The sequence below is a fragment of the Electrophorus electricus genome, chromosome 16 (assembly GCF_041902795.1).
Source record: "Electrophorus electricus isolate QZ-2024a chromosome 16, ASM4190279v1, whole genome shotgun sequence".
NCBI lineage: Eukaryota > Metazoa > Chordata > Actinopteri > Gymnotiformes > Gymnotidae > Electrophorus > Electrophorus electricus.
Genome location: NC_137512.1, coordinates 3,855,918 through 3,928,006, shown reverse-complemented (window position 1 = coordinate 3,928,006; position 72,089 = coordinate 3,855,918). Strand labels below are relative to the sequence as shown.

Genomic DNA, 72,089 nt, shown 5'->3' with positions numbered 1-72,089 from the left:
TTTCAGTATCTCTGGGTGCCTGCCTAGCTCCATAATGGCAAAGGATAGCTGACTGGCTGTTGTTTCTTGACCTAAAAATAAAACATTTATTACCTTTTTCTCCAGTGACATTTGCAGTAGAATAAATGGATTTTTTTCATGATCCCAAATGGTTTAATTAGCATAACCAGACAATAACATACTATATGTCAAGTAGCAAGCAGTGGCAGTACTATACCTAGTTACCTAGTGTATTAGACACATTACAGTAAGCATAATACAATAAATATCAGATTACCACATACAATAAACAATACAGCAACAATAAACAATGAATAGGAACAGTGGAACAGTTAAACTAAAGTCTGTAAGAAGTGGTATATTAAGACTACACCATCAGGCTTCTGAAAACGCCAGCAAGGCTTTCTTTGACAAACTACAGACTCCACTGTTGATGTACTGATGTATTTCTACGTAACATGACTCGACATAAACAAAGAAACAGAAACAGAAAACAACTTGCCTGCAATAAAGAAAGTCACAAAATTGTCAAGCATCACTTCATGGTTTTCCTCACCATCAGCCTTAAGCTCCTCTGCAGGGAGAGAAGTTACAACAGCGCTGTATGGTAATGGCCATCACGGTCTTCAATGAATCCAAGTTTCAATGTAATTCATTATTGGCTGTATTGCTTCATAAAAAACAACAACGTGAAAGTCTTCATTCACTGTGGCCTGTTTACCAGCTGTTTTAAGGATCTTGGTTAGAATGTCTTTTGGGACATCCTCAGCATTTTCTACAGCTTTTCTCCTCTGGTTTATCCATTTGGCTCCTGTTGTCCGCAGGAGTTTGACAGCTTCTTGTATCTCTCGCACTTTCTTCCTGTTCCAGGGGGAATGCTGCAGGCAAATATCATAATTACTACTCTTCATTATCTTAATACATATCTGAATGACAGACTCTTGTGAAAAGGTTGGAAAAATAAAGAGATTGTTCTCACTCTGAAGAAAGGATCTCTGATATCTTGGATCATGCCCTGCAAACAAAGGTCTATAGCATTCGGGAACGGGGAGTCGGGATGTTTCAGTAAGTCTAAATCAACCCCGAAGGCCACCTGTGGATTAAAGAGAGAGAAAAAATGAAAAGACACAATGAAAAGAAAATACTATAAAACCTTTTTTATCTCTGTTTCGACAATTATTAAATAACTGTCATTATTAGGAGTTGGTAGAGAGCAAATAAATTAAAAACCTTGCAAATAACATCCAGCGTGACACAGTTGACCATCCGATGCATGTTGGCAATTGTGCGCTCTTCCGCTATTACCTCCAGATGTTGCATCAGACACTCAGCCCTCTCGTTGAAGGTGTCCATTAGTCCTCGGAGGTAACTGTGAAGAGTTAGAAAATGAGCCCGGGACTGCTGCATTCTGCACTCAGATGTTCCCAAACAAATGAGTGAAAGAACAGAACGCACGAACTGCTGAAGGCAGGATCCATTATTCTGCGCTGCTTGTACCAGGTGTCGTGGTCCACTGCGGTAATCAGTCCATTTCCTAAGAACCTGCAAAGAGGTCAGGAAACATGACTTATCTTCCTCTAGCATGCCCCAGAGCTGATACATACACCTGTTATTCACCACACATGCACCCACCAGTTATTCACCACATATAAACCCATCTCAGATAATTACTGTCCATCATACATGAAAAACAATAGATAGAACATCTAGATAGAATAAATACATATGTGAGCCAATCAATATTATATGAAGCATCCTACCTTAATCCAAACAAGTGGAATATGCGTTTGTAGGCAAGAGGATCTTTGGAATACTTGGGGGACATTAAAATCTCCTACAGGAACAAAACAGAGAATGTCACCGGTTTGGTTTACACCATATTTTTTTGTAAATCAAGGTGATGATGTGCTGTAAAATATACACCTTTGTAGCCTCAGGGCAGCTAACCACTAATGACACAGTATGAAAAGTGTTAATTCTATATACTGGACCATATTTTTCAGTCCTGTAAAATATGAAAAATAAGCACAAATTACAAGGTGACTTTACAGAAATTAATTCATAGCAAGAGGTAGCATTGCTGCACACACACTCACACAAACACAGAAGCTCAATTTTCAATCAAATAAGCACAGTGTGCGTGCGTGTGTGTGTGTGTGTGTGTGTGTGTGTGTGTGTGTGTGTGTGTGTGTTTATGATTATTATGAAGTTGAATACAGACTTTACCATTCGAGGAATCTGTCATGTATAACACGATCAGAGTTCATTTCTCTCCGGAATGTTGGTATATGGCCAAGGAGAAAACTGTCAAAAGATGCATTTTAATAGCCTGTTAACCTTGGCTTTTTTTGGAAGGGTGACAACAACTTTAACTGATCCTGACAAATGGACAAAGAATATGAACTAATTATAGGAACAGATATTATTAGATTCCATCATGAACTACAAGCAGAGGTGGGTAGGGTAGCCAAAACTGTACTCAAGTATAAGTACTGTATTGCTTAAATAGAAGTAAGAAAGTAGCTGATAAAAGGTCTACTCAAGTGGATAGATAGATAGATAGATAGATAGATAGATAGATAGATAGATAGATAGATAGATAGATAGATAGATAGATAGATAGATAGATAGATAGATAGATAGATAGATAGATAGATAGATAGAGATAAAGAGAGAGCTAGATAGAGATTTATTTATTTCTTAACCTACCTACCTACCTACCCTGTGTGCAGCAATAGTCTGCCAACCCAGAGGAGCTTCACTTTCCTTGCTACCGATTTTCTAACCCTGCTATACATAGTGATATGAGAGTGTAATCGGTTCTAAACGATTTGTTCTAAGTACACAGCTAAAAGCAATTTGGTTGATCACGTCTGCTAAATTCCATACATGTAGGTTTGGATTCCATTTCTGGCAATATTCCGAGCTCTTGCACAAGGTCACTTACTAGAATTGTTACTTATCGTTATATTTACATTGCACTTAGGCGACCGAACAGTCAGACCGCCTGGCTAGTTAGATATCTTACGTTATCTAGCTAACAGCTGCGCCTGCATGTGGTCGAAAGAAGTATACATATATAAAACCAACAACAAACCTTCATTTTTATAGCCTTGAAACCTTTGTAATCTGGAATATATGCCTCAAAATGGTGCGTGCATTCCTGCACGCCATGAGTTCACAAGTGCTTTTTCTGATGGTTGTAGTTTATAGCTACGTAGCTATCTAGCCATTTTAAATATCTGAATATTATTGATATCGGACCAGACTTTACTTTCATATTAATAATGCACATTAGGAGAGAGCACCGATTTCACACCCACGTATGAGTCCCACGCTGGAAATGTGCCTGTTCATTAGGTCGGTATACTGTCCAGTTGTGTAACTTATTGAAGTAAAGCGATGGCATTCAGTGATCATCTTTAGGGATTTCACAACCCAAAATGTAAAAATAATTCTAAAATGTAACGGAAGGAACGTTGGAGGAAAAGTACACTTTTGACTTCGCAAATGTTCTCGAGTAAGAGTATAAAGCACCCTCTTTTAAAACAACTTTTAAAAGCACAATTTGTTCAAAAGGGTACTCAAGTAAATGTAACGGAGCAAATGTTATTACCCACCTCTGACTATAAGTAACAAGAGAATAGGGATTCTTACTTGTCCCTTGGCGGTCCAGGTATATGATCATATTTCTGATGAATATGCCACACATAAAGACAGTATCCAACAAAAGCAATAAAAACTGCGCAAAGCAGGTAAAAAGTTAGATAGGTCGTCCATTCTGCAACTATCTGATAGAGCGCCATGATCGACGTGGAATGATCGCCACAAGAATCTACGACAACCTATTTGCGTTATTTACTGAGGTAAAGGGTATCGTTACGTTGTTGTTACATGCAACTTGTCGAAAGCGCCTGTACTTCCGGGTAGGCTATACGGTAACAGTTATTTGGAGATGTTTTAAACAGCAGGGGGCACTATTTTGTTACATGTATATCACAAATCGTACAACTAAAAAATGTCTTTTTTTTTTTTTTTTTTTTGTCAAATTTGCACCGCCCTAAAAATATTAGTTGATTGCACGGAAAATATATGCAACATTTGAAATATGCATATAGGCGGTCACGTGTGCTTGTGATGATCTCAAGTTTGGTTTATTCGTCACATACATAGTCATACACAGTATAACTCGCAGTGAAATGGTGGAGAGTGCTCTGTCCAAACTGAGGAAAAGAAAACAGGGGTGCGTAGAGAAATATAGATATTCTCTATATGTGAAATATATACATGCAAAGATAAATATATATTCTATGTGTGTACAAAATATATTAACAATGTATGTACAATATATGTATATTATGATTATATACACAATGTACAATGTATGTGGTTGTGTATATAGGTACACAATCTACAGAATGTACAGATCCAGTCCACCTGGACGAAGGGAGGGGAAATTATGTTAAAATGCTATTTGTCGACTACAGTTCAGCATTTAACACTATCATCCCCTCCCTACTCACTACTAAGTTGGGGGATCTAGGACTGCATACATCCCTGTGCGACTGGATCTCCAACCTCCTAACAGACAGACCACAATCAGTACGGGTGGGCAACTGCGCCTCATCCACCCTCACCCTCAGCACTGGAGCTCCTCAGGGTTGTCCTAAGCCCCCTGCTCTACTCACTGTACACCTAGGACTGCACTGCCACTTCAAGCTCCACCATCATTGTCAAGTTTGCTGACGACACCGTTGTCATGGGTCTGATCTCGGACAACGACGAGAGGGCCTACCTGGAGGAGATTAAACACCTGGAAAACTGGTGCCAGGAAAATAATCTCCTCCTAAACGTCCGTAAGACAAAGGAGCTGATCGTTGATTGCAGCAAGAAGCAGGAGCGGCACTACCAACCTGTGAGGATCAGTGGAACCACGGTGGAGAGAGTAGATAGTTTCAGGTACCTTGGTGTTCACATCTCGCAGGACCTGTCCTGGTCCCGCCATACCAGCTCCCTGGCAAAGAAGGCTCGTCAGCGTCTTTACCACCTCAGACGCCTAAGAGACTTCAGACTGCCCTCCAAGGTACTGCGGAACTTCTACACCTGCACTATCGAGAGCATCCTCACGGGGAACATCACAGTCTGGTTTGGGAATAGTACCAAGCAGGACAGACAAGCACTCCAAAGGGTAGCGCCTTCAGCAGGGCGCATCACTCACACGGAACTTCCTGACCTGCTGACCATCTACTACAAGTGGTGCCAGACCAAGGCCAGGAGGATTGTGAAGGACCCCACCCATCCCAACAATAGACTCTTCTCTCTGTTGAGGTCAGGGAGGCGCTTTTGCTCCCTGAAGACCAAGACAGAGAGGCTGAAGAGGAGCTTCTTCCCACAGGCCATTCGGGCCCTGAATCAGGGAAACTGATAAACTCCAATTAACTTCAAAATTCTAAAGATTTAATCTGTGTAATATGTCTCTAACCGGGTTTGTATTCAAATATTTGAAAAATCTTATGGGCATTTACCAAGTGCATTGAGTCATGACAATGCACCTGACAGGTGTGGCACCTTGTTATGATTATACACACAAGGTGTGTAAATCCAAGAGGTTTATGCTACTGAACAGATTAGAGAGATCAGGCAGTCAGCTTTATCCGAAGTTGATAACACGGGGCAGAGTCCGGGAGGTGTCCAGGGGTCAGGCAGGAAACAAGGTCTGCAACACAGGCAGGAGACGAAAACCTGGAAGAAAAACACGTATCTGGAATGCTCGGTGTGCAACATAGGGTAGGCAATACTTCGCGAAGTGAATGGGAGGGAGGGAGGGAGGGGAGCTTAAGTAGGGGGGCAGTAATGAGGAGAATGATTATCAGGTGTGTACTAGTATTCTGGTGAACCAGATCAGAGGCAGGGACGAGGAGAGGTAGGCATAGCAGTGCAGGGCTGAACGTGGTTCCTGGTGTTCGTAACACGCTCGGTGTGGTCTTCTGCTGCTGTAGCCCATCTGCTTCAAGGTTCGATGTACTGTACATTCAGGGATGCTCTTCTTAAACTACCAAAATATAAACAACGGATCAGATGCCCCAGCTTGGAAGACACAACACTTGATCACTGCCACAGCACCATAGATGACACATACCAGGCTACTTCCTGTGTCCCATTTGGGAACTCTCAGCATTCTCTCATCTCCTCATACAGGCAAAAGCTTAAAACCACAAAGCCTGAGGTGAAATCAGTGGGAGTGTGGTCTCCTAATGCCATAAAGGATTTGAGGAAATCTCTGAACTCAACCAACTGGCACATCTTCAAATCTGCAAATAACAACCTGGACAACTATGCAGATGCAGTCACCTCTTACATAGACTTCTGTGAGGAGACTTGCATCCGATCAAAGACCATCTACATGCATAATAATATGAAACCCTGGTTCTCCAACAAGCTCAGGAATTTGCACACAGCTAAGGAAGAGGCTTATAGGAGTGATGACATTGATGCATACAAAAGGCCAAAGTATGCAATAAACAAAGCCATAAAAACTGCCAAACACGAATAAAAAAACTGGAGCAGCAGTTCTCAAATGACAGTTCCTCCATCTAGAAAGGACTTCATACAAATACTAAATACACACCTAAAGCATCAGCTTCAGCAGCAGAGCCCCTGCTCCCAAACCAGCTCAATAACTTTTAATCAAGATTTGAATTACAAAGGACATCTCCTCTCTCCTGCTATGTATTATTTGCAGTGTCTTCACACCTCACCTCCACCAGATCACTACAGCACAACACCTACAGCACCCCCCACCTCACCTCCACCAAATCACTACAGCACAACACCTACAGCGCCCTCCACCTCACCTCCACCAGATCACTACAGCACAACACCTACAGCGCCCCCCACCTCACCTCCACCAAATCACTACACCACAACACCTACAGCACCCCCACCTCACCTCCACCAAATCACTACCCCACAACACCTACAGCGCCCCCCCACCTCACCTCCACCAGATCACTACAGCACAACACCTACAGCACCCCCCACCTCACCTCCACCAAATCACTACCCCACAACACCTACAGCGCCCCCCCACCTCACCTCCACCAGATCACTACACCACAACACCTACAGCACCCCCCACCTCACCTCCACCAGATCACTACAGCACAACACCTACAGCGCCCCCCCACCTCACCTCCACCAGATCACTACAGCACAACACCTACAGCACCCCCCACCTCACCTCCACCAAATCACTACCCCACAACACCTACAGCGCCCCCCCACCTCACCTCCACCAGATCACTACAGCACAACACCTACAGCACCCCCCACCTCACCTCCACCAAATCACTACCCCACAACATCTACAGTGCCCCCCCACCTCACCTCCACCAGATCACTACACCACAACACCTACAGCACCCCCCACCTCACCTCCACCAGATCACTACAGCACAACACCTACAGCGCCCCCCCACCTCACCTCCACCACATCACTACACCACAACACCTACAGCCCCGCTGCCCCACTTCCCATCACCATCACTGAACAGCAGGTCAGCTGTGTTCTCAGGAAACAGAAGACCAGGAAAGCAGCTGACTGACAATCTTAAACTTTTTCTGATTGCAGATGACACTACTCTGATCAGTCTCACCTCAACAACGATGAGTATGTGTATCGGGAGGAAATAACATGTCTGGTGTCATGGTGTGGAGCCAACAATCTGGAGCTCAACACACAAAAAAAAACTGTGGAGATGACAAACTTCAGGAAGAAACCCACCCCACTACCTCCATTGGATATACATGGTTCCACAGTCAGCAGAGTAGAGTCCTACAAATTCCTGGGCGCCACCATTCAGCAAGATCTCAGATGTGACAGACACAGCACTGCACTAATGAAGAAGGACCACCAGCGCTTGTATTTCCTGTGTCAACACAAGAAATTTGGACTGCTTCAAGCACTAGCTTTATACTGCCATAATGGAGTACATCATCACATCCACCATCTCCATCTGGTTCGGCTCTGCGTCCTCTCAGACCAAGCACGAGATGCAATGAATGGTGTGAGGTGCGGTGTCCAATCAGGCGGCAGGGGCAGACATACAACTCAGCAGATAGGCTTAATATATTAATTATACATAGTCGGTGTGCTAGTGCCCATGTAATACATATAGATATCACATTTCCAGCTAGGATATGTCTTGGCACCAACAAGAAGGTGCCTAGGTTGCAATCATCTGGAGGGATGAAGCGATCAGACATGCTCAGACTTCCACCAGCATCTAATCTAATAGCCTTTGGCATGGTGACAAAATAGACTGGTAAATAATTGCTAAGTGTGCATAGACCTATTACAAATGCACTAGGTATGTATTTATCTAACCAAAGGCCTGACTAAACAGGTAGGTTTTTAGCCTGCATTTGAAGATTGAGAGTATGTCTGAGTCTTGCACATGTAACCGGAGGTTAATCCGAAGCTGCGGGGCTTGGTAGGAAAAGTCTCTGCTCCATGCAGTAGTTTTCATAACTCTAGGTACTGCTACATTGCCTGCATAGCATTTGTGGTGGTCATATTGAACCCAGAGGTCACTTAGGTTCTTAGGGGTAAGATCACTTTGAGCTTTCTATGTTAATAACAATATTAACATATAAACAGTGATCCAGACCGTAACAATTTGAAGTAGCTCAAGTCTAGGTTTTCATTTATCAAAATTATATTTCTCAGTTTTGCAAAATTTCAAATTAGGCAGTTGCAGTGACATCTACATGAACTCGAAAAGAAGGATCAGAGCAAAAGATTACCACGAGGTTTTTACTGCTACAGTATAGCTTTGAAGTGATTACAGCTACACTACAGCTGTAAGATTGAGTGAAAGGTCATCAGTAATAAACATGTTAAGCTATTTTGTGGTAGCCTTTGGACTGAGTAGGAGTACTATTGTTTTGTCTGAGCTAAGTAAGAGCCAGTTTTTTAGCAACTGAAATGTGCAACTGAGTATAATCAGCATAGCAATGAAAGGCAATTCCTTATATGTGAATGGCCATGCCGACTGGTAGCATATAAAATACAAAGAGCAGTGGTCTAAGAACAGAGCCTTGTAGTATACGAAATTTTACCTTTGTATTAGTGGGGAATTCTCTTTTCATTCGAATAGGACCTGAACCAGGACTGTGCTACTACGATAATCCCAACAAGATTTTTTATTCTGTGAACTCATATGTGGTAATATATGGAGCAAAATGCCACGCTGAGATCAAGTAGCAATTTTATGTAGCCCTGATGCCATTAAAAATAATTTATCTCTTCTATAAATTCTCAAAACAATTTCTTCACAATGCATTATTTTCTGTTATATCTAATTGACAATCCCTTCTGAGACCAGGTAACTTTTCTATATATGAACAATGATCGTTTTCAGAACTGGCTAGACTATAGACCATATGTATCCATGGAATGGATAAATAGTTCTATGATGACAGAGGTTCCCCTATCTGCAAAAACAGAGACCCCAATCATAACCCCAGATTTGGGAAAAAAGATTAACCTGTGCTTTAAGAAGGAACACAATCCTCATGTATCTGTTCAAACAAGCAGTTCTTTGAAAAGAAATCCATGCAATTCTAGTTATGTCTGAGCCCTTGTCTGAGTAGCTAAACGCTTACCCCACAATATTAGCACAAAGTAACATACAGGATACTGTTGGGACTGCTGCTCTAGCCTGGCACACTTCAAAGGAAACTTAATTTAACTTAATGAACTGGCTGCAGAGTGCTAGTATAGCTTTGTTGGAATCCCTCCCTCATTAGTATTTAGTGAATCACTCTCGATCATATCGCTAGTGCATAGATAGATAGATAGATAGATAGATAGATAGATAGATAGATAGATAGATAGATTATATTGTTTGAGCACTATACTCATTCTCTAGTAATTCCATAAAACAAAGCAAGTTTCTCCATTAGTAAGACATGTTCTTGTCTATTTAATTTAACTCTCATTGATTGTAATATGTTAACAGTCTGTTGTGGATTTTTGGAAATACCATTTGTACTTCTCCAGTAACCCTCTGCAACCAGTCTCTGACCAAGTCTGCATGATTTAAGACCTCTGTAAACATATCAGTACCCAAAAAGCAGATCTCCTGCCTGGAAAAAAATCCTTCAGCTCCTGGATGAAGTCACACTGGCTAGAAGGAGCATGGCACCCCTTCACAGTGATCAGGGACCACAAAAACCTGGAGGACCTCCAAACCACCAAGACGCTGAACTTCCGGCAGGCTCGATGGTCCAGTTTCTCTTCCCGGTTTGTGTTTCAGGTGACCTACAGACTGGGATTGAAGGATGTGAAGGTGGACAAACTCTCCTGGCAGTCCAGTGCCTAAGCATGTCCTACCAACCAAGAGTCAGTCCTTCCTCCTTTCTGTTTCACTGGGGCTGTCAGCTGGCACCTAAACTGTAAAATCTCTGCAGCTAACCATCAGCTTCTCTGCCCTCTGCACCAGCTCTACACCTGTCTGTGAAATTGCAGAGCACTCATCACCTGGGCACACAGCTCCCTTGGCTTAGAACTTCCAAGGTACACAAACATCTGACAGCACTATACTAGTGTCCAGCAATACACAGGGACATTTTGTGCTGAATGTACAGTGCAGCAAAACACCTCGGTAAACTGCAACCCCTTCTCACACCACATCACACATGGTCTCACCTGGTAGTTGGTTTTGTCACAGATCTCCTGGTCTCTGAGGGCAATATGGTGGCCCTTGTTACCATCAATCCCTTGTCACAGACGGTCCAGTTCATTCCACTCCTGGCACTTCCCACTGCACTCAAAACAGGTAAGCAGCTCTTGCACCACATCTTTTGACAGTTCAGGCTGACAGAAGAAAATGTTTCAGATCGGGGAGATCCATTCACCTTCCGGATATTGCAGAAGTTCCTGGGCAAGCTCAATGTAATGGTGAGGCGGACTTCAGACTAGCTGAGCTAAGTAGGGCCAGAAACATTTTGAGTAAAATATGTCATAGATTAAAATATATAAAAGGCAGTAAATAGCTTTTTAAGAGTCACAGAGCTTATCATTGTTGATTAGACTATGATTAGACAAACATTACAGCAGTTCATCCTCTGCTCTTTACATCACTGGCTATGTCTGTAACAAAGCATATTTTAAGAAGGTAGGGGTGCTGTCATAGCTATGATGCTAAACATCATAAATATTTCTATATTTAAGTATGAGTTTTAATGTCAGCTGATGCGTCACACATCCAAGATGAAGACCGTAAATCTGGAGAAAGAAGTTTTCCTAATGATGGCATGAAAGTGCAACTGCACAAGTTCTACCTGATTGGTGGTTTTCTACATCACACTTCCTTTTTGAGGTCTCACTATGGTTGGGGAAAATACAGCATTGATTTTAATTGGATCAGGGAATATTACCTGTATGCCAAGTTTATTGCAGATCAATATTTTCAATATATCCTAAATATAAAAAAAAATTGTATAAAGTCATGAATTAGAATAAGTGCCCCCTGCCCTTTATGAACACTTACCATTGCCATGCTCAGAGTTTTTCATCTTACATATGATTATAGCTTGAGCAATGATAACAGCCACACACACTCCCAGCACTGCTCCAAGACAGATCACTACAGGACCCACATGCTTTTCTGTAGAACGATCTTTATAAAATAATTTAATATACAAATTAAAGTGAAAATGAACAAAGCTTTACTTTACTCTGCCTACACATCAGAAAGTTTGCACATAAAAAAGTTCATCCTTGTACTGTAAATGTTTTGATCCTCAAAACAACATATATCACATATACATACATATATGTATGTGTGTGTGTGTGTGTGTGTGTGTGTGTGTGTGTATGTGTGTGTGTGTGTTTGTGTGTGTGTGTGTGTGTGTCTCTGTGTGTGGTACTAGGCAAAATAAAGCTTGAGTCCAGTGTTGCTTGGGAATCTGTTTCTAATTCTGAATGTTGATGCACTGATGTGTATAATCCTTGATATCCTGATAAATATAAAACAAATATTCCAAGCTCTTAGTTTATTTTACTGTCATTTATATGGTTAAACTAGGTTTTTTTGTTTTGTTTTGTTTTTTTTTTGTTCTGGAAAAGGCAACTCTTTAAAATGCGTGTAGCTATAATATTAAAGGGGAGGCTTCTGTGATAATCATTTTATTTAAAGCAAAGAGACAAAGATACTTGCCTGAATAAGATGTGTTTGATGGATCACATCCTGTTCCTGCACTGTCAGGATTTATTGGGATTAACTCTGTATGCACTCATCAATAAAACACAGTCTCAGGTCATAAGTCATCTTGGTTTTCCTCACATGCAAAAAACACATGTTTTATAAAAATACCCAAGTGTACTACTAAAGAATTAGCAGGTACTTTTGTAAAATGTGTTTCTTACAACACTTTGAAGTCTACTATATAAAAACTATACAAACTATAAAAAATAATTTTATTTGTTTATTTTTAATTCCCTAATTGAGAAAATAACTGTGGCTTTGACATTAAGATTATATGTGTTTTATGCTTCAGTTATACTCCAGTTTAAATGTAAAGAAGTTTGAAAGTAGTAGTTTACTTATCTGTCAGAGTGGACATAGCAGAGGTGAAGTTAACCTTTGTTCCATCTGTCACTCCACAGAAGTACAATGTTTCATCTTCTTCAGTAGCATTTAGAACAGTCAGAGAGATTCTGTCATCTTTACACTTCATTATGAATCTGGAGTTGTTGAATGGAAATGAAAGTAGGTCTGTTTTATCTTTATACACTTTTCCTATTTGCTGAAGCTCCTGTTACCATCTGAGCTTGAACCAAAATCAGTGTTTTCTTTAAATGTGCAGTAACGAGAGATATTCTTCCCAGGTTCAGTCTGGACTGTTCGTTTAAAAGGCTTTGTAGTATGAACTGGACCTATAAAATGAAACCGAACCAGATCAATAAGGAAACAATGTGGACAAAATTGAATCCAAAATAAATAATAAATATTGATTATTAATCAAATATCAGAAAGAACAGTAACAAATGTAATTATAAATGCTGGTAAGAATTTGGAACTGTACATATCTTGTAGAGAAAAAAATACAAGTATCCAGACTGGTATCATCATTGCAGTGTAAACATAGAAATAACACTGAGGCAAAGTAACACACGATCTAGGCAAGCAGCAAAGCAAGGGGTGACGAATAATTAGGTATTGGTGAAAACAATCTAAACATGACTGAGCAAAATAACCGACAAACAGGAAGACAAAACACTGGGCTTAAATACCCAAGACTGATGAGACTAACCAGACACATTCCACTCCTGATGACAATAGATGTTCCACACCAATCATCCTAAAAGGTTCCTATCTTGCTTAGAAATGAGTCTGACCAAGACATGTCATAGCAGAACTGTTAGCTACAAATTGTGTCACGCAATTGGCACAAGATAACATAAATGTGACACACTACAAAGTACTGAACTAAACTGCATGGATGACTCACATTAAGAATAATCTCAGGTCCATTACAAAGGTGTTTACTATAGATGAGTTGTCTTACAGTCATACCAATTCTGTGAAAATTGTTTTACATGGGCTACATAAGTATGTCACAACATTTGTTTAATATTATTTGTTTTGATGAAAATATGCATAGTTGTTTTATTTGGTGGCTGATGAATCTTCTTTGTAACAAGGAGGATTAGTATGCACCTATCCAGGGACTTATATTCTATATCATTATCTAATGATTATTTCTGTACAAATTATATATTACTAAACTATTGGACAAGCACATGCCAATCCTCTGTTATTCAGCAAAACTAACAAGACAGACAGAGCTGAGGAATAGTGGGAAAGCAGACTCTAAGAGTTATGAAAGAGAATACACAAATGTGTAAAAATGTGTAATCTCTAAATAATGTAATGCTGAGGTACAAGCTTTTTGATACTATAAACATCAGGAGATGAGCCATCGTAAATAATAAAAATACAATCACCTTTTCAATCACATTTTGCATGTGTTAAATCCTTAGTTCAGATAAAATGCTGTAGTATCCAAAATGCTGTAGTAAAATTCATACAATTCAGATTTTTTTCTGTTCTGTTTATTTTAATGTTTCATATATTGTTATTAGACTCCTTATGTTTTTTTTATGCTTAGGAGATGTAATGGCAATTAAACAGGAAATGCAAGCATCTTTTAACTTTGTCTAGAATAGTAATTTCAAAATTGACTAAATTTGACCATCTATAGTCCAAACAAAGTCATTGCAGTTTTATTTAAAGTAGAAATTAAAATGGAAACAAAATTCCAACTATAGGGCATTTTATTTTCATTCCCAACTTGCTGCATAAAGTTCACTAGTTAACAATATGAACAATAGAAAAACAAAAGCATGTTACAGTGTCAAAGTCAGTAGCTACTTTGCCAAAATCTGTTAGCATCTCTGGTGGCATCCTTCCTTTTTATTTACAGCTCTTCCTTCTTGTAGCTCATTTTCATCCTCATATTCATTTCCTCTGCCCTCCTTGGCATCCCTCGAGCTCTTACTTTATATTTTCCTCATTTGCACGTTTGTTTAGGTTTGCTAGCCATTTCATATCCTTGGTCTTTTTCTGTCCCAGCTCCAAGATGGTCGAATGAACTGCCACTTGCTGATGCATGAATCTGCTCATAAAATACAAAAAGAATAAGAGCTTTCACGTACCATCATGATATACTCTGTAACAGACTCTCACACACTCCCATTGTTATTCTATAGAGTGTTACCAGTATCACCTGCTCCTTCCTCCTCTAATCCTGGATGGAATATATTTCTCCTGATTCCCGTCTTCCATGTCAGATACTGTTGACAATGTGAATGTCGTTGTAGATGACTGTGTGGATTCAATGCATTTTCACTTCTGGTTTCATTACTTCCTTTGTTTTTGGATTCATACCTGAATAACAGAATAAAGTCACAGAATAATTGACCCAGCAAGGATGCAATGAGTCCTAAACGACAGAGTCAAAGGGAAGGCTGCCCAGTACACCTGCCACGTAACCACTACTACTATGGCACCCAAGGGGGATGACTCATGTATGCCTAGCCAGAGATGTCATAAACGCCAAGGGAAGAAGAACCAAGAAGACCAAGCCTGCTTCTGGCAAGAGCCTCCTGCCACCCCTGTCCTGATCGCCCAGATCTCCTTATGCCCAGAAGAGGGAGCATCCCCTTGAATTTCTTGGTGGCTAGGGGCTCCTGAATCTGGACTTCACAGGGCTGAGCGCTCCCCTCTGGACCACAACCTGGGTGATCTGGTTGGCCCAGGGGGATGCCCAGGAGGTTGTTTATCTGGCTCTCTCTCTCCCCTTCCAGGTGTGAATTTGGAGGGTGATCCCTGACTAGTTCCGCCTCCCAGTTTGCTGCTGGACCCATGCCCCTTTTCCTGGCCTGGCTGCCTGATTGGCCTCCCAGTCACTGTGGTCAGTCTCAGTCTCTGAATTTGTGTCCCTTTCTGTGCAAATAAGGAGTCTGTTCTCCATCATAGTAAACAGCAAAACAAGGAGGAAAAGTGCAGCGGCTAGCTGGTTAATAAAGAAGTAACGAGGCAGTGGCTGGCAGTAGGACTCGAGTGCCAGAGATAAAACAGCAGAGCATTGTAGTAGTTGTTCAATTACACTTGATCAATGCGCAGCACTAGAAGAGTGCACCTGTGGTCTTTAAATAGGGGAGAAAAGCAAACAAGGTACAAGTCAACATAATCAATAATTGTGATTGGGAGCGTGGCAGGTGTGGTGTGTGTGAGCAGCAGTGGGAATGTCGCTTGAGCAGGTTCCCTGGCTTGCTGTGACTTAAAGCTTCATCCATATTTACGCTTAGTTTGATCAAGGAGTACATCTGCGGATTTCGCACACAACTGCGACTGCATATTGACCTAGATACCTATAACTAGTCTGCATGAGCTTAAACGTACTTGATTACAGGTATTATTTATAAAGCTTGGTTTTTATTGTTGAAAATAGGTTACATAGCTCAGTGGTTAATGCACTGGTCCAGGGGTCATGAGTTTGATCCTTGCTGAGGTCTTAATGCTTTTCATTTATATCTGCATGAAACTTTTAAAATATATATTTTAATGCATAAAATCCTTGTTGTGAAAGCAGCATTAAACCAGAATGAAGGAAAATATTGTCAGTGCTTTTTTGCATGTTTTATTTCATTATTCAAGGAATATTCAAAGGCACAATTTAAACAACTTTTTTCCAAAACTAAGTGATTGTGTGAAGTCAACTGATCAATAGAATAAAGCAGATCAAAATATATACATTGCAGTACTGCCATAATGTTATACTTTGTTTAATTTGATATTGCTCCAAAAAGGCATACACAGAAAAATATAATGCTAAAATTAAGAAGATCAAATATGCTGTAGTGGTTAATTTCTGAAAGCATAACATTTAAAATGTGCTCTTAGCACAGTGTTTGATAGTGCATAACACTCCACTTCGAGGCCGAAGGCTTCCTGTGTCTTTTATATCAAAGGACTGCCCAGGCACAAGACTGAAGTCAAATCTCTGAAGAAACTTGGTGAGCACGACTTTAGCCTCCATCTAAGCAGAAACAGATTTGTGTGTTGATGGTGCCAAAGCACATCAGAGAGAGATTGTTTTTATTACATAACATGAAAAGAATATGAATGTGAGATCTCACTTGTGAGAAAGTCTGCCCAAGACAGGAGCGTGGACCAAGAGAAAATGGGTAGTAGCTGAAATATGGCCTTTGCAAAAAGAATATATTATTATATCCAATAGGCATAAGGTAAATTATTATATGAACAACAACAATAATAATAATAATAATAATAATAATAATAATAAGAAGAAGAAGAAGAAGAAGAAGAAGAAGAAGAAGAAGAAGAAGAAGAAATCATACTTGCTGGCATCTGGATGAAATCTTTCTGGATCAAACTTTAAAGGATCTTTAAAGAATTTCTCCATCCTTGATGTGATGTACGAACTGAACTACAGAGGGAGATATAGCAGTAAATATGAGCCCTTACATATACACTCATCAACAACTTTAGAAGAAACATTTATTAGAAACACCTTGGAGATGTACAGTGGGAGGCTATAGCTCATCTGTTGCCATGCACAGTTTTCTTTAGACATTCTCTGACTCTTCCCAAGTCGTCAAGAAGACCAGTATTGGCTTTATGTGGCACATGTAGGAACTCCTGCAACACTGCTGTGGCTGAGACTGAAACAACTGCTGTGTATCAACTTTTTATTAACTTTCACAAGCACGTCACAATTGTGTCAGTAACTAATGTGCTGAAGTCAGAAACTGATCATTGATGAATAGGGTAGAGCATGGCAAGTTATGTGAACATGGCAACATCAGGACTTGCTATAATGTCACTCTGTTTTGCACCATAGTGAATGTTTCAGATAATTTACTGATAAATGATATTAATATATAAAAATACAAAAAATATAAAGAAATATAAAAAGAACCAAACAAAAAATACAAGCATATACTATTACTAATACCAATATCTGTCACCAAATTCACACTCACAAGAATGGAACATCCTGCTGGGATTTTAAATCCACTGATGACAGTATCCTCATGGATCCAGCGAGATGTTCCAACTGCAGGAGGGTAGAGGCGTAGGGTTTCCTTCAAAACCTAAGCCACAAACACAAAGAATAACTAGACATCAAATAAATGCAAAGTTCTTATTGATCTCTGTAACAGGGAGCTCAAACGAGAATGTGATTCAGGTAGCAGTTATGCAAATGATGGGGATTTATTTTCCCAAAAAGTCCAGTGACAGGGGCGTGATGTCATAATCAGATACAAATAAATTAAATTCCAAGGAAAACTACCAAAGGAAAAAACAACAACCACAACAAAAAATTACACCCAAATAAAGGTAACTTAACATGCATTCCAATTATAGCAATCTATCAACTCTTGTACCTCTCCAGTGCTGCTCTTTATATATACTCTTTGCCTCTTGGACCAGACTATTCCCGGCACTTAAATCATAAAATTCATGTCTCCTCTATGGTTCACAATAAGGGATATCATTTAAAACATTTTCTCATCATCCCAAAATATCCTTATTAAAATAAATATTCAAATATCCAAACACCTAGAGCCATTAATCAAGATTTTGTCCTCCCCTGTTCTACTTGGAAAATGACCTGTTCCGATAACGTAAACCAAAGACTACAAATTCCCTCAATTCTGGGCACGACTCACAGATAGCGGTGTACTTGAGTTGGATTAAAAGTTTTTCCATTCATATGCATTGTCTGCATTATCACTCTGGCTCTACTGTTTATCACTGTGGAACGGGCAGGGGTCCTGTTACAATCCCACAGAGAAATGTGTACCTAGAATATGGTTTCTTGCATGCAGATTAAAAAACCTCCCAACTCACCTGAGTCAAGTAGGCTAGTTTACCAAGATCCTCATACAGTACATCACGTCTTGTACCCAGCACCTCATCCACCTCCTCCTTAGTCCTAAGGATTAAAACCAAGACTGATCTATAGCTTGCCTTCTAAGAGCTACATACGTAATGAACCTCACTAAAACACGATGAAAAAGTCTATCATGTGAAAGTGGAATACCATCAAATAATTTCATAAATGTTTTGGAAACATTTAGGAATGGTAACATTATTTATTCACTTAATAAAAATTCTTATTTTACCTTTTCAGTATCTCTGGGTGCCTGCCTAGCTCCATAATGGCAAAGGATAGCTGACTGGCTGTTGTTTCTTGACCTAAAAATAAAACATTTATTACCTTTTTCTCCAGTGACATTTGCAGTAGAATAAATGGATTTTTTTCATGATCCCAAATGGTTTAATTAGCATAACCAGACAATAACATACTATATGTCAAGTAGCAAGCAGTGGCAGTACTATACCTAGTTACCTAGTGTATTAGACACATTACAGTAAGCATAATACAATAAATATCAGATTACCACATACAATAAACAATACAGCAACAATAAACAATGAATAGGAACAGTGGAACAGTTAAACTAAAGTCTGTAAGAAGTGGTATATTAAGACTACACCATCAGGCTTCTGAAAACGCCAGCAAGGCTTTCTTTGACAAACTACAGACTCCACTGTTGATGTACTGATGTATTTCTATGTAACATGACTGGACATAAACAAAGAAACAGAAACAGAAAACAACTTGCCTGCAATAAAGAAAGTCACAAAATTGTCAAGCATCACTTCATGGTTTTCCTCACCATCAGCCTTAAGCTCCTCTGCAGGGAGAGAAGTTACAACAGCGCTGTATGGTAATGGCCATCACGGTCTTCAATGAATCCAAGTTTCAATGTAATTCATTATTGGCTGTATTGCTTCATAAAAAAACAACAACGTGAAAGTCTTCATTCATTGGGGCCTGTTTACCAGCTGTTTTAAGGATCTTGGTTAGAATGTCTTTTGGGACATCCTCGGCATTTTCTACAGCTTTTCTCCTCTGGTTTATCCATTTGGCTCCTGTTGTCCGCAGGAGTTTGACAGCTTCTTGTATCTCTCGCACTTTCTTCCTGTTCCAGGGGGAATGCTGCAGGCAAATATCATAATTACTACTCTTCATTATCTTAATACATATCTGAATGACAAACTCTTGTGAAAAGGTTGGAAAAATAAAGAGATTGTTCTCACTCTGAAGAAAGGATCTCTGATATCTTGGATCATGCCCTGCAAACAAAGGTCTATAGCATTCGGGAACGGGGAGTCGGGATGTTTCAGTAAGTCTAAATCAACCCCGAAGGCCACCTGTGGATTAAAGAGAGAGAAAAAATGAAAAGACACAATGAAAAGAAAATACAATAAAACCTTTTTTATCTCTGTTTCGACAATTATTAAATAACTGTCATTATTAGGAGTTGGTAGAGAGCAAATAAATTAAAAACCTTGCAAATAACATCCAGCGTGACACAGTTGACCATCCGATGCATGTTGGCAATTGTGCGCTCTTCCGCTATTACCTCCAGATGCTGCATCAGACACTCAGCCCTCTCGTTGAAGGTGTCCATTAGCCCTCGGAGGTAACTGTGAAGAGTTAGAAAATGAGCCCGGGACTGCTGCATTCTGCACTCAGATGTTCCCAAACAAATGAGTGAAAGAACAGAACGCACGAACTGCTGAAGGCAGGATCCATTATTCTGCGCTGCTTGTACCAGGTGTCGTGGTCCACTGCGGTAACCAGTCCATTTCCTAAGAACCTGCAAAGAGGCCAGGAAACATGACTTATCTTCCTCTAGCATGCCCCAGAGCTGATACATACACCTGTTATTCACCACACATGCACCCACCAGTTATTCACCACATATAAACCCATCTCAGATAATTACTGTCCATCATAAATGAAAAACAATAGATAGAACATCTAGATAGAATAAATACATATGTGAGCCAATCAATATTATATGAAGCATCCTACCTTAATCCAAACAAGTGGAATATGCGTTTGTAGGCAAGAGGATCTTTGGAATACTTGGGGGACATTAAAATCTCCTACAGGAACAAAACAGAGAATGTCACCGGTTTGGTTTACACCATATTTTTTTGTAAATCAAGGTGATGATGTGCTGTAAAATATACACCTTTGTAGCCTCAGGGCAGCTAACCACTAATGACACAGTATGAAAAGTGTTAATTCTATATACTAGACCATATTTTTCAGTCCTGTAAAATATGAAAAATAAGCACAAATTACAAGGTGACTTTACAGAAATTAATTCATAGCAAGAGGTAGCATTGCTGCACACACACTCACACAAACACAGAAGCTCAATTTTCAACCAAATAAGCACAGTGTGCGTGCGTGTGTGTGTGTGTGTGTGTGTGTGTGTGTGTATGTGTGTGTGTGTGTGCGTTTATGATTATTATGAAGTTGAATACAGACTTTACCATTCGAGGAATCTGTCATGTATAACACGATCAGAGTTCATTTCTCTCCGGAATGTTGGTATATGGCCAAGGAGAAAACTGTCAAAAGATGCATTTTAATAGCCTGTTAACCTTGGCTTTTTTTGGAAGGGTGACAACAACTTTAACTGATCCTGACAAATGGACAAAGAATATGAACTAATTATAGGAACAGATATTATTAGATTCCATCATGAACTACAAGCAGAGGTGGGTAGGGTAGCCAAAACTGTACTCAAGTATAAGTACTGTATTGCTTAAATAGAAGTAAGAAAGTAGCTGATAAAAGGTCTACTCAAGTGGATAGATAGATAGATAGATAGATAGATAGATAGATAGATAGATAGATAGATAGATAGATAGATAGATAGATAGATAGATAGATAGATAGATAGATAGATAGATAGATAGATAGATAGATAGATAGATAGATAGATAGATAGATAGATAGAGATAAAGAGAGAGCTAGATAGAGATTTATTTATTTCTTAACCTACCTACCTACCTACCCTGTGTGCAGCAATAGTCTGCCAACCCAGAGGAGCTTCACTTTCCTTGCTACCGATTTTCTAACCCTGCTATACATAGTGATATGAGAGTGTAATCGGTTCTAAACGATTTGTTCTAAGTACACAGCTAAAAGCAATTTGGTTGATCACGTCTGCTAAATTCCATACATGTAGGTTTGGATTCCATTTCTGGCAATATTCCGAGCTCTTGCACAAGGTCACTTACTAGAATTGTTACTTATCGTTATATTTACATTGCACTTAGGCGACCGAACAGTCAGACCGCCTGGCTAGTTAGATATCTTACGTTATCTAGCTAACAGCTGCGCCTGCATGTGGTCGAAAGAAGTATACATATATAAAACCAACAACAAACCTTCATTTTTATAGCCTTGAAACCTTTGTAATCTGGAATATATGCCTCAAAATGGTGCGTGCATTCCTGCACGCCATGAGTTCACAAGTGCTTTTTCTGATGGTTGTAGTTTATAGCTACGTAGCTATCTAGCCATTTTAAATATCTGAATATTATTGATATCGGACCAGACTTTACTTTCATATTAATAATGCACATTAGGAGAGAGCACCGATTTCACACCCACGTATGAGTCCCACGCTGGAAATGTGCCTGTTCATTAGGTCGGTATACTGTCCAGTTGTGTAACTTATTGAAGTAAAGCGATGGCATTCAGTGATCATCTTTAGGGATTTCACAACCCAAAATGTAAAAATAATTCTAAAATGTAACGGAAGGAACGTTGGAGGAAAAGTACACTTTTGACTTCGCAAATGTTCTCGAGTAAGAGTATAAAGCACCCTCTTTTAAAACAACTTTTAAAAGCACAATTTGTTCAAAAGGGTACTCAAGTAAATGTAACGGAGCAAATGTTATTACCCACCTCTGACTATAAGTAACAAGAGAATAGGGATTCTTACTTGTCCCTTGGCGGTCCAGGTATATGATCATATTTCTGATGAATATGCCACACATAAAGACAGTATCCAACAAAAGCAATAAAAACTGCGCAAAGCAGGTAAAAAGTTAGATAGGTCGTCCATTCTGCAACTATCTGATAGAGCGCCATGATCGACGTGGAATGATCGCCACAAGAATCTACGACAACCTATTTGCGTTATTTACTGAGGTAAAGGGTATCGTTACGTTGTTGTTACATGCAACTTGTCGAAAGCGCCTGTACTTCCGGGTAGGCTATACGGTAACAGTTATTTGGAGATGTTTTAAACAGCAGGGGGCACTATTTTGTTACATGTATATCACAAATCGTACAACTAAAAAATGTCTTTTTTTTTTTTTTTTTTTTGTCAAATTTGCACCGCCCTAAAAATATTAGTTGATTGCACGGAAAATATATGCAACATTTGAAATATGCATATAGGCGGTCACGTGTGCTTGTGATGATCTCAAGTTTGGTTTATTCGTCACATACATAGTCATACACAGTATAACTCGCAGTGAAATGGTGGAGAGTGCTCTGTCCAAACTGAGGAAAAGAAAACAGGGGTGCGTAGAGAAATATAGATATTCTCTATATGTGAAATATATACATGCAAAGATAAATATATATTCTATGTGTGTACAAAATATATTAACAATGTATGTACAATATATGTATATTATGATTATATACACAATGTACAATGTATGTGGTTGTGTATATAGGTACACAATCTACAGAATGTACAGATCCAGTCCACCTGGACGAAGGGAGGGGAAATTATGTTAAAATGCTATTTGTCGACTACAGTTCAGCATTTAACACTATCATCCCCTCCCTACTCACTACTAAGTTGGGGGATCTAGGACTGCATACATCCCTGTGCGACTGGATCTCCAACCTCCTAACAGACAGACCACAATCAGTACGGGTGGGCAACTGCGCCTCATCCACCCTCACCCTCAGCACTGGAGCTCCTCAGGGTTGTCCTAAGCCCCCTGCTCTACTCACTGTACACCTAGGACTGCACTGCCACTTCAAGCTCCACCATCATTGTCAAGTTTGCTGACGACACCGTTGTCATGGGTCTGATCTCGGACAACGACGAGAGGGCCTACCTGGAGGAGATTAAACACCTGGAAAACTGGTGCCAGGAAAATAATCTCCTCCTAAACGTCAGTAAGACAAAGGAGCTGATCGTTGATTGCAGCAAGAAGCAGGAGCGGCACTACCGACCTGTGAGGATCAGTGGAACCACGGTGGAGAGAGTAGATAGTTTCAGGTACCTTGGTGTTCACATCTCGCAGGACCTGTCCTGGTCCCGCCATACCAGCTCCCTGGCAAAGAAGGCTCGTCAGCGTCTTTACCACCTCAGACGCCTAAGAGACTTCAGACTGCCCTCCAAGGTACTGCGGAACTTCTACACCTGCACTATCGAGAGCATCCTCACGGGGAACATCACAGTCTGGTTTGGGAATAGTACCAAGCAGGACAGACAAGCACTCCAAAGGGTAGCACCTTCAGCAGAGCGCATCACTCACACGGAACTTCCTGACCTGCTGACCATCTACTACAAGTGGTGCCAGACCAAGGCCAGGAGGATTGTGAAGGACCCCACCCATCCCAACAATAGACTCTTCTCTCTGTTGAGGTCAGGGAGGCGCTTTTGCTCCCTGAAGACCAAGACAGAGAGGCTGAAGAGGAGCTTCTTCCCACAGGCCATTCGGGCCCTGAATCAGGGAAACTGATAAACTCCAATTAACTTCAAAATTCTAAAGATTTAATCTGTGTAATATGTCTCTAACCGGGTTTGTATTCAAATATTTGAAAAATCTTATGGGCATTTACCAAGTGCATTGAGTCATGACAATGCACCTGACAGGTGTGGCACCTTGTTATGATTATACACACAAGGTGTGTAAATCCAAGAGGTTTATGCTACTGAACAGATTAGAGAGATCAGGCAGTCAGCTTTATCCGAAGTTGATAACACGGGGCAGAGTCCGGGAGGTGTCCAGGGGTCAGGCAGGAAACAAGGTCTGCAACACAGGCAGGAGACGAAAACCTCGAAGAAAAACACGTATCTGGAATGCTCGGTGTGCAACATAGGGTAGGCAATACTTCGCGAAGTGAATGGGAGGGAGGGAGGGAGGGAGGGGAGCTTAAGTAGGGGGGCAGTAATGAGTAGAATGATTATCAGGTGTGTACTAGTATTCTGGTGAACCAGATCAGAGGCAGGGACGAGGAGAGGTAGGCATAGCAGTGCAGGGCTGAACGTGGTTCCTGGTGTTCGTAACACGCTCGGTGTGGTCTTCTGCTGCTGTAGCCCATCTGCTTCAAGGTTCGATGTACTGTACATTCAGGGATGCTCTTCTTAAACTACCAAAATATAAACAACTGATCAGATGCCCCAGCTCGGAAGACACAACACTTGATCACTGCCACAGCACCATAGATGACACATACCAGGCTACTTCCTGTGTCCCATTTGGGAACTCTCAGCATTCTCTCATCTCCTCATACAGGCAAAAGCTTAAAACCACAAAGCCTGAGGTGAAATCAGTGGGAGTGTGGTCTCCTAATGCCATAAAGGATTTGAGGAAATCTCTGAACTCAACCAACTGGCACATCTTCAAATCTGCAAATAACAACCTGGACAACTATGCAGATGCAGTCACCTCTTACATAGACTTCTGTGAGGAGACTTGCATCCGATCAAAGACCATCTACATGCATAATAATATGAAACCCTGGTTCTCCAACAAGCTCAGGAATTTGCACACAGCTAAGGAAGAGGCTTATAGGAGTGATGACATTGATGCATACAAAAGGCCAAAGTATGCAATAAACAAAGCCATAAAAACTGCCAAACACGAATAAAAAAACTGGAGCAGCAAGTTCTCAAATGACAGTTCCTCCATCTAGAAAGGACTTCATACAAATACTAAATACACACCTAAAGCATCAGCTTCAGCAGCAGAGCCCCTGCTCCCAAACCAGCTCAATAACTTTTAATCAAGATTTGAATTACAAAGGACATCTCCTCTCTCCTGCTATGTATTATTTGCAGTGTCTTCACACCTCACCTCCACCAGATCACTACAGCACAACACCTACAGCGCCCCCCACCTCACCTCCACCAAATCACTACACCACAACACCTACAGCACCCCCCACCTCACCTCCACCAAATCACTACCCCACAACACCTACAGCGCCCCCCCACCTCACCTCCACCAGATCACTACAGCACAACACCTACAGCACCCCCCACCTCACCTCCACCAAATCACTACCCCACAACACCTACAGCGCCCCCCCACCTCACCTCCACCAGATCACTACACCACAACACCTACAGCACCCCCCACCTCACCTCCACCAGATCACTACAGCACAACACCTACAGCGCCCCCCCACCTCACCTCCACCAGATCACTACAGCACAACACCTACAGCACCCCCCACCTCACCTCCACCAAATCACTACCCCACAACACCTACAGCGCCCCCCCACCTCACCTCCACCAGATCACTACAGCACAACACCTACAGCACCCCCCACCTCACCTCCACCAAATCACTACCCCACAACATCTACAGTGCCCCCCCACCTCACCTCCACCAGATCACTACACCACAACACCTACAGCACCCCCCACCTCACCTCCACCAGATCACTACAGCACAACACCTACAGCGCCCCCCCACCTCACCTCCACCACATCACTACACCACAACACCTACAGCCCCGCTGCCCCACTTCCCATCACCATCACTGAACAGCAGGTCAGCTGTGTTCTCAGGAAACAGAAGACCAGGAAAGCAGCTGACTGACAATCTTAAACTTTTTCTGATTGCAGATGACACTACTCTGATCAGTCTCACCTCAACAACGATGAGTATGTGTATCGGGAGGAAATAACATGTCTGGTGTCATGGTGTGGAGCCAACAATCTGGAGCTCAACACACAAAAAAAACTGTGGAGATGACAAACTTCAGGAAGAAACCCACCCCACTACCTCCATTGGATATACATGGTTCCACAGTCAGCAGAGTAGAGTCCTACAAATTCCTGGGTGCCACCATTCAGCAAGATCTCAGATGTGACAGACACAGCACTGCACTAATGAAGAAGGACCACCAGCGCTTGTATTTCCTGTGTCAACACAAGAAATTTGGACTGCTTCAAGCACTAGCTTTATACTGCCATAATGGAGTACATCATCACATCCACCATCTCCATCTGGTTCGGCTCTGCGTCCTCTCAGACCAAGCACGAGATGCAATGAATGGTGTGAGGTGCGGTGTCCAATCAGGCGGCAGGGGCAGACATACAACTCAGCAGATAGGCTTAATATATTAATTATACATAGTCGGTGTGCTAGTGCCCATGTAATACATATAGATATCACATTTCCAGCTAGGATATGTCTTGGCACCAACAACAAGGTGCCTAGGTTGCAATCATCTGGAGGGATGAAGCGATCAGACATGCTCAGACTTCCACCAGCATCTAATCTAACAGCCTTTGGCATGGTGACAAAATAGACTGGTAAATAATTGCTAAGTGTGCATAGACCTATTACAAATGCACTAGGAATGTATTTATCTAACCAAAGGCCTGACTAAACAGGTAGGTTTTTAGCCTGCATTTGAAGATTGAGAGTATGTCTGAGTCTTGCACATGTAACCGGAGGTTAATCCGAAGCTGCGGGGCTTGGTAGGAAAAGTCTCTGCTCCATGCAGTAGTTTTCATAACTCTAGGTACTGCTACATTGCCTGCATAGCATTTGTGGTGGTCATATTGAACCCAGAGGTCACTTAGGTTCTTAGGGGTAAGATCACTTTGAGCTTTCTATGTTAATAACAATATTAACATATAAACAGTTATCCAGACGGTAACAATTTGAAGTAGCTCAAGTCTAGGTTTTCATTTATCAAAATTATATTTCTCAGTTTTGCAAAATTTCAAATTAGGCAGTTGCAGTGACATCTACATGAACTCGAAAAGAAGGATCAGAGCAAAAGATTACCACGAGGTTTTTACTGCTACAGTATAGCTTTGAAGTGATTACAGCTACACTACAGCTGTAAGATTGAGTGAAAGGTCATCAGTAATAAACATGTTAAGCTATTTTGTGGTAGCCTTTGGACTGAGTAGGAGTACTATTGTTTTGTCTGAGCTAAGTAAGAGCCAGTTTTTTAGCAACTGAAATGTGCAACTGAGTATAATCAGCATAGCAATGAAAGGCAATTCCTTATATGTGAATGGCCATGCCGACTGGTAGCATATAAAATACAAAGAGCAGTGGTCTAAGAACAGAGCCTTGTAGTATACGAAATTTTACCTTTGTATTAGTGGGGAATTCTCTTTTCATTCGAATAGGACCTGAACCAGGACTGTGCTACTACGATAATCCCAACAAGATTTTTTATTCTGTGAACTCATATGTGGTAATATATGGAGCAAAATGCCACGCTGAGATCAAGTAGCAATTTTATGTAGCCCTGATGCCATTAAAAATAATTTATCTCTTCTATAAATTCTCAAAACAATTTCTTCACAATGCATTATTTTCTGTTATATCTAATTGACAATCCCTTCTGAGACCAGGTAACTTTTCTATATATGAACAATGATCGTTTTCAGAACTGGCTAGACTATAGACCATATGTATCCATGGAATGGATAAATAGTTCTATGATGACAGAGGTTCCCCTATCTGCAAAAACAGAGACCCCAATCATAACCCCAGATTTGGGAAAAAATATTAACCTGTGCTTTAAGAAGGAACACAATCCTCATGTATCTGTTCAAACAAGCAGTTCTTTGAAAAGAAATCCATGCAATTCTAGTTATGTCTGAGCCCTTGTCTGAGTAGCTAAACGCTTACCCCACAATATTAGCACAAAGTAACATACAGGATACTGTTGGGACTGCTGCTCTAGCCTGGCACACTTCAAAGGAAACTTAATTTAACTTAATGAACTGGCTGCAGAGTGCTAGTATAGCTTTGTTGGAATCCCTCCCTCATTAGTATTTAGTGAATCACTCTCGATCATATCGCTAGTGCATAGATAGATAGATAGATAGATAGATAGATAGATAGATAGATAGATAGATAGATTATATTGTTTGAGCACTATACTCATTCTCTAGTAATTCCATAAAACAAAGCAAGTTTCTCCATTAGTAAGACATGTTCTTGTCTATTTAATTTAACTCTCATTGATTGTAATATGTTAACAGTCTGTTGTGGATTTTTGGAAATACCATTTGTACTTCTCCAGTAACCCTCTGCAACCAGTCTCTGACCAAGTCTGCATGATTTAAGACCTCTGTAAACATATCAGTACCCAAAAAGCAGATCTCCTGCCTGGAAAAAAATCCTTCAGCTCCTGGATGAAGTCACACTGGCTAGAAGGAGCATGGCACCCCTTCACAGTGATCAGGGACCACAAAAACCTGGAGGACCTCCAAACCACCAAGACGCTGAACTTCCGGCAGGCTCGATGGTCCAGTTTCTCTTCCCGGTTTGTGTTTCAGGTGACCTACAGACTGGGATTGAAGGATGTGAAGGTGGACAAACTCTCCTGGCAGTCCAGTGCCTAAGCATGTCCTACCAACCAAGAGTCAGTCCTTCCTCCTTTCTGTTTCACTGGGGCTGTCAGCTGGCACCTAAACTGTAAAATCTCTGCAGCTAACCATCAGCTTTTCTGCCCTCTGCACCAGCTCTACATCTGTCTGTGAAATTGCAGAGCATTCATCACCTGGGTACACAGCTCCCTTGGCTTAGAACTTCCAAGGTACACAAACATCTGACAGCACTATACTAGTGTCCAGCAATACACAGGGACATTTTGTGCTGAATGTACAGTGCAGCAAAACACCTCGGTAAACTGCAACCCCTTCTCACACCACATCACATGTGGTCTCACCTGGTAGTTGGTTTTGTCACAGATCTCCTGGTCTCTGAGGGCAATATGGTGGTCCTTGTTACCATCAATCCCTTGTCAAAGACGGTCCAGTTCTTTCCACTCCTGGCACTTCCCACTGCACTCAAAACAGGTAAGCAGCTCTTCCACCACACCTTTTGACAGTTCAGGCTGACAGAAGAAAATGTTTCAGATCGGGGAGCTCCATTCACCTTCCGGATATTGCAGAAGTTCCTGGGCAAGCTCAATGTAATGGTGAGGCGGACTTCAGACTAGCTGAGCTAAGTAGGGCCAGAAACATTTTGAGTAAAATATGTCATAGATTAAAATATATAAAAGGCAGTAAATAGCTTTTTAAGAGTCACAGAGCTTATCATTGTTGATTAGACTATGATTAGACAAACATTACAGCAGTTCATCCTCTGCTCTTTACATCACTGGCTATGTCTGTAACAAAGCATATTTTAAGAAGGTAGGGGTGCTGTCATAGCTATGATGCTAAACATCATAAATATTTCTATATTTAAGTATGAGTTTTAATGTCAGCTGATGCATCACACATCCAAGATGAAGACCGTAAATCTGGAGAAAGAAGTTTTCCTAATGATGGCATGAAAGTGCAACTGCACAAGTTCTACCTGATTGGTGGTTTTCTACATCACACTTCCTTTTTGAGGTCTCACTATGGTTGGGGAAAATACAGCATTGATTTTAATTGGATCAGGGAATATTACTTGTATGCCAAGTTTATTGCAGATCAATATTTTCAATATATCCTAAATATAAAAAAAAATTGTATAAAGTCATGAATTAGAATAAGTGCCCCCTGCCCTTTATGAACACTTACCATTGCCATGCTCAGAGTTTTTCATCTTACATATGATTATAGCTTGAGCAATGATAACAGCCACACACACTCCCAGCACTGCTCCAAGACAGATCACTACAGGACCCACATGCTTTTCTGTAGAACAATCTTTATAAAATAATTTAATATACAAATTAAAGTGAAAATGAACAAAGCTTTACTTTACTCTGCCTACACATCAGAAAGTTTGCACATAAAAAAGTTCATCCTTGTACTGTAAATGTTTTGATCCTCAAAACAACATATATCACATATACATACATATATGTATGTGTGTGTGTGTGTGTGTGTGTGTGTGTGTGTGTGTGTGTGTGTGTGTGTGTGTGTGTTTGTGTGTGTGTCTCTGTGTGTGGTACTAGGCAAAATAAAGCTTGAGTCCAGTGTTGCTTGGGAATCTGTTTCTAATTCTGAATGTTGATGCACTGATGTGTATAATCCTTGATATCCTGATAAATATAAAACAAATATTCCAAGCTCTTAGTTTATTTTACTGTCATTTATATGGTTAAACTAGGTTTTTTTGTTTTGTTTTGTTTTTTTTTTGTTCTGGAAAAGGCAACTCTTTAAAATGCGTGTAGCTATAATATTAAAGGGGAGGCTTCTGTGATAATCATTTTATTTAAAGCAAAGAGACAAAGATACTTGCCTGAATAAGATGTGTTTGATGGATCACATCCTGTTCCTGCACTGTCAGGATTTATTGGGATTAACTCTGTATGCACTCATCAATAAAACACAGTCTCAGGTCATAAGTCATCTTGGTTTTCCTCACATGCAAAAAACACATGTTTTATAAAAATACCCAAGTGTACTACTAAAGAATTAGCAGGTACTTTTGTAAAATGTGTTTCTTACAACACTTTGAAGTCTACTATATAAAAACTATACAAACTAAAAAATAATTTTATTTGTTTATTTTTAATTCCCTAATTGAGAAAATAACTGTGGCTTTGACATTAAGATTATATGTGTTTTGTGCTTCAGTTATACTCCAGTTTAAATGTAACGAAGTTTGAAAGTAGTAGTTTAATTATCTGTCAGAGTGGACATAGCAGAGGTGAAGTTAACCTTTGTTCCATCTGTCACTCCACAGAAGTACAATGTTTCATCTTCTTCAGTAGCATTTAGAACAGTCAGAGAGATTCTGTCATCTTTACACTTCATTATGAATCTGGAGTTGTTGAATGGAAATGAAAGTAGGTCTGTTTTATCTTTATACACTTTTCCTATTTGCTGAAGCTCCTGTTACCATCTGAGCTTGAACCAAAATCAGTGTTTTCTTTAAATGTGCAGTAACGAGAGATATTCTTCCCAGGTTCAGTCTGGACTGTTCGTTTAAAAGGCTTTGTAGTATGAACTGGACCTATAAAATGAAACCGAACCAGATCAATAAGGAAACAATGTGGACAAAATTGAATCCAAAATAAATAATAAATATTGATTATTAATCAAATATCAGAAAGAACAGTAACAAATGTAATTATAAATGCTGGTAAGAATTTGGAACTGTACATGTCTTGTTGAGAAAAAAATACAAGTATCCAGACTGGTATCATCATTGCAGTGTAAACAACATAGAAATAACACACAGGCAAAGTAACACACGACTTAGGCAAGCAGCAAAACAAGGGGTGACGAATAATTAGGTATTGGTGAAAACAATCTAAACATGACTGAGCAAAATAACCGACAAACAGGAAGACAAAACACTGGGCTTAAATACCCAAGACTGATGAGACTAACCAGACACATTCCACTCCTGATGACAATAGATGTTCCACACCAATCATCCTAAAAGGTTCCTATCTTGCTTAGAAATGAGTCTGACCAAGACATGTCATAGCAGAACTGTTAGCTACAAATTGTGTCATGCAATTGGCACCAGATAACATAAATGTGACACACTACAAAGTACTGAACTAAACTGCATGGATGACTCACATTAAGAATAATCTCAGGTCCATTACAAAGGTGTTTACTATAGATGAGTTGTCTTACAGTCATACCAATTCTGTGAAAATTGTTTTACATGGGCTACATAAGTATGTCACAACATTTGTTTAATATTATTTGTTTTGATGAAAATATGCATAGTTGTTTTATTTGGTGGCTGATGAATCTTCTTTGTAACAAGGAGGATTAGTATGCACCTATCCAGGGACTTATATTCTATATCATTATCTAATGATTATTTCTGTACAAATTATATATTACTAAACTATTGGACAAGCACATGCCAATCCTCTGTTATTCAGCAAAACTAACAAGACAGACAGAGCTGAGGAATAGTGGGAAAGCAGACTCTAAGAGTTATGAAAGAGAATACACAAATGTGTAAAAATGTGTAATCTCTAAATAATGTAATGCTGAGGTACAAGCTTTTTGATACTATAAACATCAGGAGATGAGCCATGGTAAATAATAAAAATACAATCACCTTTTCAATCACATTTTGTATGTGTTAAATCCTTAGTTCAGATAAAATGCTGTAGTATCCAAAATGCTGTAGTAAAATTCATACAATTCAGATTTTTTTCTGTTCTGTTTATTTTAATGTTTCATATCTTGTTATTAGACTCCTTACGTTTTTTTATGCTTAGGAGATGTAATGGCAATTAAACAGGAAATGCAAGCATCTTTTAACTTTGCCTAGAATAGTCATTTCAAAATTGACTAAATTTGACCATCTATAGTCCAAACAAAGTCATTGCAGTTTTATTTAAAGTAGAAATTAAAATGGAAACAAAATTCCAACTATAGGGCATTTCCTTTTCATTCCCAACTTGCTGTATAAAGTTCACTAGTTAACAATATGAACAATAGAAAAACAAAAGCATGTTACAGTGTCAAAGTCAGTAGCTACTTTGCCAAAATCTGTTAGCATCTCTGGTGGCATCCTTCCTTTTTATTTACAGCTCTTCCTTCTTGTAGCTCACTTTCATCCTCATATTCATTTCCTCTGCCCTCCTTGGCATCCCTCGAGCTCTTACTTTATATTTTCCTCATTTGCACATTTGTTTAGGTTGGCTAGCCATTTGATATCCTTGGTCTTAAATACGGGAGAAAAGCAAACAAGGTACAAGTCAACATAATCAATAATTGTGATTGGGAGCGTGGCAGGTGTGGTGTGTGTGAGCAGCAGTGGGAGTGTCGCTTGAGCGGGTTCCCTGGCATGGCGTGACTTAACGCTTCATCCGTATTTACACTTAGTTTGATCAAGGAGTACATCTGTGGATTTCGCACACAACTGCGACTGCATATTGACCTAGATACCTATAACTAGTCTGCATGAGCTTAAATGTGCTTGATTACAGGTATTATTTGTAAAGCCTGCTTTTTATCATTTCAAATAGGTTTCATAGCTCAATGGTTAATGCACTGTTCTTGTAAACCAGGGGTCATGAGTTTGATCTTTGCTAAGGCCTTAATGCTGTACAGTTATATCTGTGTGAAATTCTGGCAAACTGTTAAAATATATATTCTAATGCATAAAATCCTTGTTGTGAAAGTAGCATTAAACCAGAATGAAGGAAAATATGTCAGTGCTTTTTTGCATGTTTTATTTCATTATTCAAGGGATATTCAAAGGCACAATTTAAATAACTTTTTTTTCCAATCCCAAACTAAGTGATTGTTAGGTGAAGTCAAACTGACCAACAGAATATAAAAGAAAATCAGCCAGGAGTAAAGCAGATAAAAGTATATACATTGCAGTACTGCCATAATGTTATACTTTGTTTAATTTGATATTGCTCCAAAAAGGCATACACAGAAAAATATCATGCTAAAATTAAGAAGATCAAATATGCTATAGTGGTTCATTTCTGAAAGCACAACATTTAAAATGAAACCGAAAAGAATACGAATATGAGATCTTACTTGTGAGAAAGTCTGCCCAAGATAGGAGCGTGGACCAAGAGCAAACGTTTAGTAGCTGAAATCGCATCGTCGGCTTCAAGGTTTTGCAATGTTTTTAATAATAACCTTGTGATAGGACAGCTTAGAAATATGGTTAAAACATTTTCTGAATCAGTAGGATCTGCCTTTTCAATGTCATGTCCATAGCCCGCAGTGTTCCCCGTTTCCCAGGCAACCTGTTCACTTACGGGTTTATGTCAGTCTCTATGGTTCCATGTCTCCTCCCCTTTGTCTCCAGCTGTTCCTAGTTTGTCCTTATTTGCATTCCTATGTAAACCCCGTCCTTGCGTCTCTTGTTTGTCGGTCATTGTCTTTCATGGTTGCAAGTTAGTCCTTGTTTGTCTTTGTCTTGCTTTGTTTGGTAAAAGTGTGTGTCTGCCTTTCTTTGTGTTTAGATCTCATTTGTACTCTCACTCTGTGTTTGCTGTCTACGCTGCCTTCCCTGTTAATCTCTTTTCTTGTCCGGTATTCTCCCTGCATGTTCTAGTTGTACTGATCATTATTGTTCTCCGTTAGTCTTTCTTTAGTGTTTATTTATTTAGTTGTATAAATCTCGCACACACCTTGTTAACCCGTTATTGCTGTCTGTCCTTCATTCTGTTCATTTATTGTTTGTTTGTTGGTTATTAAACTTATTTACTTATTCTATTCTATTTGTGATGCTCGTTATGGCTTCCCTCGTTAGTTCCGTTTCACATAACATCCAAGGTCCAGCATTTCGCACGTGTTTGCTCTCGCTCACCACCATCCCTCGTTACATAATGTTGTCGATAGAGGTTATATAATCATAAGTATATAATGTTACAAGTAAAAAGCTTTAAAGTGAATGTAAGAAAATATACAAAAACAAAGGAAATGCTCAGAGAAGTCAGAGGGTTAAACATAATGTCAAACATTAATTCAGAGGTTTATCTCCCACAAAGGTCAGAGTTCAGTGCTTTGCATTGAAGGTTCCTAGTGTGTGCAGAGACTTTGCAAAACTTGTTTCTCTGCTTTTGTTTCTGTTTCTCTATTTTTCTCTTTGAAATCTGTATTCTGCCATTAAAAGTTCATCACTCACGTTTTGCCGCAGCTTCACAATGTCACAGTACTTACAAAAATAAATGTTTAATGTGTTTAAATCAAATATTATTTGTTTCTCACCCTCCGAACTATCAGACTGCAGTTTCTTATGATGTGGTGTTAGAGTGTATCTGAGTGTTTACGTGTGTGCATGTGCTCATATTATTCAGTAATTTAGAAAATGACACATGTTGAATTAACATTTACAAATACAAAAGCCCTTAACCTAAAAGCTTGGCCATGTTAATTTCATAGTACAAACATAACAGTCAAAGGTTACACGTCCATATTCAATAGTGTTATTCTTCCTTTTTTAGGCTCTTAAGCTTTACACCCTAATTATTCAGTTTACTTTGAATCACATTTTGTCCATGCAAAATGTTTGGGTACTTATGGATTTACAAACTCTGTAAAGCACATAGTTTATAGCAGGATATTGATAATCGATAAAACAACTAAAGTAGGATGGAATAAAAGAACCAGAAATAAATAAAATTGATGTTCCACTATAAGAAATGAAATCATATAGTATTAAATAAAATGTAATAAAAATACATCAAATGTAATATTGGTGATTTATAATATAACATTATTAATTTTATTATTATTATATTTTAATACTCATATCTGATATTTAATACCAGACACTAAGCAACAAAAACAACAGGCACAATGCACACTTCTAGAATGAAGAGAATATATAAAGGTCAGAAAATCAAAAGTCTTAACTGAGTAAACACAACACAATGGGTAGAGATCAAAACAGTATGCAGATTCTTTATCATTCACCCAGTTTTGAGAACAGTGGTTCTCTAAGACAAATGTGGCACTTTACTGTTGAGGCAGGAATGAACCAGCAGAAACACAACATACCTTAAAAAAGCAGATGAACCGGGAATAAAGATTTAGAGATTAGAGAGTTACACAGCACCTCCTTTAAAACACTGAATGTGCCAGTAAAGAGATAATCTATCCAGACTTCATTTAGGATTATAGAAGGGAAGAGAGCTAATAATCTAGATGATAGTCAGTAGGAGCTGAACGTTTCACTTCAGAGTACATGCTGTCTTCAGGCTGTCCTCTCTTCACCTGCCCTCTTGTGGTTTTCCTCTCATTGAAATGAATGGCAGCATAATTCAGATCTTCAGTATCATGTCACTGTGTGAATGAACAATGTTTAGTGAACATTACTGTCATTCTGATCCTTATTTAGAATACGACTACTAGTCTCAAACACAGAGACAGTGAGTTGCCCTCTCCTCGTCCACTACATTTTTGCTTATGAAATTTGGTTTTAGGATTTGTAAACTAAATGTAGGTTTGACGGATTTATCAGAAGTAGCTAAAAGGACTAGTCAGTGGTTGTGGGTGAGGAGAGTACAGGCTAGACAGGGAAATGCATAATGCAAATGGAACCAGTGCCACTGAACATGTATTAAATGTATTAATGAGGCTGCACAAGGCCTTAGTCACTGTGGAGACCAGCATGGAACTGCTGTGTTGGGGGATGCTTGGTGGTGTAGTTCATAACATCCATATGAAACTGTCAGCACACATTAACAGTGTCAGTAGGGCTGGGTATGACTTTTAGTCGCTGGGGAGACCAGTGATGGATTTTATAGGTTAAATATATCCCTGAGTTCTACTGTTGTTTTTCTACGATTTGATTTCACCACATGTTTAAGTGATCACCGATCACGATCATTCAAGATTTTTTTTCTGACCACATTCCTTCCCCAAAGATGATGTTTCCCCACTGTCTTTCCACTTTTTATTAGTGCGTTGGACAGTTCTTAACCCGATTTTAATAGTTTCAGCAATCTCCTTAAATATTTTCTCTGCTTGATGCATGCCAATAATTTAACCCTTCTGATACAGCTTAACATCTTTTCCACGACCACAGGATGCGTCTTTCGACTTGGTTGTTTAACAAATGAGAAGCTACTCACTGCATCAATTAGGGTTAACTAACTTGTTACCAGATGAAACATAATCACTCATGCAGTAATTATCCAATGGGAGGCTCTTACCTATTTGCTTAGTGACCTTTTTTTTTTTTTGGCCAGCTAGTGTATATACTTTGTGCTTTCCTCAATAAAGTGGAACTCTCTTGATTCACTACCATGGTGTCAGTGTCTCTTGACTACCCTGAATCTGGCTACAGAGGACTGAGGGCAGAGGTTAACTTGGAGGAGATTGAACCTGAAGTACTGGTTACGTTGAACCAGTTTTTAACACTGTGTAACAGACTAAGTAATCCAGTGCCAAAAACACATACTGGCAAATAATAAGTTATTTATTATTATACTGAAATTTTTTTCAGGCAGCACTATGTGAGGCTGAATAAGGTGATAGAACTCAGTGGTTAGAGTTGAGCACCTCTGGTCAAATATAATCCAACCAGCACCCCTCCACCACCCTTTTTTGGGTGAGAGATCATTATCTGCACTTCTGTTTCCTATAGAGTAGCAAGAATAACCAACAGGAAATCAGGCCCCAATCACATTTAGAAGTGGTGCTCACATTCAATGATTAGTATACACATATTTATGATGTAGTTCAACATTGTTTTTATTTAATAGTTTCTTTTAATTTGCCCAGAGGTTGTGAATAGTGTACATCCCGTAAAGCACAATATAACATTTTAGTCTCAGTGCTGCCAGAAAAAGTTACACATGCCTTGATACCTCATATTTACACATGCCTTGATACCTCATATGAAAGAGTCAGTGGTGTAATTGGTGATTCAGTGATTCATGGCAGTGACAGTTTATTAAAGGCAGGGTCTTTAGAGGAAACAAAAACTCACAGTGATGTACACACTCCCTGCTTTGCTGTCTTCATAGAAAAAAAAAAAATTACCCCCAGGTAAAAGGAAAACAAATTTCATCGACGTATAATTTGCACTTAAAGATTTTTAGTTATATAAATATCCATTTGACTGATGTTGTTCTAAGTGTGTTTTTGGTTTTATAATTGTTCTGGGTTTCAAAAAAGCCTACCACTATACATCCTGTTGTCAGTATCACACATCCAGTTATCTTGCAGCCAACCAGATTAGCAAAGCACTTGTGTTGTACCACCAATGTACACTTGGTCATGCATGCCAATAGAGATGGGGATTATCCACATATACATGCAAGTGTAAACACAAGATGTTGTGTTTACATTTGTCTGTTTGTTGGTGAACTGAGCCATGCACAGACAGACAGTGTTTCTCTTTCACAGAGCAGATGGGAGAGTGTCGTGTGTCTGACCAGGTCCTGATTTTGTAGGATGAATTACAGATGTCTTCATCTCAGGACTTTGTGGTTTTGTGAATAATGAAGGTATTGTAGAGAATGGTACAGTTTAACAAGCATATAGTAACATACCTGGCCTTGTGGTCTCTCTCCCTCTTTGATGTCGTCTGATTGAGATGTTTTGCCTTGAAATTCATGAAAAAGGAAACAGATGTCAGATATTCTACCAAGTGATAATAAATCACTGACAGTTGTGTTGACCTGAATTAACTCACATTTGCAGCTCTTCCTTGTCCAGCTGCTGGAGCAAACAGTGAGATTCCAGACTACAGACACAGCCAGTGCCAGACCCATGCTAATGACCAGCACACCATGGTGGTAGTGAATGTCTACAGCATGGAACAGACATGCATAATGAAAGATAGTGTTGTACAAAAGTACAGGAGGTTTTAAAGAAAAAACTACAGACAAAATAATCATTCATAACGTATGTGACTGCACAGGGCAAGATACAGAACAGGATACTAGTGTCACTCTGAGATTTTACGGAAAACAAAACAACAGCGCAAATACAACACAAGCTGACACAAATATATATATGCATCTGTACTAAAAAGCAATTGATTGATAAAACTCTTGAAGTGTAGGCTTCTGTGATCACTTTTTAAAGCAAAGAGACAATAAAATCTACTTGCTTGACTGGTCTGTTTTTGAGGAATCCAACCTGCACTGTTCCTGCACTGTCAGGCTCTGTTAGGTTGGGTTTTTGTCCTGGTCAATAAAACACACAGTGTCAGCACATTGTAGTCAGTACAAATAGTACACTGATACAGCGTCTTGTGCAGCTGGTCTACATTTATGCAGTACATTTACACTGTACATTTACATTTACATTGTACACTCCCCCAGACACCCAACCGGCATGCAGTGGTAGTCATGAATGTGCACTGAATCCAAATAGGAAGTGCAAGCATGGGAGAGAAATGGGTTGGACATTTTGCAGCAGCAGCTGACAAATTGTTTTTACTCTCTTGACTTATCTTGACATTTTCATCAGTAGATCCACATAAGCATATATGGATACATATTACTCATGTTTTAGGTCTAGATGATGTTACATTTACACCAGATTACATTGGCTTCTACAGCTGTCTCATTGGAAATTTTCACACAATGTGGCTGAGTTGATAGTGCTGGTGAATTGTATTGAGACTGACAGCTATAATGTAAGATGGGTTCAAAAATGTTATTTTATGAGAAGTTTGTGTCTAAATGCTTACAGTAAAAATGGCTATAGGAGAACTTTGTACCACATGAGGGAATAGTAATTTGTACCTAGTGGCTGCAGCCACATACACTAATACCTACTACCTTTGTGTTGTACTTTCTCATATTCATAGCACTGAGCTAAGATCGAATTCCGGTTAGACTGATTTAGTGCAAATTTTCATCAGGGTTTTAATTTCTCTTTTTGTGTTGGCTACGTATACTGGTCTACACATTTTGGTACCAGGAGTGGGGTCTGCCAGTTAGGTTAGTTAAATCAAAATATCATATGTGTCATGATTAGTCCCTCCCAGCTTCTGTGTTGTCCTGTCTTCTCTGTCTTGTGTATTTTAGTTCCATGTAATGATTTTCCACAACTATCCCTCATTTAGTTCATGTATTTAAACCCTGCCTTGTTCCCTTGGTCTTGGCTGTTCATTGTTTACTTCATGGTGTTTAGGTGTTTAGTGAATGTTTTTGAAAGCCTGTCTCTGTGTACCTGTAAGTTTGTACTCCATGTATCCTAGCCTTCGTGTTTCTTAGCCATGGGTTTTCCCTAGTCTTTGACATAGATTGCTTCCCATTTCCTTTCGTGTGTTTTTGTTTTACTCATGTATCCACATACTGTCTGTGTTGGCTCTATGACACTGGACTGCTACAATGACTCTGGCTTTGGGTTTGCCCCTAATAAATCTTGCTCTTCTCCACACGTGTCCGCCTCCTTACCGCTCAATGTTACAGAATGAACAACCAATCAAAGATGCAGCAAGAGACTCTGGGAGGTGGTTGTTCCGCTGGAACGAAACTCTGGCTGTTTCTACGCAGTCCGAGTTTGTTACGTCTCAGCGCCACCAGACCAGAGACAGCAAATCCCCTGGTGCTGCGGGTACACAGGCATCTTGTCATTCCTGGAAAAAGCAGGGTCGCGTTTATTTTGATGATGATATCCCAGGTAAGCATCAAGAGTCTACCCGTCTTGACCAACACTGCAGGGGGGAGTGGCCTGCAGCACAAGACGTGAGTAGACAGAGTGAATGCACAGACAATTCATGGCTAGGCACTCGGTGTGCACTAAAGCGCAACTGTGAGCTCCCTATCGCTCGCATGAGCCTTGGGAGCTGCCGAGAGTGTTCTATGTCTAGGTATTCCTCCATGGTCACTAAATCCTGTTCCTGATCCTGGTCCTATTCCTGGTGTGAGAGGCGCCGCCCGTCCTGATCCAGTTCCTGTTCCCGGCATGAGAGACACCACCCGTTCTGTTACCAGGTCTGTTTCTGTAGCCAGCCCCCGGACTTGCCGCCACTGAACGCCGCAGCCACACCCCAGGACCCGCCAGTTCCTGATCCTGGAGTGGAAGCAGCCACTCCACGAGCCCCCATGCCTCATGCCAGGCCTGTGCCCATGCCTCGTGCTAGACTTGTCCCAGTGGTTGCTCCTGGAAGCTCTCCTGTGCCCCAAAAGGCTGCCCCTGCCACTTCTACAGTCTCTTCTGTGTCCTCAGACCTGCCTCCTGGCTTGAAGGCTTCATGTTCCCTGCCTGTCCCACCTAGGCCTGTGTCTCGGTTGCTGCCTGCTCCTACTACCCCGTTGTTTTTGCCTTCTCTATTGCTTGGTTTTGTTTTTGCTCCTATTGTGTTGTCTGTCCCTGTGCCCTTTCCTGTGTCTCCTTTTGTTTCTGTCCCTGTGCCCATGAGTGCGTCCGTTCTGGTGCCCCCATCTTTTTGTTCCTGTCCCTCTGTCCCTGGCCTGGTCCGTTTTACGTTTGTGCAATCCTCATCCTCTTCCTGGCACTTTTGTCATCCGCAGCCTGTTTCTATTGTGTATTGTGTTCCTGCTCCTGCTTCCACATCTTTTCCAGTCACTCCTGTTCCTTCAGTTCCTGTGTCTATCCACGCCTCTGCTCCTGGTACTTGGCCTGTTCGGTCTTCTCCTTTTGCCCCGGTTTCTGTTTCTGTTCCTGTGTCTGCTTCTGTTCCAGTGCATGTTCCTCATTGTGCCCCTTGTTTGGCTCCTGTTTCTGCTCCTGTGTCTTGTCTAGTCCTGTCCCTGCTCCATGTCTTGCCCGTTCTGTTCCTGTTGGTCCTGTTGGTGTCTTGTCCTAGTCCTGTTATTTTTTGGGGGGGGTTTTGGTGGTTCCTGTTTGTGCGCGCCCCGGTGTTGCATGCTTTGGAGTGGGGTACTGTCACAATTAGTCCCTCCCAGCTACCTTGTTCTGTGTTTTCCCTGTCTTATGTATTTTAGTTCCATGCCATAGTTTCATTTTCTCCACCCCTCATTTGATTTTCCACACCTGTCCATCGTTTAGTTCATCTATTTAAACCCTGCCTTGTGGCCTTGGTCTTAGTTGTTCATTGTGTTTTTCTTTTACTCATGCATCCATATGCTCTCCGTGTTGGCTCTATGACCCTGGACTGCTACAATGACTCTGATTTTGGATTTGCCCCTAATAAATCTTGCTCTTCTCTGCACATGCGTCCACCTCCTTACAGCTCAATGTTACGATATGAAAATACAGAAGTGGTGAAGATCAATATTTCATATTTCATGAAGGACAAACAGAGTCCACAGACATCAGAGCAGACAGTTTGTGTTCTAATTACAAGTCAGAGATCTTGTGCACCTTTAGTTTCTTCATACTGGGTGCCATCTGTATATCTGAATCTTCTAATAATCTCTCCATCAACCAAGAAAATGCCTCCAGAATAACCAGGATACCCTTCTAACTTGTTATTGAATGACTGTGGGATTGCTTAAGGGCTTAAAGAAATGTAACTTTAGACTGAAAACCTTACGCAATGTCTCAAGGATCAGGTGATGAGAGTGATGCTCTAGATGGTGCAGGTGGTCGGGTTAAAGGTTCAGTGTGTGATTTGCAAATACATACAGGAGCTGAGTAGAAAATCATAATATGACAGTGATTGTCAATTTAAGTCAGAGCTGAAATTTGTATTTGTATAGAGAGAGCCATATTCAAAAATTTAGTGGTGACCTTATTATGGATGGGAGGTCAGTATGTGAGTTCATTAAGTTCATCTTCAACAGAAGATGGCACCGGTGAGGTCGGCTGCCGTCACGACTGCTCCGTCCACACCTGGCACTTTTTTCGCTCTTTTCGCCATCTTCTTCGCTCTTTTCGCTCTTCCCGCTACCCCTGATTTCTCCGCAGCCCTTCTTACACCACAACACGTCTCTCATACAGCAGAGATGCACTTATTTCTCTTAATCTACATAGCACTCACCTCAAGCCGTCTCTAACCCTGGACCCAAGATGGCCAACGAAGATCCTGAGGGAGAACAAAGGACGCGACGTGAGGAAAAGGCCTCGAGGGAAGCGAGCCGGCATCAGGAACAGGCTGAGGGCTTGGGCACACCAAGCTCCCTTACCTAGCATCCTGCTAGCCAATGTCCAGTCTTTGGACAACAAGCTCGACGACCTCCGGGCCAGAATAAAGTTCCAGAGGGACATTCGGGACTGCAACCTCCTCTGCTCCACCGAGTCGTGGCTGAACCCAGTGGTACCAAACCATGCCATCCAGCCAGCCGAGTTCTTCTCGGTTCACCGTATGGACAGGACAGCATATTCGGGGAAGTCGAGAGGTGGTGGAGTGTGTGTGATGGTAAACAACAGCTGGTGCAACAATGCCAATGTTGTTACTCTCGTCCGCTCCTGCTCACCCAACCTGGAGCTGCTCGCCCTCAAGTTTCACCCTTTCTACCTTCCTTGGGAGTTCACTTTGGTCATCATCAACACCGTGTACATCCCACCTCAGGCCAACATGGACACTGCACTGTGGGAACTTCATGAGGCTCTCACACAGTTTCAGGCACAACACCAGGATGCTGCACTTATTCGTGGTTGGGGATTTCAACAACGCTAACCTCATGCATGTAGTACCCAACCTTTACCAGCACATAACCTTCCCCATTAGGGGAAATAGGACACTCGACAACTGCTATACCCCATACAAGGACAGCTACAAGGCACTAGCTCATCCACCATTTGGTAAGTCGGACCACGCCACCATCTTCCTCCTAACAAAATATAAACAAAGGCTGAAATGGGAAGCTCCGGTTCAGAGAGAGGTCACGCGCTGGACCGACCAATTGGTGGATGCTCTGCAGGACGCTCTGGATGACGCAGACTGGGACATATTCCGGTGCAGTGAGTTTACGGAGGCAGTAGTGGGGTTTATTGGGAAACTGGTGGACGACACGATTCCAAGAGCCACCATCAAGAAGTTTCCGAACCAGAAGCCCTGGTTGGCCTTTTATCTGCGAGGCTTTGAACTCAAGTCTGTGGCATACAGAGTGCGCAGGGCGGTGAGGGAGGTGAAGCGGCGCTATGGGAGGAAACTAGAGACAAATTTCCAGCAGAGTGGCTCTAGATCCCTGTGGCAGGGACTACAGATGATCACAGACTAGAGGAGCCCACCCTCCGGACTGATGAGTGCGGATGAGTCTCTGGCAAACGAGCTGAACACATTCTTTGCTCGCTTCGAGGCTACATCTAGCAGCCTCAAAGCCTGCATAGACCAGCTAGCCCCGGTATTCACCAACATCTTCAATCTCTCCCTGATGCTCAGTATTGCCCCATCCAGCTTCAAGCGTTCCACCATCATCCCCGTCCCGAAGAAACCTCGACCCTCCGGCCTCAATGACTACCGCCCTGTTGCCCTCACATCAGTCATGATGAAGTGCTTTGAGAAGCTAGTCAGAGAGTTCATCACATCTTCACTGCCAGTCTCCATGGACCCACTGCAGTTTGCATACCGCCATAACTGCTCCACTGACGATGCAACTGCACATCTGCTCCACACCACACTGACAGACCTGGACAAAGGGAGGGGTAATTATGTTAAAATGCTGTTTGTAGACTACAGTTCAGCATTTAACACTATCGTCCCCTCCCTACTCACTACTAAGTTGGAAGATCTAGGACTGCATACATCCCTGTGCGACTGGATCTCCAACTTCCTAACAGACAGACCACAATCAGTACGGGTGGGCAACTGTGTCTCATCTACCCTCACCCTCAGCACTGGCGCTCCTCAGGGTTGTGTCCTAAGCCCCCTGCTCTACTCACTGTACACCTATGACTGCACAGCCACTTCCAGTTCCACCATCATTGTCAAGTTTACTGACGATACTGTCTTCATGGGCCTGATCTCGGACAATGAAGATAGGGCCTACCTGGAGGAGATTAAACACCTGGAAAACTGGTGCCAGGAAAATAATCTCCTCCTAAACATCAGCAAGACAAAGGAGTTGATCGTAGATTGCAGCAAGAAGCAGGAGCGGCACTACCAACCTGTGAGGATCAGTGGAACCACAGTGGAGAGAGTAGATAGTTTCAGGTACCTTGGTGTTCACATCTCGCAGGACCTATCCTGGTTCCACCACACCAACTCCCTGGCAAAGAAGGCTCGTCAGTGTCTTTACCACCTCAGATGCCTAAGTGACTTCAGACTGCCCTCCAAGGTACTGCGGAACTTCTACACCTGCACTATTGAGAGTATCCTCACGGGGAACATCACAGTCTGGTTTGGGAACAGCACCAAGCAGGACAGACAAGCACTCCAAAGGGTGGTACGTTCAGCAGAACACATCACTCATACGGAACTTCCTGACCTGCAGAGCATCTATTACAAGTGGTGCCAGACCAAGGCCAGGAGGATTGTGAAGGACTCCACCCATCTCAACAATAGGCTCTTCTCTCTGTTGAGGTCACTTCCCACAGGCCATTCGGGCCCTGAATCAGGGAAACTGATAAACTGTGGGGACCACCACGATGTAACTGTAAATATGTCAACTGTAAGCTGGAACTGTACATTGTGTACATTGTGTACATACATTTACACATATCCATATATACATTGTACATTGTGTATATAAACATATTATACATATATTGTACATACATTTTTAATATATTTTGTATATATATATATATATATATATATATATATATATATAGATAGATATAGATATATATATATATATATATATATATATATATATATATATATATATATATATAGATATTCATTTCCCTATACACCCCTGTTTTTTTTCCCCTCAATTTGGACAGAACACTCTCAAACCATTTCACTGCGAGTTATACTGTGTATGACTATGTATGTGACAAATAAACCAAACTTGAACTTGAGGTGGAATGCATTCTGGCGCTTAGAGACCATGGATGATCACGATTATTTATTCATCTCGTTGTTAAGGGGTCCAGCCTTAGAATAGTTGAGGCTACACATGAGTCTGAACAGCCAAATGGTCACTTATTTAAGGTTTAGAGGTAAGTGTAGTGTCTCACAAGTGTTGTATATGTTCTATGGTCATAAACAAGATGAAGATGAAGACATCCATGACTATACTCCTTGTTAAAAATACTGAATTCTGTCACCAAGCAGACACCAGATGTAGTGTGAAATGCTTTATGAAAATGAAAAGCATGTGGACACACACACACACACACAGACACAGAAGTGCACATAGATGTTCCATAAAAATAGAACATTTTGGATGTGCATTGCTTGTTGACAGAACCTAAGATGATGTCGACTGAAGTATTCTGCCCTTTACCGTATCTGTGCTGTGAGTCTTATTGCCAGCATATTTGTATTTTTTGGTTTGCCATTAACCAGCCTTGTGCATTTGTGTTTATCTTTATTACTATGGAGAATAAAAATGATCCTAAACTATGACACTGTATTCTGTTGGCCAGGACATGCAGAGTTAAACCAAACAGAGCCTGACAGTGCAGGAATAGACCTTATTTTATAAGGTCATCCTACCGTACTCAGATCACTTTGTCTCAAATACAGTGCCAACCTCTGTACTTTAATTTACTCTTTAGCTGCTATCTGAGAGAACATTGTAAGAACACAGTTTTAGACTTTGTGGTCACTGTGAATGTAGACATAGGAAAAAACCCACAAGTTTAGACTGATAGTGTCTGATAATAAACTTCCTGTGTGCAAATGCAGTGTGGAGATTTTGGGCTCTCCTGTGATCATACCCTTCCCTGCTGTCATGGTTACTGCATACTCAGTGTTGTCAGGTCCATAATAATTTTATGTATTACACCACCAAGCATTCCCCAACACAGCAGATCCATACTGGTCTCTCTGGGAACTAAGGCCATATCCAGCCTCACTGGCACTGTTATTGCATGCTCATTTGGATCTACAATGTTAACAAGGACATGACACAACATCCCACTCATCTGTGCAGTCCTCCATGTACCTGAAACATTGAACACCTCAGCCATTCCACCTTTATTTATTTCCCCAACTAACCCGCACTCTCCTCATCCACAACCACTGATTAGTCCTTTCAGCTACTTCTGATAATTCATTCACAGCTGTCGCTAGTTTACAGATTCTAAAACAAAATTCCACAAAGATATTGTGGAGTTACAGATGGGATCAACAAAATAGATCTAACAAAGACTTCCACAGTTCATAATCCCAGAATATTACTCTTGTTTTGTTTTTATACTCTAAAATTAAATATGAGACAACACAATACACAATAAAACTTTTTTTAGCTACTCCAGCTGTTGTCATACACTTTTGAATAGTGTTCCATAAAATAGTGAACCCCACTGTGTTACAGCATTAGCCAATCACATACCATCTGGCATGGTTTGGTTTTTGAGTGACTCTGCTACTTGCTATTAAAAAAAAAGTCCACTCTAACACTACCATTAACAATCTGAGCTGTAGAAAGAAAGAAAACTGAATAATAATAAACCTTTTGAGCAATTTTTCAAACAAGACTGAAAGCAAGATTTTCATATTCTTTTTTACTCTGCCTTTTGTGGTATAGTGTTGTAGGTAACATTAACTTTTTTGTTGGTGACTGGGGTTCAAACCTCATTGAGTCAAGTGCTCTATGCTGTATCAATATGAGTCCATGGGCAAGACTCCTAACACTACAGATGCCTGTTTATAACATGTTTGAAATTCAAAGTCACATAAGTATATAATATAAAGTACATGGATGTTTGGCGTAAACATGTTTTATAAGAGATCAGGTTCTGATAGTGGCCTAACAAGGCTGTGAGACAACAGGACCATGTGAATTTTGCCAGCTAATGAGATTTTTGGTCAGGAGACCTGAAAATTGATGAAGTTTAGTTAGTTTGTTAGTTGCTTCTTTCAAACCTTCTCCTCGTGTTATGGTACAATGATGGTACCAGTCTGGATACTTATATTTTTGAGCTGCAAGACATGTACAGTTCCAAATCTTTACTAGTGCTCATAATTACATGTGTTACTGTACTTTGTTGTTGGATTAATATTCAATATTTATTGGATTACATATTTTTCCCAAATTTTTCCTTATTGGTCTGACTCTGTTTCATTTTATAGGTCCTGTTCAAACTACAAACCTTGCTAATCAAGCAGTCCTGATGCAACCTGGAGAAAATATCACTCTTAACTGCACATTTACAGCAAAACTTGATAACACACCTTGCATGTTGTACAAGCAAAGACTGAATCAGGAGCCTCAGCAAGTAGGATATGTGCAAAAAATGTGCAGACACTGTATTTTATTGACCAGGACAATGAAAGTTAAACAAACAAAGATTGATAATAGATGAAGAGGATTGGATCCCCCAAAAACAGCCCAAGCAAGTTTCTCTGTGTCTCTTTGCTTTAAATAAAAAATTATTGTAGGATCCTCCCCTTCAAGGTTCTATATGATGGGCACACATATTTTATGAAGGAATTGCCGTATCCAGAAAAAATCTAGTTTAACCATGTAAAGGACACTAAAATAAACTAAGATTGTAAAGTGTTGGTTATAAACTTTGTTATATTTGTGTAATATTTAGCAGAATATTAAGAGTTATACACAGTGTATCAAAGTTCAGCATTAGAGTCAGATCCCCAAGCAACAGTTAACTTGAGCCTTGTACATGTGCTGTTCTGAGAGTCTCACACTCACACCCTGATCGCATCTCCCCTCCCCAGTCACACAATCTATGGTAGATTATTTTGTCTTTAGTTTTTCCTTTAAAACTTCATCTACTTTTGTACAACACTATCTTTATTATGCATGTCTGTTCCATGCTGTAGATATTCACTACCACCATGGTGTGCTGGTCATTAGCATGGGTCTGGCACTGGCTGTGTATGTAATCTGGAATCTCACTATGTGCTCCAGCAGCTGGACAAGGAAGAGCTGCAAATGTGAGTTAATTCAGGTCAACAAAACTGTCAGTGATTTATTATCACTTGGTTGAATATCTCACATCTGTTTCCTTTTTCATGAATTTCAAGGCAAAACATCTCAATCAGACGACATCAAAGAGGGAGAGAGACCACAAGGCCAGGTATGTTACTATATGCTTGTTAAACTGTACCTGGATCAGTTTTAATTGAACCAGATTCACCCAGTTGAGTTGCATTTTTTTTTTCTTTGTTACCTACAGGGCTGCAACACAACTTCCCTTGTCTGTGTGAAAAGGATCCCAGTACTAAAGAGTTCTGTTATGTTGCATTACAGGTCTCTGAGGACAAGATGCAGAAAACAGGACATCAAGAAAATGAGTACACCCATGTGAGATTCTGGCCTGTTTGAGTATAAGATACTTTAGTGTTCAGTTCAGCACATAAAAGAAAATAGATTATATTGTGTGGAAGTATAGTCCAGAGTGTGTGTATAGTAGTACTACTTTCTCATACACTTTTATTTAGCTTTTCAATATGGAGTGTTTATTCTGAGTTTCTTTTCCCCCTGTGCTGTAGGACTGTAGCACTAGTTTACTGTACACCCCACATGCTGACATGGTTATAAATGTAAATATTTGTTAATAAAGACGTTTAATTCACTTTCCGTTTAATTCCAGCTTCTTTTGATGCTATACTGGCCTGTCTTTTTTCAAACAATGTAAAACCTAAAATCTAAAATTCCAAGATAAAATAGAAGGAGTCAAAAATGAAAATATATTAAAAGAAAAATCTGCCATAAAAAAAGTAACAAAGTAAAGACACACTGTTAATTCAATTAATCAGTTCAGACACTGTAAGGAGTGAGACTCAAGACCATGAGAAGAATATACAGATAATACATTAATAAAAAAGGAAGATCAAAAGGGCTAGAGCATGTTCATAAACTGCACAAGGCAGAGAGCAAAAAACATCAAAAGTGCAAAAGGAGCTTGGCAGGAATCTGAGACAAAAATATAGTGAAGGAACAGTATGCTGAAAAGATTACAGAGCAATGAAATGGCTTAGTAATGCAAGCGTCTGAGTAGGAAATACTTTTCACATATGTAGCATAACTGGTGCTTTAACTAGGGAGACTGATAGCTGGTGATGGGAAACAGGTGAAAATGATGTATCTGTGCACTAGTATTCTGTGGAGGCAAACCATGGTGGCCAGAAGGGTTAACAATGACACACACACAAACACACACACACACACACACACACACACAAAGTACTATACATCACAAGACCAGCAAATGCAGTTCAATGATAAATCAGCCTTTCTCTACAAGACTTTCATTATTCACAAACCCACAAAGTCCTGAGATGAAGACATTTGTAATTCATCCTACAAAATCAGGTCCTGGCCAAACACACCACACTCTCCCATCTGCTCTGTGAAAGAGAAACAGTCTGTCTGTGCATGGCTCAGTTCACCAACAAACAAGCAAATCTACACACAACATCTTGTGTTTACACATGCATTGATATGTGGATAATCCCCATCTCTATTGGCATGCAAGCCCAAGTGTACTTTGGTGGTACAACACAAGTTGTCTAATTGATTGGTTGCAAGCCAAATGGATGTGTGATACCGACAAGAGGATGTATAGTGGTAGGCTTTTCTGAAACCCAGAACAATTATAAAACCAAACCAAAACCAAAAACACGCTTAGACCAATGTCAGTCAAATTGATATTTCGATGTCTAAAAATATTTAAGTAAAAGTTATATGAGTTGATCAAATTTATTTGTATTTTATTTGGAGTGATCTTTTTTTTTTTATGAAGACAGCAAAGCTGGGAGTGTGTACATCGATGTGAGTTTTGGTTTCCTCTAAAGGCCCTGCCTTTAATAAACTATCACTGCCATGAATCACCAATTATACTACTGACTCTTTCAAATATGAGGTATCAAGGCATGTGTAACTTTTTCTAGTAGCACTGAGACTATTGTGCTTTACGAGATGTACACCATTCACAACCTCTGGGCAAATTAAAAGAAACTATTAAAGAAAAACAATGATGAACTACATCGTAACTATGACTGGGGCCTGATTTCCTGTTGGTTATTCTTGCTACTCTATAGGAAACAGTGCAGATAATGATCTCTCACATGAAATAGGGTGGTGTAGATGTGCTGGTTGGATTATATTTAACCAGAGGTGCTCAACTCAAACCACTGACTTCTATGGCCTGATTCAGCCTCACATAGTGCTGCCTGAAAACTTAAATACACCTTCCACACATATTATCAATATAATAATAAATCATTTCATTCATCAATATTACTGACATACATTACACAAAGAAAAGCTATTCCAAACAATAAAAATAGAAACATCCAAGTTATAAAAGTAGAAAATACCAATGTGCAATTTAAAAATACATCCTGTACTCTCCCCTCTAAATCATTTTGTCTGTGTAATATACATTTTACATTATGAGCACACTCATACTCTCCTCCTGACAAATGTGTTTGTAACTCTTGAGTGCTGCAGGCTAACACACCTTACAGCTGTCACAGTGTGCAGTGTGCATCCCAGCTAGAGAGGCATTCACACACACACACTGCACCTGCCCTGCTCTGAATCACCTGATTACTAATCACCAGCACCTGTGCCTTATTTGCCCTCCCCCTATTTAAAGCCCATGAGTGCTGTTCCCCAGCTCACTGCTTGCTGAGAGTGCCTAAGATGATGTTGACTGAAGTATGCTTCTCTTTATCTCCACTGTGCTGAGTCTTACTGCCATTGTGTTTGTATCTTTTGGTTACATTTTGTTATTGTTCAGATCTGTGCCTTTGTGTTTATCTTGATTACAATGGAGAATCAAAAAAAATTATCCTAAACTGCACTCATGTCTCACTTCCTCCCTGCTGCTGTCACAAGACAAAATAAGAAGACCTCAATAATTCCTCCAGCCAGATTGGTGCATTCCTCCATTTTTAAGACATGAAACTGTATTTTATTGGCCAGGACATGCAGAGTTAAACCAAACAGAGCCTGACAGTGCAGAGATAGGGTTATTTGAAAAGGTCATCATCACTATATCATGAGTACAGTACCGACATCAGTTTGCCTTCCTGTTGAGCTGCTATATGAAAAAGAATGGTTTGAGAACAAATTTTAGACTTTGTGGTCACTCTGAATATGCACATATGAAAAAAACATACAAGTTTAGACTGATAGTGTCTGATAATACACTTCCTTTATGCAAATGCAGTGTGGTGAACCCTTTTTTTAAAAATTAAGATATGTATTTCATGCCACTAAGCATTAACATAAATAAAGTACATAAATTAACAGTTCTGCAACTATAAAACATTACAACTAACATGGGATCTCATGACTTAACCATGGCCTAGAAGAAACCAAAACATTCTGCAAAAATACCTAGGCACCATCACTGTCAAACATAGTAAGAACACTTACAAGGGAACTGTAACATAGCATCAAGTTACATAGCATAATAAATATGTATAAAATATGTTTTAAGAAAGGGCCATAATCATTTTAAAGACTATATGTTTTAGAATATCTCACCATAACATAACAAAAATCACATACTAAATGCAGAAATTCTAATAAATTAAATTTAAAGAGGATACATGTGGAAGTAGGGAGACTGCCTTGTCAGAGCAGTGTGTGTTCTCAGATATCCAATAAAACATTACGATGTAATATTAAGTCAAGTTTCAAAGTCAAATTTATTTAATTATGTAACGTTGGCGGCCCAAGTGCCGCAGGCACAGGGCAGAATGTACATATTTCCTCGACAGTGCAAGACATTTATTAACATTAAACATATATTACAAAGGTGGCATTCACATATAACATATACAATGAACATAACTATACAATGAAGAACCCATACACTTTATGTAACTCTAGTGTGGTGTGGATGGGAGTCACATAAACCAAGATGAGTAATCCACAATGGGCCTTTCCTAGGTTCGATGGGAGGGTTTAAACAGTAAAGAGGCAAGTCTGAATTTAACAAATGTATTTTGACAACAATAGCAACTGGGAAAAAAAGGGGAAATAGAATAAATAAATTGCTACCCGGGTAGTCTTATCTTTTTGCATGTTTCAGGTTTAGTCCCTTTTAACTGCAGTCTCTCTTACATTCATATGTGTGTGTGTTTGTGTGTGTGCATGTGTGTCCAGCAAAAAAAAACTTGTCCGATCGTCAATCTCTGTTTTTTTCCTAAGGCTCCTGTGGTCTATGGAGCCAGATGGTGCAGGACCCATGAGTTCACCGCTTCACTGGCTTGCCATATCTCTCTCTCTCAATCACTGCATCTAAATCCGAATTCGAGTCTCCCGAATCTGTCCCAAGAAAAAAACACAAAAAAAACAGTCTGCATAGTGCAGAAAGAAATGTCACACATCACCATCAAAGCACAAAAAATAAAACAATCATCAGTGCAGCTCACATTATGTAAGATTCTCAGCAAGGCACTAGCATGACAATGGGGATTTCTATTAAAAAAACAAAACAAAAAAAAACAAAAAAAAACAAAAAAAAAAACAAAACCATGGCCTGGTAAGCTTGTTGGCCAACATGCAGGCTACACTGAACAAACTCACTTCGGTAAATTTACATACACAGACATTACACATGTCTTTTTTCCAAAATGTTCCCCACTGATTTTACATTTCAGTGTTTGATGGTCACATATGAAACAGAAGAGTCACCATCATTAGCAAAAAGTATGTGCTTAAGATAGTGATTAAACTTTGCTTAACACAAGAATAAAAGTAATAAGCACAACTAAACCTCCTCCGACTGGTTTTTATTACCTACAAAATTCCTCAGTCCAATATACTAGGGGGTAATTGACTTATTATCTGTCTGTCTGTATTGTAACAACATCCAAATAAATGAACTGCATCAGGCTAGTCAAAAAGGCTAACGAGATTTACCGGGGCTAAATGCAGTAATGGCTGTAAACCACTTAAACATGTGATAACTTTGGGGTAAGAGCTTCAAGTACTCTTCTGATTCTAACTTTATGCGCTTTGCTGTTAAACAACTCTTTAGTGCACTTCCAAAAGAAAAATATAGATGGAGAGTTTCTCTGCACTCTCATCTAAGAGGGGAGAAGAAAATGACAACGTAGTGAGGAAAATGTTCACTCGCTGAACACTGGGGGCACTGTCACTAAATTTAACCCTTCCTTCATATGAGAAATTTAGGTGGCTTACACAAACTAATGTTACGGCTACAGATTGAACACACACGTAGCGACAATGAACAACGAGGGTGCACACACAGACAGGGGTTTAAAAAGACAAACTGACACGTAACATTAAATCATGTGCAGGTGTGTGCAATGCCGGGGGTCGTGGTCACAAAACAGTACACATGAATCCCCCTGCACTTTGCCTTTTTTTTTTTTTTTTTTTTTTTTTTTATAGCTTTTTTGCCAACTCACCTCTGTGCTTTGTGTTCAAGGAAAATAAAGTCACTCCAAATGTGAACTTGTGTCCTGCACCCTACATGAACCTGTCACAAGGCTATTTACAATAACAAATGTTTCATTTTTAAATTATTAATTCATATTTGTTAACTTTCTGTCCGCAATCATACATGTTTTTGTGTGTGTTCATATAATGTTAAATAATTTAGAAAATGACACACTCTAAGACAAATGTGGCACTTTATTGTTGAAGTTGGACTGAAGCAGCAGAAACACAACATACCTTAAATATGAGAAAGCAGATGAACAGGAAAAGACACTTAGAGATTACAGAGTTACACAGCACCTCCTTTACAACACTGAATGTGCTAGTAAAGAGATAATGTATCCAGACTTGAATTAGGATTACAGAAAGGAAGAGAGCTAATAATCTAGATGACAGTCAGTAAAATCTGAACGTTTCACTCCAGAGTACACGCTGTCTTCAGGCTGTCCTCTGTTCTCCTGCCCTCTTTTGGTTTTCCTCTCACTGAAATGAATGGCAGCATAATTCAGCTCTTCAGCATCATGTGGCTGTGGGAATGAACAACAAAGTTTAGTGAACATTACTGTAATTCTGATCCTTATTTAGAATATGACTACTAGTCTCAAACACAGAGACAGTGAGTTGCCTTCTCCTCCTCTACAGCAGTGCAGTGTTGCATGTCTCATACATCTCCACCACAACAGCTTCATGCATGTGTGTCAATGATGCCATAATTAGGCTACAGCTATAAACTATATCAGCACCACAGATATGAAACAGAGGAAGCTGAGCAGAGCCAGAAACAATCTTAGTAAAATATGTAATATATTTAAATGTTTAAATGGCAGTAAATTGCTTTTTAAGATTGAGATCTTATCATTGTTGATTAGACAGTGATTGCACAAACATTACTACAGCTTATCCTCTGCTCTTTACATCACCTGCTATGTCTGCAACAAAGCAATTTTTCAAATGTAATACAACATACAGCAGATTTTATCAAGTTAGAGCTGCATCACTAATGTGTACTGCTGTCATATCTATGACAGTTTTAATGTCAGCTGATACAGCCCACAACCAAGATGAAGAGTCTAAACCTGGAGAAAGAAGTTTTACTAATAATGGCATGAAAGCAAAACTGCACCAGTTGTACCTGACTGGTTGTTTTCTCCATCATACTACCATGTTGAGGTCTCACTGTGGTTGAGGAAAATACAATATTAATTGTAATTAGATCAGGGAATATTATCTCTATGCCAAAATTATTGCTGATCAATATTTTTACTTTTTCATGAAGATAAAAAAAATGTATGAAGTCATGAATTAGAAGAGTTCCAACCTCCTGCCCTTTATGAACACTTACCATTGCCACTTTCAGAGTTTTTCATCTTACAAATGATTATGGCTTGAGCAATGATAACAGCCACACACACTCCCAGCACTGCTCCAAGACAGATCACTACAGGACCCACGGGCTTTACTGCAGAACAATCTTTATAAAATAAATGAATATACAAATGAAAGTGAAAAGTGTGTGTTATGTGACCTTAATATCAGACGCTAATCACATACACTCTGAATTTGGATGCACTGATGTGTATAACCCTTGGTATTTGTAAACATAACAAAAATACTGAACACTCTTTATCTTTGTGTCCTTCACATGGTTATCTAGATTTTTGTGACTTGTGATGGTCATATAGAATTTTGAAAGCTGATAATTATTTTATTCTGTGATAATCATTTAATTTAAAGCAAAATGACACAAAAATACTTACTTAAATGGGTGTTTTTGGGGGTATCCAACCCTCTACTTCTATTATCAGTCTTTGTTTGGTTTACCTCTCCATGTCCTGGTCAATAAAACAGTGGCAGCTCTTAGTTCATTTTGGTTTCCCTCACATGCTGGAACAACAAATGTACTACTGTAGAATTAGCAGGTAATTTTATAAAATCTTTTCATATCACTTTGCAGTGCACCGACTTTATTTATTCTGTATTTATAGTACAGTATAAAGAAATATTTTTCTACATTCTACTTCATAAAATAACTGTGGCTTTGACATTCAGATTACAAGTGTTTTGTGCTTTAGTTATAATCTAGATTTAATATTAAGAAGTTTAAAAGAAATCATGTAATTACCAGCCACAGCAACAAATGTAACAGAGGAAAATTGAACCTCTGATTTTTCTGCCACTCCACAGAAGTACGTTCCTTCATCTTCTTCAGTAAGATTTAGAATAGTCAGAGAGTTTGTGGTGTTAATCCACTTAATTATGAATCTGAAGTTGTTGAATTGGGATGAAATCATGGCCATCTTATTTATTTTAGCTGTTCCTACTTGCTGAGGCTCCTTCTTCAGTGTTTGCTTGTACCAAATGCAAACTATGTCATCATTCTTATTGGATGGTGCTTTAAATGTGCAGTTAAGAGTGATACTTATTCCAGGTTGATTCAGGACTGCTTGATTAACAATCTCTGTAGTTTGAACAGGACCTGTAAAATGAAACAGATTCAGACCAATAAGGAAAAAAAAAACTGAATCAATTTATATTCCTTATTAATCCAACAACAAACTACAGTAACACATGTAATTATGAACACTAGTAAAGATTTACAATCATACATGTCTTGTAGCTCAAAAATATAAGTATCCAGACTGGTACCATCATTTCAGAGTAATGATCCAACCTCAGAGGAGACAGTGTGAAAAGAAGTAACTGACAAACTAAGCACACTTCATGAACCTTCAGATCTTATGACTCAAAATCTCATTGGCTGGTAAAGGTCACATGGTCCTGTTCTGTTCTGTTGTCTCACAACTTTCACTGGCCACCTGCAGTGCCTGATCTCTTTAAAATACAAAAATTGCTGTAATTATAATACTACTACTACTAATAATAATACTAATAATAATAATAATATGTGTTTCCCCTTTTTTATACAGCTCAGATTTTAGAGTGCAGATACTTTTGGCCATTGATTTTTAGCCAATTGAAATTTGCTCAAAGTTGTGCCCCTCGTTTTGTGCTACTGTCAAACCACACCTGAGGGAGCAAGATTAATGTTGTAGCAGTGAGACACTCAAGGTTTTATGGAACAGTTTTGAAAAGGGTATAACAGCAGTCAGAGTAACTTAAAAAGGTTTTATTGTTTGTTGTGTCATATTTAATAAGAGAAACAACAGCAAGAATTATATTATGGAATATAGCTGTGGAAATCTAAATTAGGATTATAAACTGTGAGAGTCTATGGAAGATCTTTTTTGTTAGTCCTGAATCTGCTGAATCTGTTGCAGTTGGTTGGCCGGCTCGCAGGAGGGACATGCACACTCCTGCTAGGGATCACTCCCCTTACCTGCCCCACTCACGATCGCTGGAGTACTAATTGAACTCACCTGTTCGTTAACCATGATCTGCTTATTAAACCCACAGATCCCAAGAGACAGGCTTGTACATTAGAGGACCTAAGATGGCAGTCTTGTTTGATAACTGTTCTCACTCATAGAGAACGACTGTTTGAGTTATGCTAAGTGTTATCATCGCTAGATACCAATGGATAATAAAGAGCACTTTGCTGCAACCCCACCTCTCGCTTCTTCCATGCCGCAAACGTCACAGAATCACATGTTTCTGTCCACTGCAGAGTCACACACTCTCCTGGGAAGGTCACCGCTGCACAACACTGTGTATCACTGAGAGTACATTGATGCAGTGTCTTGTGCAGCTGAACTACATTTACACTGTACATTATTATTGTAAGCATGGTGACAGTAGGCATATGTAGCAAAGTGTTAAAGTAACAGAGCACCACTTGAAGAAAGGGGTGATATGACAATCTTGTTTACACTATTCAAAATTACTCTAAATGTTTAATTTTATAGAAAGAGATAAAACAACAAAATTTATATTCTGTGATTATGAACTGTAAAAGTCCATGTTAGAATTCCACAGTTCATAATCTTATGTTAGTATTATAAACTGTAGAAGTCAATGTTAGTATTATGAACATATTTTGTTACGACTCCGTCTAGGCTGTGAGGCCATAAAATGGAAAAATAAATGTGAAGGGCTAACAGAATGTAAGTTGTAAAAAAAATGAACAGCAACAAATTCAACAGAAGCCTAAACAGAAGTCTCCTTTTTGGTGTATTTCACAGTGGATATTAATTACAAGCAATCTTACTGGTGCAATGTCTTCAGGAGTGACCCAGGTCAAAACAATAAACAAAACCCACACTAATGAAAGATAAATACAATAAATAATCCTAACAAACACAAGAAAGATACAATAGACTTTCCTAACTTCCTGATACTTAAACAGGCAAAACCCACACTCAACAAATTGGCAATCACTCTCTACCACCAGTATCTGACACCAAAGTACCAAACAAAACAATATTTACACTCTTTATACAATACACTCGTAATTTATACACTCAAATATGATAGCACTTGTCATTATGGTTGCACTTTGTAAACACCATAGCATTATTGATCATGTATTATCTTTGCATTTCAACAATAATAATAATTTAAAAAAAAAAGTTAAAGACAGGCTAACCTGAAGGAAAAATATCACACATATTACAATTACTACTCCAAGACTAATAAGCAATAATACAACCCAATATAGAGTCTAGTAAGGGTATTGGGCCCAGTGGTCTTGGTTTGAAATCTTTTGCCTCATTCAGGAGTGATGGCATTGCTTTGAAGACTGCCTTAACTGAATGCTTAGTCTTATTGTGAATAACAAGTTCTCCAAAGCTTTGAACATGGTGTTTCACAATTAGTGTACTAAATATTACAAAATAAGTCACATAGGCATACTGTTATGTGTTTTGTTTTGTGAAGTGTGATTGTCCTCTATAGGAAAATTATGAGTGATTATCACACTATGGAATACAGCAGCATCTTGGCTATGGAGGCAGGAGTGACCTTTGACCCCAAACAGCCATAGCCACACTGAAAGATGCACTCAGCACTTGCCAAAGGTTCACAGCTTTACAGTTAAGATTTCAAATTGATTCTTGTATACTGTTTGGAAATTTAAAGTGAGCTTTTGATGGCTTTTTTTTTTTTTTGAATGTTTTCTTGAATGTTTGTCTCTCATTTGTTTATTACTACTATTCAGTTAAATGGCTGAATGTTGTATTTGAAAGCAAACCTGGGCCATTTGTTTGTTAACTTGTTTCCTTGTTTTCATGCTGATTTAACTCAGCTAGTCCTCTCTGTGGGACATTGTGTTGCCTACTTTTGTTGCTGACTACTTTTAATGAAAAAAAATACATAAATCTGAGTATATTGTAAATGCTTATTACATAAGTGTTTGTGTCTGTACTTTTTTTTTATTTTTATGCTGACCCATTTCCTCCTCACCCAGTCCTTTCCTCCTCTCTCATTTAAACATGCTCATCATGCTCCCACCACTGGGGTCACCTCCCTCTACCATAATGAGCATTTTGCCTTGACTGGGGAAGCGAGCACACACACTCTCTCTCTCTCTCTCTCTCTCTCTCTCTCTCTCTCTCTCTCTCTCTCTCTCTCTCTCTCTCTCTCTCTCTCTCTCTCTCTCTCTCTCTCTCTTAGATGTTGCTCCTTTCTGGGGCTGTGCTCCTCCTGTCAGGAGCACTAGGCCTCTTTTCTGGAGCAGCACTCTTTCTTTCTGGAACCGCCCTTCCCAACTGCAGAGCTGGTTTACAGATTTTGTTCTATCAATGTTCAGGTCCTCTCCAAGTCCGCTCTGGTGCTCTGACTCCCCCTGAGTGGTGCTCATCCCTGCACTTGTCCTCTCTTCTGTGACTGGACATGTGTCTCCTTCTATCCATCCTGTCCTTGGCAGCAAATGTTTTCTCAGCAGGGCCCTGCTGAGTTCTGCGTTTCTGTCCTCCATTCCATATGAGTGTTTCCCTCCTCTGCTCCTTTCTTTCTGCTCTCCTCTGCTGCTGAAAGGAAGGAGGGTCAGGGACTCTCTCATGGGGTGTCGGGGCCTCAGGCTGTGTCCTTCTCCTTCCCCATCCTTGCTGATGTTCCCTTCGGCCTCCGTGTCCCTCTTGGGTTCCCCGGTCTACTGGTGCTCTCCTCGTGTCTTCTCTGCTCCTCTGCACTTCTATGTTCACGTGTCTTCCCTCTTTCTCCCCTCCCATCTGTTTTCCTACTGGTCATCACTGGAGGATCTTCCTTCATTATTTTCATTTCTGTAGGAAACAATTAGAGAAATCCAGGTTTAAGAGAAAACTAAGATGTCCACTTTACCGTGATAGTCTCATTTTCATCATTTCTGCTAGTCACTTCCTTTATTTGACCTTTGATCAACTGTTAGCCTGTATTAGCATAATAGTAAAACTTGCGTGTCTTTGATTTCTTGATGTCTGTTGTTACCCCAAGGTTTGCTGCTGTTTGTGTAATTGATGTCTAGGAAATAATGTGCTTTTTGTGTTGCTTTGGTCTCATTTGTTCCCTTACATTCATTGAACCCCTCCTCATATTTGGGGTTCATTTTTCTGTAATTAATTTTTTCTGCCTTCCCCCCTGCCATGTTCCTCTCCTATTATTTCTCTTGTGCTGGTTGTTATTCTGCTCCATCCCCTCCAACTCAGCATCCAGGAGTTCTCCAACAGCTTCAGCCTCCACTTCAGCACCCATCACAGACATCACCTACTCTCCTGCTTTACAGATAGAAAATGGAGAAATGTCCCATGCAGCCTGGAATCAAACATTCATAAAAGTTGTTGTGAAAAAGTAAAGTGAACTGCAGACTGTTTATGTGATGGATAAATGACTTTCTGACACTTTGGAACTTTTGTTTCTGAAACAGACAAAATTATCCATAAAGTGTGACCTTTTCTGTACTTTGAATGGTAATACTGAAAGCCAAATGATTTGGTATGAACACAGTGTTACTGCTCACCTAGTGCTGTGAGCTGTTTTAGCATCTTTTGGCAGTTCTGCTTCAGCATCTCACTTTCCCAATGTCATATCCTGCTTTAACGGGCCTTGCGATTTTCATCATACCAGTTATTAATTTGTTTGTTTTACTCACCCAAAAGGTGTGTTGTCGGTTGTATGTTTTTGTAGTAACATTTCCGTTAATTCTTTGTTGGCTTTAGACTCTGATTCAGAGCTCTTAATGCCTTCCACCATTTGTCCTGAAATACAAACACATTTTTCAGTTTCAAACCTTTTGAAATATATCTGTGTGCAGTAGATGTGTTATATTCTGTGGTATTAGAAGCTGAATGTTCCTGGGAGTCACTTGTGAGGAAAATGGCCATCAGCGCTGTGGGGTTCCGTCCACAGTGCAGAACTCAATCACATAATCAGCCACGGCTCTTTCCCCTTGAGAAGACGGGAAATCGTCTCCCCTCCAGTGACTGGATGGTCAAAAGTTCGCTTGAGGGCAGTGGTGAACTCCACCACAGTGGAACATACATCTGTTTGGTGCTACCAGACCAGGGTGGCCAGTGAGCATTGAAGAAGGAACCCCCTACAACCTCCTGCCTCACTGGCATAGTGCTCAGGGGCAGGATTGGGGCTGGCTCTGCTGCTGCTACAGCCCCAGCTGCCTCCTGACTGGTCTTAGTGTCAGGCAGATCGTCAGGGCCTGCAAGTGAGAGAGAATCTGTTGCAGGGCCTGTTCATGTTGACCAATCATCACCCCCTGATTAGTCAGAGCCACCTTTACCTGTGCCAGATCTAACTGTAGAGCTGTGTGGTGGTCTCAAACCCAGCTCAGCTGGGTGATGATACCTACAGCCTACTGGGGGAGCAACCACACTCTAACAAAGGTGGGCCCATGTGCTGCACAGTTAGAGCTTGGGTCAGGTAAAACAAAAGGAAAAACTAAACAGCACGCCAAGTGTGGAAAAAAGGGAGAACAAAGGACACCAGGGGAAGAAATGGCAACCCCGATGCACTGGGGAAAACGCAAACTAAAACTTCCCAAACAAAACAAGAAAACAGGGAGGAACTTGAATGGCTAAGGGAAGCTTCCGGAGAGAGACAGACGTGAGAGAAAACTGGAGCGGGGTGAGGCTGTGTAAAAACACGGACAACCTCACAGCACAAAAGTAAGGTGTAGCACGAGAACTCACAGCCCTGGCTAGGAGCTTGGCTTAGAACTTTGGCAAAGACCCAGCACTGAATGATTGGTTCACTGGGCTTATATAAGGTCTAGCCCAGCTGCTGGGTGTTAAACCTGATTGGTGGTGTGGTTGACTCGAGGTCTCCCTCTGGTGGCTGGAAGGGGCCTCAGCCTTACAAAAACCCTTACAAAAAAACTTTGTATATAACTTAGGGAAACTTAGGGAAATAGTGAGAAGAAAAAAAAACGGTGTAATAAAAAGGAAGAAGTAAAGAAAATTGTGCAGTGAATAAAGAGAATAAGAGAGATAAAGAGAGCTCCAGAGGAAAAAAAAAAACACTACAGAGATAAATGTTAAATGTTGTGTTTGTTCCAGTTGTTTTGTCTAAATGTGACCACAGTGAGTGAAGTAAAGAAAATGTGCAGTGAATAAAGAGAATAAAGAGAAAACAGAAGACAAGAATAATAAAGCTCATGAGCAAAATAGCGCTAAGAGATAAGTGTTAAATGTTTTGTCCATTAAACTGTGGCCATCGCGAGTTAATAGACTACCAACAATAACATACTGTACGACGCATACCAGCATAATAGTTTTTCCAGGTTATAATTAAGATTATTTTGGTGTGGTCATATAGGGGGGAAGTCACTAATTTAACAAAGGAAGTGAATGGATAGACAGACAGAGCTGTTTAAACATCATTAATAACATCTAACTATAAAATGTGTGCACGCAACATAAATTGATGTGGTTTTAGTAATAAATATAATGTAAATGATAGAGGATACAGTATATAAAACCGGTAACAGTTACAGGAGTAGAGAGCGTACATATTACAGACATATTAAAATAGCAGCAATAGGAGAAGGGTAGAGTTAAAATATTACAGGATAAGAAAGTTAACCAGAGCAAGTGGTGGTTAATAGAATTTTGGAAGAGTGAATATCTAATTCACCCAAGTAAGTTCTGGCTAAGTCAATATGTTAATAAGCAGTTAAATCCAACAAAACAACTTAGAAATAATCATATGAATAGCGATTTGTTAAGTGGAACACAGGGAGTGCGAATGTATTTTTGGCTTGAGAAAATAAATAGAAACTCTGCAATCAATTAGAGTTAATAAATCCTAAATTGTATCAGCTGACTAAGTGGCATAAATTAGATGAAGCTGAGGCTGTATTTCCTCATCTTAGGTTAAGGGAAAGAATGAGGAGGATTTGGAAAAGGATCTGTTGGCTGCAGTTGTTGTTTAGCCAAGTGCCTGTAAGTGCAACAGTTGGATTGGAGCGGTTACCGTGGGGACCGTTTGAACCACTGCCAGTGCTGGATGATGGGAGGCGGTGTGTAGGGTTAGAGATTTTTGTAATGATAGACAGACAGGTTTACTGGGATAGAGGGCTGGCTACTTCCATTTTGGTGAACAGAATGAACTCATTGAGATTAGAGAATTGGAGGCAGACACCTGTGCAGAAAGCTACAACTGTGAGAAAAATAATTGCTGTGTTAAACTGGAGTCAGGAGGTCATGCTCCAACCCAACAGTCTTTAGAAAGAAATGGGTCTAGGCACATATCGGGTTGGGTTAGAATAAAGACTGGTTTGAGAATAACTGGTTGTTGGAAAACATATGACTGTTTACAGGGAAAATTGTTCAATATTTGTTTTCAAAAGAAAATAAATTGTGGACACGTGAGAGAATAAGCCAGCTGGTGGTTGCCTGGTTGAAGGAGTGTAATACAAAGGGAGGATCAATTGATAAAAATTGATTGAAAGCTGGAGGCTGCTGTATTACATCATTTTAGTCAAGCAGGGGAGAGATGAGAAGTAGAGTCGAGGATACAGCATATGTTCACATGCCCCAACACTGGTAGATCAGTAAAGGAAGTTTATTTTAAATCTGGTGTAGTAGTGAATTAGTGGAAGATAACAAGGATGGCTTGTTATCATGATGGAAGGGTGGCTCAGGTATATCATATGTTACAACCCCATCTAGGCTGTGAGGCTGTAACAAGGACAAAAAAATGTAAATGGCTAACAGAATATAAGGTGTGAAGGGAACTCAAGAGATTGGGACTAAACAGCTGTGTAGCCTTAAGAAAACCACTTGTCAGTGAGGCTAACCAGCAAAAATGGCTTCAATTTGCTATGGAGCATAAAGATTGGACTCTGGAACAATGGAAGAAGGTCATGTGGTCTGATGAGTCCAGATTTACCCTGTTCCAGAGTGATGGGCGCATCAGGGTAAGAAGAGAGGCAGCTGAAGTGATGCACCCATCATGCCTAGTGCCTACCGTACAAGCCTGTGGGGGCAGTGCTATGATCTGGGGTTGCTGCAGTTGGTCAGGTCTAGCTTCAGCAACGTTATGTGCCCAAAGAGTGAGGTCAGCTGACAACCTGAATATACTGAACGACCAGGTTATTCCATCAATAGTTTTTTTTTTTCTTCCCTGATGTCATGGGCATATTCCAAGATGACAATGCCAGGATTCATCAGGTTCAAATTGTGAGCATGAGACATAATTTTCACACATGGATTGGCCACCACAGAGTCCTGACCTGAACCCCATTAAGAATCTTTGGGATGTGCTGGAGAAGATTTTGTGCAGTGGTCCAAATCTCCCATCATCAATAAAAGATTTTGGGGAAAAATGAATGCAATTCTTGACAGAAATAAATGTTGTGATATTGCAGAAGCTTGTGGAAATGATGACACAGCAAATGCGTACCATATTCAAAGCTAAAGGCAATACAACAAAATATTAGAGTGGGGACCAAGATAAGTAAACAACAAGTAAAAGAGAAGATGACACAATTTAATATGATCCTATCAGAAGGGATAGGGACAAAAAAATAATTAATGACTCTCAAAAATCGAACAAGATGACTAAAGAGAAAGAAAACCAGTAGCCACTGAGAGGATCTTTTGATGAAGATACCTGCCAAATAGTCAAAGTCCTCATAGAACATAAGAAATTATACCTAGATTCAGTATTCCTTGTAAAATTTGTTTTGATAATGGCCAACAGTATGTCATCAGATTATTCAATATCATAGCACAAACACTTAGATTTAGGTGCAGGCTGGGATGTGTTTATCATCCTTAATCACAAGAGACAGCTGAATGTCAAAATGGAGTCCTAAAAGGAAAAATAATGTGCTGATAGCAAACAGAAAATTAATTGGCTAAATGCCTTCCCATTAACTTTAATGAGCAAATTTTGATAATCATCTCACACCACATGAGATGCTCATGGGATGCCCCATGCCTGTTACTTATTTATGGGGACCAACTAACGGACCTAACAAAGAGCAGCTGCACGGTGAACTGGCGGAATACGTTAAGTGCCAAACAAAGATCTATAAAGAGATCTTCACACAAGGGTGCAACTGAAGGGACTGAAAGAAATATTAACAGGAGACTATGTGTATGTGAACACTTTCAAAAGAGATTGACAAGGACCCAGATATGAAGGACCTTTTAAAGTGATACTAGCTACATCCACTACTATAAAGGTGGAAGGACGTAATCTGTGGATTCATTTGAATCATTGTTATCGGGCCCTGGATTTACTGAGACCAGTGCAGCACACAGAGCAACAACCACATGTTCCTGCAACTGACCTAGTGGACTTTCCTGACCAGTGACACTCGACCAATGTCACTCGAAAAACACCACCTGCATGACCACTTATAGACAGTGAGGATTCCAGTTAAGAGTATTGACTATGGCTGATAAACAGTCATTCAGACTCCAACGCAGATAACACAAGGGTGGGAGCTTAGAGACACCAATACTGTCTCCATTGAACATCCTGCGATGATTTGATTACAGGTACATCAAGAACTAACGAGTCAATCATGAAGTTTCAAAACTTTGATGGACTGAATTGGGTGAGAAGAATGAACTGCATATTGTTTCATTTGGTTTTTATTTGTACTGTCATTGTTTCTACTATTTGGCTTTCACACAGAAGGAACCCAGTTGATTGTGACAACATGTCAGGCTGTGATAATCTCACTGTTATAGAGGACTTGAATCACAAAAGTACTCTTAACTACACCAACCAGACAGGTGCCCAGAGGTATGTACATTGTAAAGGCAGTGTTGCCTCCTCCATGCAAAATCCACTCACAGTTGTGCAGGACCTGCATACTGCATTTAAACATCCAGATAATGCACGGTTATCATATGTCAATTACGCTGCTCATACCATTACAAAAGATAAGTGCATTGCATGAGCTAAAGGGAAAATTAAGCCAATCATTTGGCCTCTTCCTTTCAACTCCTCCACCTACGTTAGGGGGATGCCATGCGCCTTCTGGTGTCAGATGCATAAAGGCTGCATTCGTTATGCTTCAATAAGTAGGCCAGAATGGAAGCGCTTCTTCAATAAGCATAATAGTATCCTTTCACCCATGTTGTATTGTACGAGGTAATGAAACTGATATACAGGCAGAGTGGCCAAACACTACAATATTTCCAGATTGTTTTTATAGTACCACAGGAACAGGTCTGAAAATGGAAAATATTTCAGGGAAGTGTGAAATGATTTGGATTTCAGATCATGCTCCTAGTTGTGTGTATGGTATAAATGGTACCCATGAGTATTTTGATAATGCGACTGGTAAAATTAAATACTCGAGAATTTCGCGTAATCATGCCCAAATCACAAGTTATTAGGACAGTGTAGTGGTTACTGATGTTTATTGGGTATGTGGAAATAAGAGGACATATGTGACCCTAGCAGCCAAATGGACAGGTTTATGTGCCCGAGTTATGCTAATAGTGGCATTCTCTATGACTCCAGCACCAGAATCCGCATTAACGGAAACCCATTATGCTCAACGAATACATCATCGCATTGAAAAACGTGCTGTAGTACCAAGACGTTTTGATGATAAAGTACACCTTGATGCTACTGGAGTCCCTGGGGGGCGGGGTTCCTGAAGAATTTGAAGCTAGAAATCAGATTGATGCAGCACTCAAATAAATTCTTCGATGGGTTTATATAAACAAACTGTTGATTGGATAAACTACATATAATCAACAGCGCTTTATTAATTATAATGATGTTGCATTATTTGCTGTGGCTGAATAATTACAGGCTACTTCATTAATGACCTGGCAGAATCGGGTGGCACTGGACATGTTATTCGCAGAAAAAGGAGGTGTTTGTGTTCTGTTTGGTGAATCTTGCTGTACATTAATTCCAAATAACACAGCCCAAAATGGGTCTATTACTATAGCACTGTGCATTCTGGAATTTTTTAGACAAGAATTCGCCAGGAACTCTGGGGTCAATACAAGTGTCAATGGATGGTTTGATAGCTTGTTTGGAAAATGGAAGGGTATCATTATGTCTGTCTTAACTAGTGTAGTTAAGACAGTGTAGTTAAGTGTAGTTAGTGGTAGGAATTGTTTTGCTGGCATTCTCTGGGAGTTGTCTCATTCCTTGTATTAGGGGTTTGATTATATGTATAGTGGATAAATCGGTGTCAACTCAAATGTATGTTGGGTATCAGCAGTTCACCATCTCAGCCACAACTTATTTGCCATGATGTTTTGTTTCAGTTATACATTTGGTCCTCATGCGGCTTGCCTTGCTACTCCCTTCCTCTGCCTACTTTGATAGTTTGTGTCACGGGATGCTCCCCCCCGACAAGTCACATGGTACAGCTTGCCGCGTGCAGGGGGCGGTTCACTCTTGTTTGTAGCCACACCCCCGTGATGGCACATACCTGTACGGGGTTTAACGTTGAGTGTTTGTTCATCTATTTAAACATCCGTCAGTGTATGCCTCAGTGTTGGTCATAGTTTGTTAACGTAACGTTAGTATCCTTGTTTGTGTAGCCCATGTTATTGTTTGTATAGCCTATGTTATCGTTACCGTTAAGTGTGTTTATGTTCACTGTTAATGTTATGTGTGAGAGCCATTAATGTCATTAAATGTTGCACAAAGTTGAGGGCATCCTGTTCCATGCCCTGTGGCATCAGGGCGATGTTACAGTTTGATTGATGCATTGTCTAATTCCTTACCAGAATTCAATCGCTTCAATTCGGTGTTGGGGCTGTTTGGACTGTTATAACATGGTGTATGTGGTGTATGACAAGAGACTGACAATTCAGCAGATGGGCTCTGGGTTGAGCATTCAGGTAATGCCTCACTATCCTGCCTTGCGGTGCCAACCATATGATGTCAGCTCCTGCTTCCTGCGGAGTGACTGGAAGTTGGGGTGCAAATCCAAAGGTAGGCTGGACAGCCAATAACGGGTAAGATCCTGGCCAAAGTACAGGTGTCCTGGAATGCTCCCCTTGCCACTGGTCACGTGGTACGGCCCACCGCGTGCAGTGGAAGTCAATTTGTATTGTTTGTAACCACGCCCCCATGATGGCACACACCTACACCTGGTTTAACGTTGTGTGTATTTAAACCCCTGTTGGTGTGTGCGTCAGTATTGGTCACTGTTTGTTTGGTTAGTCACACGTGTACTTATGTTAACCATTTATGTTTGTGTTGCCCTTGTTTGTGTTCATGCCAGTATTATGTGTATTCATGTTAACCGTTTATGATTGTGTGAGTGCCTTCGTCATATGCGTTACGTGTCAATAAACGTCTGTCAATGTCGAGAGTCTGGACATCCTGCTCTGCGCCCTGCGGCGCTCTGGCCGTTATAACAGGACAACCTAAGGCAGGACTTTGGTGGGACTTTGTGTCACCACTTACCAAATTATGTCCTTAAATTTGTTTATTTGATATTTGGGGAAATGAGGAGCGTGGAGGCTACATGATGGCTTTATCTTGTTTTTTGTTTTGTTATTATTTCTTTACTTTGACTACATGATGGCTTTTTCTTTGTTTTAGTCCTTTTTTATTTGATTTTTCTTTGATGCCTCATTCTATTTTCAGGTTATTTCTTTTTTCAGTTTACAAACATTAGGTCATTTTTGTTTAAGGTTGGGGCTGAATAAAATGTTTAGCATGACCATTCATGGTGATGCAGTAGATTTTGTTCTAAATTAGAGTGATGGTAATATTGTCTTGTTGTTTCAGTATATAAATTCATCTCCTAATTGATGGTGGTTCATGTTCTTTGGTGGTGGTTTATGTTTTTATTTTATCTTATTTTGTTTTTTGTTCCTACTTACCTTGCATTTCCTAGTCACTTTCGTTTTCTTTTACACTGGTTTATACATTATGTCTAATCATCCAGTGTACTGAGTCAGCAATCATCCAGTATATTTACTTTACTATATTTAGTTGTAACGGCATACAGCAAGAGAACCTTCCTGACTTCATAGATGGTTAGTAGTGTATTAAGCTTGCATACAGTAGTTCATATTAATATGTTACAGTTACTCATAGTATTAGAAATATTATGAAGTGTAATAACATCATTATTTACAGGATATATGACACAGTGAAAATTGTGTATATATAGTAGAAGTAACAACTCAACTATCCTGCCTCCTATATGATGATGATTAGATATGGGCTCTGCTGGCAGAGACAGCCACCTTGGATACAAGGTGTCAGTAAGAAGGAATGAAAGGTTGGGGATAGTGAATTAACCTACACTATTATATATATATATATATATATTACACACACACACAGAGTATATAATCAAACTACTAAAACACTACATCATTATAAGTTTATCATTGATAGGTTGCAAACAAAAAGGCTGGCTATAGTGGGTTCATGACAAAAGTTATGAAAGGGGGGAAATAAGGTAATACGATATCATAAGCAGAAAAGCATGGCCTCTGTGAAAAGGCCTCTGTAGACTTCAATGTAAATCCTCAGTAAGCCTATTTGAGAGGCCTCTAGGGGCCCCACTCGAGGGGGGAGCCTTGGTTCAAGAACGGGACATCACAGCCTAGTACCAGAAGAAACAATATGGACATCACTGGAAGAACCAATATGGCCATCCACTGATATAAAGTAAGATCCACATTTAAAAAAAAAATAGAAATAGTTCAGGTTGAACATAATGGTACCTGTAATGGGGAGCGGTAAGGAGGCGGATGCATGTGTGGAGAAGAGCGATATTTATTTGGGGCAAATCCAGCCCAGGGTCATAGAGCCAATACAGAGCATACTGGGACAAAGAAAACACACAAAGGCATACACTAGAAGCAGGCTATAACAAAGGCTAGAAAACACAAAGGCACAGAGTACAAAGCTAACATATAGGCATATATAAGCTTTCAAACATTCTTTCAAACACAATGAACCTAACAATGAACACAGGGAACATGACAGGGTTTAAATACATGAACTTAACAACATAGAAACGATGGAGAGGCGTAAGCAATCAAACGAGGGATGGAGAAAACGAAACTTTGGAATGGATCTGAAATACACAACACTGGGAAAACATAGGAGACGGAAGCTGGGAGGGACTAATCGTGACAAGATCGATGGCTAAATAAATGTTATTTTACAATATTGCTACAATAGGGAATGTAGATAGCTATGGTCACATTTAGGCACAATGTCTGCTACTAGCTAGCCAGCTAAATGCTGCTTATGTACAAAATTCACAAAATTCACTAAAGTTTTTTTGTTTGAAAGTAAACTACCATAGTATAGATGAATGAATATGTTTTGGCCATAATGAATACTGTGCAGCTGAGACTTGTGGCTGAGAAATGTTTGGGTAGTTGTTGATTTACAGACTGTAATATATGTAAAGCACATATTTAGTAAGATGATATTGGTATTTGATAAAAGAACTAAAGAAGAATGGAATAAAATAACCTTAAATAAAGAATATTATGTAATATGATGTATACAAGAAAATAAATCATGCAATATTAAATATGTAATAAAACCATTTATATCAAATTTAATATTGGTTATCTATAATAATAATAATAATAATAATAATACTTATTATATGTCAATAATAATATCAGATGCTCGTAACGTTGTCGCTGGCCTGAGTGCCGGTGGGCATGGAGCAGGACGCACAGACTCCCTCTAAGTAAAACATGTATTTACATAGAACATGTAGAACAATGGCACTCACACACAACACTAACAACAGACATGACTTTAACTAAACACAGACTACAATCACATCTAACAAATGAATATACATATCAGCAAACAAACAATGACCAACGGTGAGGCACGCACTGACGGGGGTTTAAATAGACAAACACACATTAACACGTAACCCCATACAGGTGCGTGTCTTCACGGGGGTGTGGCTACAAACAGGCCGTGCCACGTGACTTGTGGGGGGGGGGTGGTGTGTGTGGGGGGAGCATCCCGTGACAATGTTAAGCAACAAAAACAGGCACAATGCAAACATTTAGTATGAAGAGAAGTTATAAAGGTCAGAAAAACAACAGTCATAACTAAGTAAACACAGCACAATGGGTAGAGATCAAAACATTGTGGATATTCTTTCTCAGTCACCCAGTTTTGAGCACAGTAACTGTGAGTGGTAAGGAGGTGGACGCATGTGCAGAGAAGAGTGAGATTTATTAGGGGCAAATCCAAAATCAAAGTCGTAGTCGTAGTCCAGGGGTATAGTACCAATACGGAGAGTCTGAGAATATATGATAAACAAAACAAA

The 72,089-nt window shown here is 40.0% G+C and overlaps 4 protein-coding genes across 11 annotated transcripts in view; 1 reads left to right on the top strand and 3 right to left on the bottom strand.

Moving 5' to 3' along the window:
• LOC118242301 (cholesterol 24-hydroxylase-like) overlaps nucleotides 1-3,925 on the bottom strand; it is a 6,489-nt gene extending 2,564 nt beyond the window's left edge. Inside the window, exons 1-10 of one of the 2 annotated variants that reach the window (XM_035532405.2) lie at nucleotides 3,658-3,925; nucleotides 2,227-2,304; nucleotides 1,924-2,005; nucleotides 1,761-1,834; nucleotides 1,456-1,542; nucleotides 1,231-1,369; nucleotides 980-1,093; nucleotides 722-878; nucleotides 503-574; nucleotides 1-71 (exon numbers count right to left, since the gene is read on the bottom strand). The exon at nucleotides 1-71 is cut by the window's left edge and continues 2 nt beyond it. In XM_035532405.2, coding sequence (XP_035388298.2) covers nucleotides 1-71; nucleotides 503-574; nucleotides 722-878; nucleotides 980-1,093; nucleotides 1,231-1,369; nucleotides 1,456-1,542; nucleotides 1,761-1,834; nucleotides 1,924-2,005; nucleotides 2,227-2,304; nucleotides 3,658-3,806 — 1,023 coding nt within the window. In that variant the 5' untranslated portion in view covers nucleotides 3,807-3,925. Of the gene's footprint in view, nucleotides 72-502; nucleotides 575-721; nucleotides 879-979; nucleotides 1,094-1,230; nucleotides 1,370-1,455; nucleotides 1,543-1,760; nucleotides 1,835-1,923; nucleotides 2,006-2,226; nucleotides 2,305-3,620 lie in introns of both variants that reach the window. The other variant, XM_081699201.1, reaches the window with a different exon arrangement.
• Nucleotides 3,926-14,212: 10,287 nt separating this feature from the next.
• LOC113586723 (cholesterol 24-hydroxylase-like) lies at nucleotides 14,213-22,683 on the bottom strand. 5 transcript variants are annotated; one of them, XM_081699221.1, is made up of 15 exons: nucleotides 22,421-22,683; nucleotides 20,958-21,035; nucleotides 20,651-20,732; nucleotides 20,488-20,561; nucleotides 20,183-20,269; nucleotides 19,958-20,096; nucleotides 19,707-19,820; nucleotides 19,449-19,605; nucleotides 19,283-19,300; nucleotides 18,725-18,797; nucleotides 18,450-18,534; nucleotides 17,579-17,689; nucleotides 16,934-17,022; nucleotides 14,788-14,957; nucleotides 14,213-14,685 (listed from the first exon to the last, which is right to left on the bottom strand). In XM_081699221.1, the coding sequence occupies exons 1-15, from the start codon at nucleotides 22,567-22,569 to the stop codon at nucleotides 14,615-14,617; spliced, it is 1,497 nt and encodes a 498-aa protein (XP_081555347.1). In that variant the 5' UTR covers nucleotides 22,570-22,683; the 3' UTR covers nucleotides 14,213-14,614. The 5 variants fall into 5 exon arrangements, with proteins under 5 accessions (XP_081555347.1, XP_081555348.1, XP_081555344.1 ...); XM_081699218.1 differs by having other exon boundaries at nucleotides 14,221-14,685; nucleotides 19,229-19,300; XM_081699220.1 differs by having other exon boundaries at nucleotides 14,222-14,685; nucleotides 14,797-14,957; nucleotides 19,229-19,300.
• A 7,813-nt stretch (nucleotides 22,684-30,496) lies between these two features.
• Nucleotides 30,497-49,575, top strand: LOC118242309 (uncharacterized). 3 transcript variants are annotated; one of them, XM_081699047.1, is made up of 4 exons: nucleotides 30,497-31,448; nucleotides 48,835-48,948; nucleotides 49,039-49,091; nucleotides 49,191-49,575. In XM_081699047.1, exons 1-4 carry the CDS (start codon nucleotides 31,433-31,435, stop codon nucleotides 49,320-49,322), a joined length of 315 nt encoding a protein of 104 aa, XP_081555173.1. In that variant the 5' UTR covers nucleotides 30,497-31,432; the 3' UTR covers nucleotides 49,323-49,575. The 3 variants fall into 3 exon arrangements, with proteins under 3 accessions (XP_081555173.1, XP_081555172.1, XP_081555174.1); XM_081699046.1 differs by having other exon boundaries at nucleotides 31,328-31,444; XM_081699048.1 differs by having other exon boundaries at nucleotides 31,329-31,444; nucleotides 49,265-49,575.
• Nucleotides 49,576-54,638: 5,063 nt separating this feature from the next.
• LOC145651754 (uncharacterized) lies at nucleotides 54,639-57,117 on the bottom strand. The gene is made up of 6 exons (XM_081699407.1): nucleotides 57,046-57,117; nucleotides 56,562-56,915; nucleotides 56,197-56,271; nucleotides 55,782-55,910; nucleotides 55,572-55,615; nucleotides 54,639-54,966 (listed from the first exon to the last, which is right to left on the bottom strand). Exons 1-6 carry the CDS (start codon nucleotides 57,089-57,091, stop codon nucleotides 54,817-54,819), a joined length of 798 nt encoding a protein of 265 aa, XP_081555533.1. The 5' UTR covers nucleotides 57,092-57,117; the 3' UTR covers nucleotides 54,639-54,816.
• Nucleotides 57,118-72,089: the final 14,972 nt, after the last annotated feature.

Excerpts from the sequence above, each read along its gene's own strand:
- LOC118242309 (XM_081699046.1), top strand. The coding sequence starts at position 31,414 with ATGAATCTGGAGTTGTTGAATGGAAATGAAA. Across the intron at positions 48,949-49,038 it reads GACAAGGAAGAGCTGCAAAT|GCAAAACATCTCAATCAGAC; the intron begins GTGAGTTAATTC and ends ATGAATTTCAAG. Across the intron at positions 49,092-49,190 it reads GAGAGAGACCACAAGGCCAG|GGCTGCAACACAACTTCCCT; the intron begins GTATGTTACTAT and ends TGTTACCTACAG.
- LOC113586723 (XM_081699218.1), bottom strand. The coding sequence starts at position 22,569 with ATGGCGCTCTATCAGATAGTTGCAGAATGGACGACCTATCTAACTTTT. Across the intron at positions 20,562-20,650 it reads GCTGCCCTGAGGCTACAAAG|GAGATTTTAATGTCCCCCAA; the intron begins GTGTATATTTTA and ends TTGTTCCTGTAG. Across the intron at positions 17,023-17,578 it reads CAGCAGGATGTTCCATTCTT|TTCAGTTCGTACATCACATC; the intron begins GTGAGTGTGAAT and ends CTCCCTCTGTAG.
- LOC145651754 (XM_081699407.1), bottom strand. The coding sequence starts at position 57,091 with ATGATGGTACCAGTCTGGATACTTATATTTTTGAGCTACAAGACAT. Across the intron at positions 55,616-55,781 it reads AAACTCTGAAAGTGGCAATG|TGAGACCTCAACATGGTAGT; the intron begins GTAAGTGTTCAT and ends CCTCAACCACAG. Across the intron at positions 54,967-55,571 it reads TGGAGAAAACAACCAGTCAG|CCACATGATGCTGAAGAGCT; the intron begins GTACAACTGGTG and ends TCATTCCCACAG.